General features: G+C 41.8%; 1 protein-coding gene across 2 annotated transcripts; it reads left to right on the top strand.

Annotated features, from left to right (window-relative positions):
- Window positions 1–2,947: 2,947 nt before the first annotated feature.
- ATP2A2 (ATPase sarcoplasmic/endoplasmic reticulum Ca2+ transporting 2) lies at window positions 2,948–58,649 on the top strand. 2 transcript variants are annotated; one of them, XM_035097621.3, is made up of 21 exons: window positions 2,948–3,950; window positions 4,988–5,005; window positions 5,095–5,177; window positions 16,560–16,664; window positions 20,862–21,000; window positions 31,096–31,176; window positions 33,626–33,711; window positions 35,379–35,843; window positions 38,802–38,890; window positions 42,129–42,231; window positions 43,082–43,213; window positions 43,329–43,451; window positions 43,710–43,928; window positions 44,566–44,901; window positions 45,187–45,407; window positions 46,057–46,259; window positions 47,166–47,251; window positions 47,614–47,747; window positions 49,914–50,031; window positions 50,167–50,287; window positions 57,767–58,649. In XM_035097621.3, exons 1-21 carry the CDS (start codon window positions 3,833–3,835, stop codon window positions 57,778–57,780), a joined length of 2,994 nt encoding a protein of 997 aa, XP_034953512.1. In that variant the 5' UTR covers window positions 2,948–3,832; the 3' UTR covers window positions 57,781–58,649. The 2 variants fall into 2 exon arrangements, with proteins under 2 accessions (XP_034953512.1, XP_034953511.1); XM_035097620.3 differs by lacking the exon at window positions 57,767–58,649 and having other exon boundaries at window positions 50,167–52,093.
- Window positions 58,650–59,072: the final 423 nt, after the last annotated feature.

Genomic DNA, 59,072 nt, shown 5'->3' with positions numbered 1-59,072 from the left:
TGCATCTGCATAGATAGTCCATTCTTCTTTCAAGGTTCCAGGTCCTTTCTGGCAAGAGAAGTACTAATTTTAACTCCTAACTGGCAAAATATGTGACCCATCATGCCCTTCTCAGACAAGCTTTTATCACTGGATGATAAATATTGCCCAAAATATAGGGAAGCATTTTGTACTAATAAGCAGTTTTTCAGAAGGAGCAGAATTTCCTGTTCTAGTACTGCCTTGGTGTGCATACTTTTGCTGGTTAAAAAACATTAAGGGGCAGAAAGAAGGGGCTGATGCGTATTCTCCAACATTTGATGAATGCCAACACTTGTTTTATATTAAGATAGCCTATCATGTAGTGCCTTCCAGATGTTGTTAGACTCCAACTCTCATTAGTCCATGGCCAATGGTCAGCGATAAACAGGAGCGGTAGTCCAACAACATCTGGAGGACACTATTGGCACCAAGTTTTATAGTATGTATCAATACTCAGTTTTGGGAAAGACAGAGCTAATCTTCCTCCCACATTGTAACCTGATATCCCAAATATAATTTGCTAAAATAATAATAATCTACAGTATTTGGACATTCCTACAGTTCATAATCTACAGTTCATTTGGACACTTAAGATATCGTAACCAAATTTTGTATGATGGTTTCCGAGATCAAGTTTTTGTCTATTTTTGGATACAATTAGATGCATTTTGAATCAAGATGGTGGACTGAACCTTTCAAAATTGCACTTTCTTTCTTAGCTTCTCAGAGTCCTAAGCAATGCCAGGTACAAGGCAACTACTGTATGTAGTAGTAAAAAAATAATGGTGCCACCTGCTTGAGGCTGAGGCATGGTCCTCTTGTGTGTTCCAACACTACTTACTGAAGACCGATGATCTTAAACAGCATAATGCACAGTTGAAATGCCTGGGAGTTTGACCTTAAATAGATCAAATCAAAGCACTTTCAGCTCAGGCACTCTGGAATCTGTTTTATAACAAGTCAGAATCCAGTCCTGTCTACTATCAGCTAACAGCTAGGCAGCAGGGGAAGGACTGCCTATCTTGGAAGACCAAGAAACACTGGAAAGGGCCATTTGGTGGTGACGCTGTATGATCTCCCTTTGAAGATCCACTGGGCCTCTTCTGTGTCAGTTGCATTTTTTTCTTTCACAGAGCCTTCAATTTTGTATTCCATCCTTCCTCTCTCCTCCCCCCACCAAATGATCCCCCCACCCATTTTTTATTGTTTTTTTAAATTAAAGATTTTCTTGATTTACAAAGATATATGCAATGTCTCTCGTAACATTTTGTACAAATCAGTTTCATTTGTTGAGACATTGGGAAGAAAGGGGGAAAGAGGTAGATGGGGGAGAGATGGGTGGGGGTTGGGTTGGGTGAGAATGCTTCTATTTTACTTAATATATGTGGGGTTTTTTGTCAGCGTCGCTTGTGCAGGTTCATTCCTGTTCGCTTGTGTTCCTTTGATGGTGAGAGATGTTGGGGTTGGCCTAGGGCCCTAGGCCCCAGGGTATGGTTGTTCATTTGTGGCTGGCTGTGGTGGTCTTTGTTTCGTGTGTGAGTGTGGTGGGTGGGTGTTTTGGGTCAGGTTAGCCATATTGATTTGTATGCTGTTGGTGGGTTTTTGTCATTGTCTTGTTGGGCTATATATGTGATAAAAGGGAGCCATACTGGGGTGAAGTCGTCTTCTTCTATTTGTCCCTGTGTCAGTTTCCCGCCAAATGATTTTGATCCGCTTTTAATCTGCTGTTTTTTTAATTTGCTTTTATCTGTGGTCCTTTCAAATATGTAGTTTGCTGTAGTTTATACGACTGCTTATATGTTCCTTGCCTCAACTGCTTTTAATCCTGTCAACGGTTTTTCAGGTCCTCTTGTCTCTGAGTTTTATTGGCTAACTCAGAAGATAAGCCATTTTTGGCTTACAACACCCAGACATAAAAGGGTGGGGTTGGGGGGAATAAGAACAATTAATCAAATCAACAATAGCGACAGTACTTCAGGCAAGATTTCGTGAGGTGAACATGCCAAGGAGTGTGAAAAGCATGTTGTATATTAAAAAGTGCTGTTAAGAATTTTTTTTTGGGGGGGGGGGCGCATAGTAGCTGTGTGGAAACGCCAGAAAAACGACGCCCTCTCAATAACAATGCCTTTTGAGAGGTAGAACGCGTGTGCGCGTTTTAACATGTTCTCTCACACATATGTTAACGTGTTTAAAAGATTCAGGTAGCTCCAGGTGTTTAAAAGGTCAGCTCCGCGTGTTCGGTGCTTGTGAAGGCCGGCCACGCGGCCCCTTGACCTGACAGGACCCGAAGGAGGATGGCCGAGGCCAACGGCCGCCCAGCGTCGCCTCAGGGAGGCCAACCGGCAGCTCGGCTCCCCTCCCCCAACTCTGCTGGAAAGAGGAAGACGCTCGAGAGACTTTCCTCGGATCCTTTTCAAACCGGTTTACATTGCTTTGGTTTCGACGCCCGCCCGCCTACTCCCATCTCCCAGCGAGGCAATTCCCGGAGGTGAATGGAACCAAGCGTCAGCGCGCGCCGCAAAATCAACCCGCGGGGGGGGGGTTTAAAATTATTATTCGTTTTGTAGACACCAGTAACTCCCTCCTCCCCGCCCTTCCCTCCCTCGCGCCTCTTCCCGGCTTCTGGTGAAATCGCAGCAGCAGCAGCACAAGGGCCGAGCAGCAGGATACGGGTTTTCGCGGTGACGTCACGACGAGTGGGCGGGGTCTCTTCCCCTCCCCCCCTTCCTTCGCTGTTCTCTCTCGGCCAATGAGCGTTGTCCACATGCCGCGGCCGCAAGAGGGGCAGCCGCGAGTTGGCTCGGATAAATTCTATTAGAGCAGCGGCGGCCGGCTCAGCCAGCTCTGGGGAGGGGAGCCGGGACGAGGGGAGGGCAGGAAGCGGGGGAAAGGGACACCCAAAAAGCCCCGTCGCCACCACCGCCACACACAAAAAGGGGGGCAGGAAGCCGGAGAGCCGACCGAGGCCTGCGCTGCACTGCCTAGCGGAGACGGCCGAGCCGGGGGAAGCGGGGAAGAGCGCGCCGAGGAGCCACCGGTGCTGCCCCTTCAGAGGCGGGTGGGGCGATTCTCTTTGCCCCCAACCCTGAGGGCGCTCGCAGCCCAGCGAACCCGGAGGGAGGCGAGGCTCCAGGGGCCAGTTACTGACTGCATCTCTGACGGCGAAATCAGGGGAGGAATTCTTTAAAAGGGGGGTGTCTCATTATATAACCCCCCAAAAACCCAGTTTGGGTAGCAGCACCCTCTTCCTATTTTTGGCACCCCCTTCACAAAACACCCCTCGAGTTGGACCCGTCACCCTGAGGGAAGGCGGAGAGGGTTGGGTGAGGCACCCTTGCCAGTAAAAGAAAAAAAGGGGGGTTGTCTTTTTGAGTTGGGGTGGGAGGAGGGGAAAGGGGGGTTGGCGTTTATTGCCCCCCTCACACTGGTGGTAGCTGCGTGTCGTCCCTCCCCGCGAAAGATTTCTCCCAAAGGGGGTGCGCGCGCCTTGATTTACTGGTTGGCTTCGCCTTGCTAGAAAGCGACAGGCGCCCCTCTGGATCTCGTGTCTTAGATGGTGACAAATCCGGGGAGGAGTGGGGATCCGTAGGGGAAGGGTGGGTGGCGGGCGAGGAAAGGAGTAGAGAGGGAGGCTAGGGGTGAGTGAGGGTAGGCTCCTCTTCTTCTTTTATTTGCTGCTGCTGCTGCTGCTGCTGCTCCCACTGCCCGCTTCTGCTGCGAAGAAGGAAGAGGAAGAGAGGCAGCGAAGGGAGGCGAGGGAAACACGAGCGAGGCACCATTTGCTGCTGCTGCTGATCCGCCGGCCTCAGCCATGGAGAACGCGCACACGAAGACCGTGGAGGAAGTTCTGGCTTATTTCAGTGTCAACGAGAGCACCGGGCTCAGCTTGGAGCAGGTCAAGAAGCTCAAGGAGAGATGGGGCGCCAACGGTAGGTCGGAGCAGCAACCCGCCTCGTCGCTAGAGGGGAGATGCTGCTGGGATTGCCCTCCGCATTTCTTTTTATCACAATTCTCCTCTTCCCTCGGCCCCTTCTCAAGGCCTAAATGTGTGGCTAGCCACACAGGACACATCCGCAACGCGCACCCCCTCCCCCCTGAAAAACCGGCATCTGCTTCAGGAACCGGAATAAAAGGAAAGGGAGAGAGAAGATGGCTGACTCTCGATCCACCTCGTGGGTTTCCTTCACTGCCCCAGGCTTCTGGGGCTGTTCCAGTGTACAAGCTGTCCGCCCGCTTCCCTTTCACCTTTAACGAGGCCAGAGTTGCTTCTGTTTTACATGGAATACGTTTTATCTATTTTTTCCTTCCCCTTCTCCCGTTCTTAGCATCTTATCCTATTGCTGATTTGACCTTTGTTTCTTTTGTTCTTTTCCTTCCGGCTTGGTTCCTCATTCCTGTTAAATGCTCTTGGTTTAAAAAGAGGATTCTGAAGGGGGGGGGCAAGAAGGCACACTGCTTTCAGTGTGTTGCAAAACCGGCTTTCGAATAGGAAATTGTATGACAGGGCCAGAGGTGAGGGAGCTACCCTTGAAAAGTGAATAAGTGCATTTTCTTTCCTCGCTTTGTGAAAAAATGAAGGTTGAGAAAAAAATTACCGGTAAATCTGTTTGTCTGAGGCTTAGAGAGCAGTGTGGGTTTAAATACCTTTGACCCTGTGTGTGAAGCTCCATTAGAAGTTACCGTTGGCAGCAGTGATGACTTGGCTGAATTTGTAACCTCACTAGCTTGATGCTTAAGGTAAAATGCTGGCAGCATGAGGCCTGCTCTCTGTCTCAGTGAAAGAAGGCACCTTAGCCATTACATAGTTTGTGCCTTTGATATTAAGTTAAACATTCTAAAAAAACCTTTAATGCTACTTAATGCAGCGGAGGCTTCAAGTATGGATCCCATTATACTATTTTATAATAATACCTTGTTTTTTCTTTCTTCCTTGGACATGCTTTCTGGAAATCTTTATCTCTTAAAGAGCTACCAGCTGAAGAAGGTAAGCAAGTTTGTGAGGCATTTCATATTTCTACATGACATTAATCAGTGTATATTTGACAACTTATGTCTACATTTTTTTCTTTGCAGGAAAAACTTTACTTGAGCTTGTGATCGAACAGTTTGAAGATTTATTAGTTAGAATTTTGTTGTTGGCAGCCTGTATATCATTTGTAAGTATCTTATATCTTTGATTTCATATTTGTCTGACCTGCCATGTATATAAACCTGCCATGCAGTTTTCTCAAAAGTTCTTAAACTGAGAAGTGCAAGATCAATACATTTTAATTTTTCTTAAGTTTTAGTCTTGGGACTGAGTATCTTGTTTTCTACCAGAAAAAGTGTTTTTTTCTCTGGATTTTAGTGCAGTTACTTTTACTTCAATCCTAACCATACGTTCTCAGAACAAGTTTCATTTTGCTGGAATACTGCAGTGCAAAGTTGTGTTTTAATATGGTGCCAGGATTGCATACCAGTTAAACCAGATACGCACTAACATTTTTGATACATAGTATCCATGGGATTGATTATACTTCTTTATTTGAAGTAGGATATCCCAGTTCTTGCCTGTTAACCTTGGCCCCAGTAAGAAGGTGAACGAGTATTCTTTGTGTGGTTGATTGTTATGAAACTAACTGAGACTGCTGGAAATCTTTTTTTGGATGCAATGCAAACTGTAAATAGAATTTGCATGGGGGAATATTCCAGTTGCCTTCCCTTGCTGATAATAGCAAGGTGACAGTTGTTGCTCTTGACAGTGACAAGAATGATGACAGCAGTGATGGCACCATTGTTGACCAAATTTGGTAACTGACCTTTGGGAAGCCTCTTGCTTTACATGCAGAATTGGTAGGATGGGACTATGAAACCGGTTCTGGATATTTTTACTTCTTCCTTTTAAAAAAGCTGTTGAATAGACTTAACATTGCCTGATGCCAGCTCTGTGTTTTCGGAGGACCATTTAGACATGCAGCAAAGATCAAAACAGAGGGTGATCATGGTTCACACGTTCTGACATGCTGAAAAGGAAGGGGTAAACCAGGCATCCCCAAACTGCGACCCTCCAGATGTTTTGGCCTACAACTCCCATGATCCCTAGCTAAAAGGAACAGTGGTCAGGGATGATGGGAATTGTAGTCCAAAACATCTGGAGGGCCGAAGTTTGGGGGTGCCTGGCGTAAACTATGTAAAAGCATTACATGTGGAGATGATACTTAAACAGGATGGCATGGTGCAAAAGGTGTTGTTCTCTTTAGCTTTGGGGAGACTTTAGCTCTAAAATGCTTGGTAGAATTGGGCATGTTGTGCCAGTCTAAACTATGGACAGGGTTGGTGTGAGGATGATAAAGATAAAGAATGTACAGCACTTTGTAGCCTGAAAGGTAGGTTAGAGAAGGCTGGGGTTTGTAGTTGTGTGCACACCAACCTGTGCTTTCATTATATATGGCAACTCTATAGAGTTCCCCTTTAACTGCAGCTTTTTGTGACATAGTAGCACTTCTGGAGAGCCACATTACTTCCAGGAACAGCTTTTCAGGGATCACAAGGTGAGAAGATGGGTGTTTAAAATGGGTTATATGTGGAACTTCCAAGATGGCGCTCCCCAATTGTGGATTTATTTGGCAGTTTTCAAATTTAAATCTTTGGGGCCTTTTTAGAAGCTATAAGAGTAGAGAACAGTAAATGGTGCAGAGCTTTCTTGAATGTTTGCAAAATAATTGTGGCAGTAGGAAATATGATCCGGGAAAAACGGGTAAGAGGAGGGTTACCCCTTGTACTAATATGTAGCATAGTATGTTGCTGATCTTGAGCCAGTGAGGGTTTCAGATATCTTGACACTGGCATGTGCTTTCAAAGAAGATGGTCTTCAGTTCTGGTACTTAAAGTATGCATCATTGTAGTTAGTCAAAGCTTGGCACTGATTTTTCTTGTGGAGACGATTGGCTTAGTCATTCTGGGTTTTTTCTTACAAAAGTTAACTATGTATGATTATGCCACTTTAAAATGAGTGAACATTTTATGTAAAGGAAATTGTGAGTATGAGATGAGACCAACCCATTTTGGGGTTCACTAGAGGGTATGTTAGTAAATGTGGATCATGTGCCCATTCAAAATACATTTGCAGTTTTAAAATAGCATTATTGGTTATAAATGTGAGCAGATAATTGCAAGTTTTTGAAAAACTAATTTGTAGTTTGTTTCACTGCATAAAAAACACTTATTAAAAAGCAGGGTTGAACTGAATTTGAGTGACAGTCTGTTATTTGTGTTTATGATTTGATTAGAAATGCTCAAGAATTATGCATTCTGAAAGCAGACAATTTGTGAACACTATGTCTGAAAAGCTGTGCACGTTAACAACATGAGATGACATGCCTTAACTTACCATGCATAGAATTCCCTACAGTTATTATAGCGTGGGTTAGGTTTTCCTGGAAGATTCTTTCCTTAAACAATTTCCAGGAAGCAAACCAGTGAATTTATTTCTCCAGAGTATATTCTAGTATTTTGAAACTGAATCTGGGGAATGCTAATTGCAGAGTTAAAACTATCAGAAAAATGTGAATAATTTTGCTCTCCATGCAGTCTTATTTAACTGAATTATTACAAGTTATTGCTATACAGTGGAACCTCGTGTTACGTACAGCCCTCCTTACGAGTGCTTCAGGTTACAAGCTCCGCTAACCCAGAAGTTGATGCCCCTTGTTCTGGACTTTGCCCCGGGATGCAAACGGAAGTCGAGCAGCGCAGCAGTGAAAACACGCCTCATGTTAAGAACGGTTTCAGGTTACAAACGGACCTCCGGAACGAATTAAGTTCATAACCGGAGGTACCACTGTAATCTTGAGGTTTAATTTTATGCTGATTTCAGTAATGCAGGCCTGTATAGAGTATAGATCAAAGATACTTGTGTTAGTTTACTCACTATTGGCTTTTTTTTTTAAAGAAGACTAATCCTTGAATAGTTGCTGTTGGACAATTTCTTTGGTTAAGGTTGCATATGGATGTTGAAATCCAATCCTAGCAGAAGCTTTTGAGGTTGGCTTTAAATTTGCTAAGTGTCCATAGGTCCAAAGCTGACAATATTCTAGCCTATAGGCTTATTGACATCACACATTAAACCATAGTTTGAAGAATAAATTGTTTCTGTGTGAATAAGCTAGTGTGCTGGTGCATGCTGCTAAAACGTTCATGCTGTGTTCCTCTTCTCTGCCACAGGGAACCAAGTAAGAGTCTGGCTTGTTGTGATATCTGAAACCTGGCTCATGGTTTGATTTTCCCCAAACAAACCATGATCAGTATTCTAAAAATAAACCTTGGTTACTACTTGTGGCTTGTTTCTCTCCAAACAATGAACCTGGTTTTAGACGTCATGACAAGCCAGGCTTGTTTCCTGGCAGTGTAGCAGGAACTGGAGAGGAGTGGAGCAAGAACTTTGAATACACCAGCACACTGCATGTTCACATTAAACTTTTTTAAAAGTATGGTATAGTGTAACATCTGTCATGTCTGCCAATTGGTTTAAAGGTAAAGGTAAAGGGACCCCTGACTATTAGGTCCAGTCACGGACGACTCTGGGGTTGTGCCGCTCATCTCGCTTTACTGGCCAAGAGAGCTTCCAGGTCATGTGGCCAGCATGACTAAGGCACTTTTGGCGAACCAGATCAGCGCATGGAAATGCCATTTACCATTCCGCCGGAGCGGTACCTATTTATCTACTTGCACTTTGACGTGCTTTCGAACTACTAGGTGGGCAGGAGCTGGGACCAAGCAACGGGAGCTCACCCCGTCGTGGGGATTCGAACTGCCGACCTTCTGATCGGCAAGCCCTAGGCTCAGTGGTTTAGCCCACAGCATCCCTGGTTGAAGTGTACAATATAGAAAAAAGTGTATTGCACTCAGAGACCTGAAAAAGATGCTTCCTCATTTATTTCCTTGAATTTCTGATGCAATGTGGAATCTTAATGTTGGAACAAAGCATTTAAAGAGCCCTAATAGTGAAGTGCTCTTGAATAAACCCCTTCCCTCCAGAATAATGGGAGAACTGAGCTCCTGAGGAGCTGTGATTATTAATTTACAAAGAGGCCAGACAGTGCTTAAAAGGACAACTGTGAAGTGTATGTTAGGGAAAAACCTGGGCCTATAAATTTTGCATGCAGTTAAGAAACCTCTGGGGGAAATAAGACAGTGTCTTTTATCTGTTTTACTGCAAAACAAGCATTTTACTTAAATACATCCTTCCTCAATCTTGGTTCCACAGATGGTAGACTACAGCTCCCATCATTCCCAACCAGCATAGCCAATGGTCAGGGATGATGCAGTTTGGTCCAACAACATCAGAGGAAACAAGGTGGTGGAAGGTTACTTTAATGTGCAGAAAATTATGTATTGTGTGTCATTCTGGATGATTGTATTTTGTTTCCGTATTCATGTGTTCAGGCCCATAAGTCTATAAAAATAATAAGAATATGCAGCTTCCCCTTTCTCTGCTTATGAGTGCTTGCTACATGTTCGTCTTGAACAGTCTTGTTGATGATTTAAAACTCAGAACACCTAAAGTTTGTATGCATGGTGCTTTGCTTGTAAAGGACAGAATGCGAGAACCACTACCCTATAGATTAGGAAAAGTAGTACATGCATGCAAGAGAAGAAGAATATTGTGACCCTGGATATGCAATAGGGATTCCTGCAAATGAAATTATAAATATTGGACTCTGTGGCAGGAACCTGGTTCATTTTTATGAACCAGTGTGGTTGGTGCTGGAGTAGAACTGGTTTGAATCCCTCCTTAGCCGTGAAGCTTACTATGTCATCTTGGGGCACACTGTTATCCCACCTCAAAGGGTGATTGTGAGGATACTTGGGTGGAATTGTGAGGATACTTGGGTGGATTGTGAGATACTTGGGTGGAATAGTGGAATAAAAGCAATACAATATTCTTTGCCCTATGAAAGTATGGTGCCATATTGCCCTGATCAGTGGCCCCCCCTTGTCTAATTTTGACGGGCTGTAGCTCTTGAATGCCTTATTTCATAGCTGTGCCACCTAAGATCTTCTCACTACAGGTTGTGTGATTTCTGGAGGTAAAGGATGTGCTCTATCACTGAATTATGCTCCATTGTCAAGGGAGGGCCTTTCTCTAGCAACAGTTCCTACCATATTAGCCTTGATTCTTTAATGCAGTTTGGGAGATGTGACATTACTTATTTTCCTGAACAAAAATGGCTTGCTGTGCTTCTAGTAGTGACCATGAAAATTGGCATGGGCAATTTAGTACACACAGTTATCATCCTGGTGCTGGAGAATAACAGATGCAACATAGATAAGGTTAAGTTATTGGAACATGAAGGATCATCTTACTCACTTGTATACAATAACACAATCCTTCATAGTAACCATTCATACACAGTGTTCTAGCTTTGGCATTATCTAACTTCTGAGAATTGGCCTATGTATCTGATGTTGCCTCTTATAGAGTAGGGTACTTGTAGCCTAAATTACATAGCCGTCAAACCAATAACCTCTTTTTTGATAACTCCAGTAACTACAAATAAAATTCTTCAAAATTCTACTTGAAGAGAGATGCTAGCAGATGTGATCTATGCTTATGTGTGATATGCCAAATAGTGGAGATAAGAAAATATATGCATTTAGAAAGGAAGGTGGCTTTATCATTCCTTTTTTGAAATTTGGCAACCTTTAAACAATGAGTATTTTTTCAAGTATTTGATATGCTGTAAAGCAGGTATCTTCAACCTTTTCAGACACAGCACCCACTTTTAACCCAAACATGCATTTTGGGACCAATTTCTTAATCTTTCACCATAATAATTGTGTGGTGGTAGTGCTCCTTTTACGGCCTACCTTGGATCAGACTGTGACTGACTAGTGGATCCTGACTCACCATTTGAAGACCAGTGCTGTAAAGAATAATATGTAATGTATTAAGAAGCACTGCAGTAAAAAATTATAAAAGAGGGGTGTTAAAGATTTTACTTGCTTAGTGTAGAAGAGGGGATGCAGATCATTTTATGTGGCCTTGAAAGCTGGCTTGAGTTACCGGTACTCATTTCTCTACTCCAGGCAAATTAAGGGAATGATCCAACATGTTGTCTTTTAATTAAAATGGTGAGAAAAGTATTGGTATGTAAATGTGCTGCCTGCATTCTGTTAAAAATGGACATTTTCCCCTCAAATTTGTTTTCAGGAGGCATCTGGAAGTCACATAATCATCTTATTAATTTATCCACTGCCTTTTTGACCATGTGTTTGTTTGACAGACTTGTAACATAAATAAGCAATTTACCAGACAAGTTTTTTAATGCTTGTACAATACCTAATCCTATTGTGCATCTAGCAGAATGGGCACAGTTATCAACTAAATACATCTCTGGTCCCAAGACTGCTTAGAAAATTATCTTTCTCTGGTAGTATTTGGCTACTTAACCATGAGTAGCATTGGATTAATTAAACAAAATACGTAATTGGAAGTACTGTAGACTTTTAAAGAACTCACTTATCTTAAGAATGTGTAGCTTTCGTGAGGTGTATTCAGTAGGTCTCATATATTTCCCCTGTCCAGGATGTCTTAATTTATGTCTTTGAGAATTCCTGGAGAACAGGCGAAGTCCCAGCAGACTGGAGGAGGGCAAATATTGTCCCTATTTTCAAAAAGGGGGAAAGGGAGGACCCAAACAATTACTGCCCAGTCAGCCTGACAACAATACCAGGAAAGATTCTAGAGCAGATCATTAAGCAAACGGTCTGTGAGCACCTAGAAAGTCAGCATGGGTTTCTGAAAAATAGGTCATGTCAGACTAATTTAATCTCATTTTTTTAACAGAATTACAAGCCTGGTAGATGAAGGGAATGCTGTGGTTATAGCAACGCCATTGACAAGGTGCCCCATGATATTCTTGTAAAGAAGCTGGTAAAATGTGGGCTAGACAATGCTACCAGTCAGTGGATTTGTAACTGGCTGACTGACCGTACCCAAAGGGTGCTTGCTCATCAATGGCTCCTCTTCATCCTGGAGAGAAGTGACTAGTGGGGTACCACAGGGTTCTGTCTTGGGCCCAGTCTTATTCAACATCTTTATAAACGACTTGGATGATGGGCTTGAGGGCATCCTGAGCAAGTTTGCAGATGACACCAAATTGGGAGGGGTGGCTAATACCCCAGAGGACAGGATCACACTTCAAAATGACCTTAACAGATTAGACAACTGGGCCAAAGCAAACAAGATGAATTTTAACAGGGAGAAATGTAAAGTACAGTACTACACTTGGGCAAAAAAAATGAAAGGCACAAATACAGGATGGGTGACACCTGGCTCGAGAGCAGTACATGTGAAAAGGATCTACCGGTAGGAGTCTTGGTAGACCACAAACTTGACATGAGTCAACAGTGTGATGCAGCAGTTAAAAAAGCCACTGCAATTCTGGGCTGCATCAATAGGAGTATAGCATCTAGATCAAGGGAAGTAATAGTACCACTGTATTCTGCTCTGGTCAGACCTCACCTGGAGTACTGCGTCCAGTTCTGGGCACCACAGTTCAAGAAGGATACTGACAAGCTGGAACGTGTCCAGAGGAGGGCAACCAAAATGGTCAAACGCCTGGAAACGATGCCTTATGAGGAATGGCTTAGGAGCTGGGTATGTTTAGCCTGGAGAAGAGAAGGTTAAGGGGTGATATGATAGCCATGTTCAAATATATTAAAGGATGCCATGTAGAGGAGGGAGAAAGGTTGTTTTCTGCTGCTCCAGAGAAGCGGACACGGAGCAATGGATTCAAACTACAAGAAAGAAGATTCCACCTAAACATTAGGGAGAACTTCCTGACAGTAAGAGCTGTTCGACAGTGGAATTTGCTACCAAGGAGTGTGGTGGAGTCTCCTTCTTTGGAGGTCTTTAAGCAGAGGCTTGAGAGCCATATGTCAGGAATGCTTTGATGGTGTTTCCTGCTTGGTAGGGGGTTGGACTGGATGGCCCTTGTGGTCTCTTCCAACTCTATGATTCTATGATACACTCGATTGAGTCTCACATGGTTGAATACACACAAAATGCCCTGCACATAGAAAGCAGGTTGTTCGGGAGTAGGATTTTAGGATAGTATGTTGGTTTTTTTGTATGTGTGCAAGAGTGTTTCAGGGGTGGGTAGGTTCTGTCATGTGATCTCTTCTCTTTCAACCTGAAACAATCCAAGCTTGCTGCTGTTTGTGAGAGCAAGCGGTCATTAAAAATGTGTGTTAAGAGTCTTTTGTGGTATGGAAATGTCATACGCCATTGTATGATGTCTGCTATGTAGTTCAGAAGTTAAAAGGTAACAAACATGATGTCTAGAGACATTAAACATTTGATACCAATCTGCATGTACATTTTCAGGACTTGCAAATTCATATTGGGCAAAAGACTCCTCCATTGCGGAAGGTTTGACTAGTTGACCCTTGTGGTCCCTTCCAACTATGATTCTAGGATCTCGGAGACTCTTGACTACCTATAGCTTACTATTACATGCCAATCCCTAGTGGTGTACCTATTTGCTTTAGGTCTCATAATCTTTTGTAAGCAGCACTGGTATTTTAAACATTTTTGGAAGGTTTATGAAACAGCACATATTACTACAACTCAAAGAATCACTTCTAAAAGTCTTAGAAATATAAAGCTGCAATCCTATATCTGTGTATCTGGAAGTAAACCCATTGAGCTTGGTTAGAACTTCAGAGCAAGAGTCACAATATACAGGTAATAATGATAATCTAATCAAGATCCCTCTAGCCATAGCTGCCAAGTTATCACTTTTTTTAAGGGATTTTCCATTATGCTGAATAGGCTTCCTCGCGAGAAAAGGGAAAACTTGGCAGCTATGCCTCTAGCAGTTCATAGGACTGCTTTGTGGTATAATCCCCCCCCCAAATATGTTACAAGAAATATCAAGACAATTATATGTATTTACTAATGATTTATTTCAGTGTGTATATTTTGATTGGTTTGCTTGCTTGTGGGGATCTTGTGATGGTGCAAAACAAATACTGTCTAAATAATTAAAATATGCTAAATTTTGTATTTTGCTATAATGCCTGTAAATGTTGACGTTTGGCTTAAAAATGCAGTACATGAGTGACTAGTTTATAATGTGTGAATGTAGATAAGAGGAAAGGTAGATGGCAGCTACAGTGGATCTTTACATAGAATTCTGCAGTTTCAACTTTTTCATGTTAATTGTACTAACTTCTCACAAAGGAAATTGTTCATTATAAGCTTGGCATAGCTCATTGTTAAAGATTGCATCCTCTTTGGAAGAGAAAAGTGAGATGTAAGATGTGGTTTTGGTAACTGGTGCTTTATATCTAGCAAGGCGTCTAAAATCAGCATGGCTGCTATTGATGAAATGAAACATTTGACAATTTGAGCATTTATTTTACACAGTATCGGTAGATTTCTAGACTTCATAATTCCTTAAGAAAAAGCTGCTGTGTATGGAAAACTTCAGCAAATGCTTATAGGAGGTTAGGATGGGATATATTTAATTGGAACTGTTCTCACTCCTTTCTTGTGGCCGTGAAGTCAGTTGTTTGTGTTGTTATCTTCTAGTTCAGGGGTCAGCAAACATTTTCAGCAGGGGGCTGGTCCACTGTCCCTCAGACCTTGTGGGGGGCCGGACTATTTTTTTTGGGGGGGTGAATAAATTCCTATGCCCCACAAATAACCCAGAGATGCATTTTAAATAAAAGGACACATTCTACTCATGTAAAAACACGCTGATTCCTGGACCGTCCCCAGGCCGGATTTAGAAGGTGATTGGGCCGGATCTGGCCCCCGGGCCTTAGTTTGCCTACCCATGTTTTAGTTCCTCCTCCAATTGATGCCTCTCTGGTGCCCATTGTCTGTGCTGGGTATTGTAGAGAAAGGTGGATCGAAAGATAATCAGTTTATCACGAGCCAGAAATTAAAGACCAGCATGAAACATGCAGATATGTATACTGTAATACATTTCTTGTGCCTAAGTGGGAGGTAATGTGCCTTAAAAATCTGAATGAATAATATTTTCTTGATTTTCTTATTTTATCTTTTTGTAAACCACTTTGAGAGTATTTTTACAACCAAGTAGTGTATAAATTTTATGAAGTGAATTAATAGTCTTAGATATGGATCAGTATGAAACATTTATTGTTTTTATTTTATGTCATATTGAGCATGATGGACTTTTAAAAAATTGGCTGTCTTACTGGTGCTCTTATTGCAGAGGCATTTTAATCTATTGTTTTAGTACTAAGATCCTGAATACTTCAGTCACATCATAGCTGTATAACTGGAGCTCCATCAAGTGGCTAATGATAAGTTGTAGCAACAGCCATTTAAAAAAGCCAAGATTAAATTTAGGAGTGAAATCTAGATTCTGCGTTCCAACCCAACGGTTGTGTTGGAGATGGTTTCTGAAAGTGGCCTGGGATGATTTCTGAGGCAGCACAAGAAACACTTTGTGGAAAACTAGGGCGAAGGGGCTCAGAAACCTTCTGATAAAGGCATTTATCTACCTAAGATCAAGTTTCATTTTTAAAAATCTGTCATGGATTTTTATAATATCCAGTAGTTATGGGAGCACCATGTAGATACAATCAAGGAACTGCATGTATTCAAGATTTTGTCTCCTGATTTTATTTTTTAAGACTAACCTCTAACATTGCCATGTAAGCTACCCAAGAGAAAAAATACATTATTAAAATTTTATTTTATATATGTGTGTGTCAGTGTCAGGGGGCTCTCAGAGGGTCCGCGGGAGGAGGGGGATGCCAAATCAGGTTACAGGGATCCCCGGCCCCTCCTCTCCAGTAGTACCTCTTCCAGCCAAGGTAGCAAGTCGTCCAATGAGAAGGAAGGGGAAACGGTCAGCCAGGAGGGAAGAGGGTCAGCGATGCTAGCAAGGAGCCCTTGCACCACCTTCACCAGGAGTGGTCAGAAAGGGAGATGTTACTTCCGGCGCCCTATTTGCGCAGAGGGATTAAGCGCAAAGAGGGTAGGTGGAGAATGGGGGTGTCCAAGTTCTTCTGTTCGGCTCGTAACAGGAAGGGGCCACTCCCGGATTCTGCAAGTGACTGAGATGGACATGTTTTCGTAGCTCTGCACTGTAAATAGTCTGCACAATAAAACTGTTAAAAGACAGTTTGGAGGCTGGCGTCGTTGCTCGTGAGCAACCACCACACTATCCTGACAATATGTTTTCCTCACTCAAATTTATTTAGGCATTGTGAACAAAGCTAAACTTTGTACTGTAATTTGTTTTGAAAATTCTAGCCTCCTAATGTGCAATGTACTTTCAAATTCAAGTCATTTGGGAAGGTGAAGATGGAATTATTTTTTGTAAAATGGAATTTGCTTTTAGCTTCTAATGTGTCGCTTAAGTGACTCTTCTTTTTAACTGGTGCAATAAATCTTAGGGTATATCTAATTACCAATGACTAACATATAGCTAAAATTAAGACAACTATTATAGAAAATACAGTATATAATAATTCAATATGTAAAATGACCTGTTCTTCAATCTCTCTTGTAGGTGTTGGCCTGGTTTGAAGAAGGTGAAGAAACAATCACAGCCTTTGTAGAGCCTTTTGTAATCTTACTCATATTGGTAGCCAATGCAATTGTGGGTGTGTGGCAGGTGAGTGAATATTTTGTAATGTTTGAAGATTGGAAAACTTCATAAACATTGTTCCAATAGGCTGCAACTTGTACAGACTAATTTTAAACTAATTTTAAGTAAATTTGCTATATATTTTATAGATTAGCCTGAAAGTAGATGCAAGTTGTGAAATAGTGGAAATAGTTCAGCATTTCAGATTTAGTTATTTGAGAGATCCTCTACATTGTAGAAGTACCGCAGGATCCTAAGAGCCATGCAACTAATTAAGTGAACCCAAGGAAACTTAGGGCTTGTATTGCTTAAGCAGCAGCCCTCCATATTGTGTAGCAAGTGTCTTTTGAAATCAGGAAGTTACAGGATGGATCTGCTGTATTAGAAATTAAATTTTGAGAGTTTGGGAAGAATGCTGAACTTTAGGTCATTTTATTTTTTATTTAATTTAGTTTTAATTAAGGTTTTTTGTGTTACAAAGAAGAAAACGGATAAACAGGTACATCTATTGTCTCCATTTAGGTCATTTATAAGAATTGAGTATTTGGGGGGATGAGGTGACACTGAAATCTGATTTGCATATTTAAATTAAAATTTGAATTGCTTCTGCATGGTGTGTTTATGGTAGTGTTTATGGTAGTTCTAACTTGCATGCATGGGCTGACATGCCATTAAGGTTAGGAAAACCCAATTTGCCCTGAACTGCTTCCTCAGTATGATTTTATTGTCTTTTATATAATTATATGACATGTGAATTGGTGTTTTGTGTATTTGAGAATGTATGTGTTTATAGTAACAGGCAGTGTTAGAAGCGAAAGCTATTCGCCATATGGCGCCTTAAACCTGGGTTGCGGCTGCACTAACAGAATATTTAAGCCCTTTTTTTACAAGATAACAAAGCTGAAAATGAATTGTGTATATTGTCAGCTCCAGTGAAAATACTATGTTAATTTTTCATATGGTCAGGTTCTCATCAGAAGACTACAAAAAACTGCCATACTTCTCCTGCCTACCCCACAGATACTCTTATGTGGGTCCTTTCTTCAGTCTTCAGAGAGTAGCTGGAAATGGGAAGGCAGAGAAAGGTCCCCCTTTCCTTCCACTCTGCTTTCAAGCTCTAGATTCTCCCTAAACCCCCGTTCCTTCATATTACATATATCCTTCTGGCACCACCTTAACTGAAGAGAATGCAAACCGTAGCAGACCACCAGGCAGTCAGGCAGTGGCAGCAGATTTGGGCCACATTCACAGCACAGATTAGCAGATTTTCTTTTATACTTGGTTCTAACTGGAACCTTGAAAACCCTTTATTTTTTTCACCGTTTCCTTTTGCTGGCTCATCGACCAGCTTCAGTCTTAAATGCACTTTAATGTATTTATATTTGTCAAATCAAGTACAGTAGTAATAAAAATTAGCATAATTCCCCCTCATCCCACTCCTGCTCTGTCCCAATCTAAATTTTGCAGAACCCTTCCCCCTGTTGTATTTCCAATACTTTATTTTCGATCTCATTCTCTTTCTGCCCCCCTCCTACTTCCCTCTCTCACTGGAGTAACAACCTTTTTATTTTTCCCCTTTTTGGGGGGGCTTTTGAATCACCACCCTTCCCTGTTTCACCCCTCCCACCGGTGAAACAGTGATTTCTTCTTCATCCCTTCCCTGTTCCACCTCTCCCACCGGTGGAACAGTGGTTTCTTCTTCATCCTCATCTGTCTCAAAAACTATACCACAAAAATATACCCAGCCAATGTGTACTGTATTACAAATCCCCAAATGGTATATGATAGGTGATTGAAGTCTCTCTCTGCTTGGAATAAAAAATAAAAAAATTCCTTCCAGTAGCACCTTAGAGACCAACTAAGTTTGTCATAGGTATGAGCTTTCGTGTGCATGCACACTTCTTCATATACCTTCTGCTTGGAATGTACAAGGTAGTTGACTATTCTAAATAGCAGATGCTATAAGCAGTTGAATGCATGGATTTAATCTGGAGCAGAAAGTGTGAGAAGGGTGTCCCTATAGTACAGATCTTTTAATTGCTCTCACAGATTGATTGTTAAAAATAGTCACTCAGAAAATGTTCTTTTGGAATTTATCTATTTAAAGTGGTCTATCTGGGTGGCTTAATAACTACAAGTATGCTCATGTTACAATTCTGAATGGGCACTGGGAAGGGAGACAAATGTAACTTTTGCCCCACGTAACATTGTTAACAATATGAACATTCCCCCAAAGCAAATTCTTTAGTTGTTGGATTGGCAGAAAAGACACTTGATTTTCAGCACTTAGTTGCAGTGTGATCCTCAAAGCAGTTAGATAAAGTGTTTTGCAATGGAACAATATGCAAAACAATTTTTGATATCTGCTAATGTTGTATCTGGAAAAGTTACAATTTGTGGGTGTCATAGTTTTACTTCTTTCGTGGCTGATGAAATTAAAAAGAAACATATCTTCCTTGAATTATGTATTTGAGTGTGAGAAGAATGCACATAAGGTTGTGAGTGAGGGTGTTGCTTCAACAGTGCCTATTTTATACTGTACATTATCTCTTGTTTTAAGAGACTTGGGGCAAGTAGCAATTCCTGCCAACATGTATTTCTCTTCAATGTAAACTTGGAAGTTTTAAAGATTTGTTTGCACTATTGCTGTATCTGAATATACTGGCAATGTGAGTCATGGATAGGTACTTCTCATTTGACTTTCAGTGTAGATATTAGAGCTGAAACTGTTGGCTGCTTGAACTTTTTTTTTTCTTCTGTTGGTGACCTATAATAACTTGGCAAGATTTTAACATTAAGTTGTCTGGAAATGGACAATATTATTAACCGCAAAGCCCTTATTAAATAAACCACTGTTAACATAATCAGATTCAGTTTTTGTGGACAAAAGCAGAGTCCATCTGAAATAATTTATGAGCAGCATTCAAAATTAGCCAGGAGCCAGGTGCATTTTGTGACTGGGAATGGTCTGATTGCAAGCAATTTGAGAAGTCTTGGTGCCACATATGGTGACTGAGATTCAAGATTAAAATTGCCGCTGCTAGAAATGCCTTCCTGTCTGACTTCAAAGTAAGATCACTGGCTGCTAAGCCTCCCCACCCCAAAATGAGATCGCTGCTAGATCACTGGCTGCTGCCTTCCATATGCCTCTTTGCTTTCCCCCTTTACATATTGATGATGATGTATATACAGTACATGCTGGTATTTGTAAATGTTAATTATTCAACTGGCTTATGGTTTTGGTCACAATTACAGGGGCTGAGCCCCATTCATGTTTGTGGTGTTCAATTAAGAATTGCCATTAAAAATGTGATATTAACAATGTGTCACTGGTGTGAATTGTGCATTAGTTCATGCATTTCAAACAAATTAATAAAAAGTGCTGCTACATTTGGAGGGGGGGCGGTGTGTGGCTAGCCATTCTGTTTTTGCACCCACAACACAGGTTCCATGTGGCAAATAGCTTTTCTATCCCAGTTTCTAACACTGGTTATGAGGTGTTAATATGTTCTTTTAAAATGCCAAAACTGTCACTATGTTCAGCTAATAGCAGTTACTTTGTTAGCAAGTCATGCACTACATTTTTCTTTTATAAGTACATATAGGAGGCTTTGAGGACAATTGTTTTCTTCAAACTTGGATGCCAGAGTTGTTGTAGTAACTATGGATATATCCTGTTGTAGTTATGAACACATCTAGCCAAACAGTGGCTAATTGTTGTGGGAGGGATAGAAGCTTATTTCCAAAGAAGTGATTCTGATCTGTTTTGTTTTACTGCTTAATCACTAACTATAAGAATTATGCTTTTGGGTTTTAGGCTGCTTCCTCTAAAATGACACAGGATGCAGCCTGCCTGTTTTTTATATGAGAAAAGGATCTCTCTATGATTATGAAAAGAGGTTCTTATCGAACTATCCCCAAGTGAACCTTTTGTCTTAAAACACTAAAACTATCCTTGTCTTTCCCAAATTGTAACAAAACACATTTGCAGGAACATGAAATGAAATGAAGTACAGGGCAATGGTTTGTAGATTGCATTTGAAAGTGGTGATGTTTTGCAAGCTGCTCCCCTTGTTGCAACAGCATCTGGTAATGTCAGTAGATGAACATAGATTGTTTGCCTAATAGTATAAACGAGAAAATTGGAGGGTGGCAATTTGGCCAACCACAATAGTAAAAGCAACAGCTTGTGTGCTCTCTAATCTCAGGGTTTATTTCTTGCAGGAAAGAAATGCTGAAAATGCCATTGAAGCTCTTAAAGAATATGAACCTGAAATGGGTAAAGTGTATAGACAAGACAGAAAAAGTGTACAAAGGATAAAAGCAAGAGACTTGGTCCCAGGTGATATCGTGGAAGTAGCTGGTAAGATGCTTTATATGCTACAATATTATGGGTCTTTTTAGTTATTACGAATTGATTTGCTCTTAAGACAAGGAGGTGTGTGTGTGTGTGTGTGTGTGTATGTGTGTGTGTGTGTGTATGTGTGTGTGTGTGTATATATATATATATATATATATATATATATATATATATATACACACACACACACACACACACACACACACACACACACACACTCAAAAACAGTTTTAAACATTGTAAAAAGCTGTGATCTCAGGGTTGCCAGGACCAGCATCTTTCAGCCATCAAATGCTAGGATAAACAGGAACATTTAAAAATATCTCCTGATAGTCAGTAAGGAGGGAGACAGATGCACCTCACTAGGGAATGCTTGCAACTTATGTAGAGGTTATATTCCAGGGATTGCGCCTAAAACCAAAAATCATGTATAATCATAACACATTGGGTTCAGTGGTGGGTGGGATTGCCAAGGTCGTTTTCTGGGACCCCCTTCCTTTCTGCCCCCCCCTTTAAAAAAAATCATGTGCATAAAGCTGAATGCACAAAAGTTAAATGTGTGTAAGTTGTGGGCTTACTGTACTTCCTTTCCTAATCAACCTCTTTACTGTGAGGGGAGAAAAACTGCTTACTTATAGAAGCGCAAATTAGCTGTTATAACAGCTGAACTGACATGAAGCGACCTACAACAGAATAATATCTTGTGTAACCAGTCACCTGCCTGTCAGTCATCTGATGTCAATCACCTGGCATAATTAAGACATCTCTCAAAGTTGACCTGGGGGATGGGGGAAAGGTTGTGCAGCACTTCCCAGATGCCTGACAGAGGGTATTTAGGAAGTGGTGTGCAAGCTTTGCCAGTTGTCAGTGCCTTCAAAGCCCCTTTTGCCGAGCCAACATTACGTACCCCATATCTGGTTTCATATATGATGGCAGATGGACATGGCTTGTCTGAAACTACCTTATGGACCAAATGGGGAGGACTGGCAAGCCAAAGTCATGTCTACTTGCTTCTTAACTTCCTGTGGCAAGCTTCCCTCCCTGTGGCATTATAGTGTTGTCTCTACTGGGGGTGGCTTTCTTCCACCTTTTCCTCCATGGTGCTCCTCCGCTTCTTACTGTTGCTGTGTGTTGTTTAGGTATGTGTTCGTGTTAAGATTTGCATAGACATTTAACTTCTTTTAGTGTCAAATTCAGAGAGCAGCTATATTGGTTTGATGTAGCAAAAACAAAGAACCGTGCTGGATGAGTATTTTGTAGGGTAGAGCACTCCTTGCCATATGGTTTAATGTGCAATTTAAGTGTAAAAATGTGTGCACTTAATAGAAACATGATACAAGTTTCCTGACTTGAATCCAGTATTGGATAGCCAATTCCCTCCTCTCCACAAAGTTCAAGTATTTGTTACTCAGTTCCAGCTTCTTTTCCTCTGACATGAGTTTAAGAGAAATGGATGGCTTAATTTTGTTTGAATGTATATCTAATGCATAGACCTTGGGCAGTTCATTTTTCACAAGTTCAAGTTTAACATGTCCAGAAATGAACTATTGATAGTTCACATTTCTCCCTTTACAAAATGAACTAGTTCAGTTCAGTTATATACAAGTTCATCCAAATGATCCATGATCAGCATACATAATGAGTTGTACTAATATTTATGTCCTCAGGTTTAAAATCTAATGTTTTCATGTGTGTGTTGGGTTTATATACCACCTTTTCTGTAAGGAGCTCAAGGCATGCATGGTTCATCCCCTTCTTGATTTTATTCTCACATTGACTCTGTGTGGTATGAGAAAAAGTAACTGTCCTAAGGTCACCCAGTGAGCTTCTTGACTGAGGGGGGATTTGAACCCAGGTCTCCCTGCTCCAGTGCTAACCACTCCACCACACTGGTGTAAGCAACGCCGGAGCAGCTCCTCTTTCACTGCTGATACACCATGTCAAAGGCCATCCCTGTCTGGAGTGGCCCTTGGTCAATGGATTGGGCCAGGCTGTGTGTCCCTTTAGCCCTTGCAGTCCCAGAGTAACTGGCAATTAGAGTAGAGTGATCTGTCTGGCAGAGAGGAGGAAAGACTGTTACTTCACAAGCTTATGGATGTGGCCTTATCGTGATGTTCTTATTGGGAAGCATGGGGTGTAACCACCCTGTAACTTATGGTCTCCTGATTTATTTTGTGGTAGAGCATTGTGTTGGGTTTGTTCCTGAAGAAGAAACCTGAGTTCCAAAATTCATTGAACTATGCTAAATCTTAATAGTTGGCACTTTGAGAATAAATTTATTTCTGTGCCTCCCTCCTGGCTTTTACATTGAGTATAAATACCTTCCTGCTAACATTTCACTCTTGAAGTCCATTTGTGTGTGTACTGAAGGGCATTGAATATGTGTATCTAGCATATAACTTGTATTTCATATCATACTGATATAACAGTGATGACGAAAGTTATATAATAGGTTGATCTTTCTAGCTCAAATTATTATTCTTAATAAAAAATATTAATACTATGTGCATTTAATTCTTTTGTGGTCAAGCTGATGTGCAGATAACTAATAATTCTCAGATTTGCAATAATTCTTACCCTTGGAAAGACTAAAGTTAATTTTTGGAATGACTTTTCAATTAACTTGAATAGACTGTGCTGTGAAATGTAATCCATTCACTGTAAGCGACTATAGCCAAGCTAAATTTTCAGGGTGGGTGGCAAGAGTACATACACTATGTTCCACAGCTAGTGTCAAAACCAGGAGGTGAGAGAAACTGTGTGCATGCCTCTGTCATAAGTGTAAGCATATTGGATGGCCTTTGACATGGTGCCTGCAGAAATAGGACCATGTAGGGAAGCGACAAAGCACTTGATGCAGGGATGCATATCTGGGTATGGAATTTTAGGCAGTGTGCCAGTGACATTGCATTGCAGGCACCAGTGACTGTCATGAATAACCAGGTGGCAGTTACCTCTCAGATATCAGCGCTGTCTAATGTTCATGGATGTTTTAGGATAGGTGGGGTTTTTTTAAGCAAAGAAGGCATTGGGACACAGTTACTGGCCCTTAAATAAGCATCCTTTTTGTCAACACAAACAATTTGCTTTGGGGGACAGGTTGCTTCTCCAACAGCCATATCTTGCCTGGAAAAACATTAAGCAAACACTGAGCTTTCAAAGTATGTAAAGTACTTAGTAGATGATGAATTGAGAAGGACAATATTGTTGGTAGTTGTGGTTACACTGAAGCTTGTACTGTAATTATTAAATATAAATTGTTTCCCTTCAAAGGATATTGCTTACAGCTTAACAATGGAATATGCATAATAATAACCACAAACAGAACAGGTAGAATATGCCAATTAGCCTTCATGCTTTTGCTGCCACTTGTAAATGTGGGATTAATAAGGTTGTCTTCACTAGGAGGCTGGTCACTTCACAGGGATAAATGCTGCTGCCTTTTGAGGGGATTTTATATACAGTGCCACCATGCATTACCTGAAACTACCTGGTTGTAGCAAGTTGATGCTATTGCTTATTGGTAAAATAACTATTCCTGCCATTTTTGGGTAGTTTTTGTAGTTGTAAGTTGCTGATGAAGATTTGAGCAAAGATGCTCTTAATGGATCAAGACCACTGAAGAAAGAGAGGTAGTAGAGGAACCAGCATAGGAACCAAAATACAACAGACATTGCAATCAAACAATAGACACATATTTTGAAACTTCTCAGCATCTTTTACAAGTGATACTTTGTTGGAGGAGTGACGGTTGAGGATACATCTAATTAGAACTTGTGACAATCACATTTTTCAAAGAAAATATATTCAGATGGGAGACTTTACTGTAGTACTGCTTTATCACAGTGTATGAAGATCAGCTATCAATAAGAAGCTTATTTTGAAAAGAAGAAAATAATGTTCTCGCAGTATAAACCTTTAGGATCATTCACCAACCTCCACAGGGTTCCATGTGTTGTGTAAAGAATACCCAGTTTTTGCGTGCTTACAGAACTGATGCCTGCTTTTCGTGGGTGGGGGAGAGGCTCGTTCATGCAGTTTTCAGTTATTTGTATTCCCATATTCCTTACACTTTGGTCATGCTCTATACTAAGGTTACCAGATTTTTTCAATAAATCTGGGGACACTTTTCAACTTCCTACTAAATAGATGGATTTTGTTGGGATTGATTTGTAAATCCAGAGACTGTCCCCGGGAAACAGGGACATCTGGTAACCTTACTCTATACCTCATGCTCTATAGCACGGGTGTCAAACACAAGGTCCGCGGGCCAAATCCGGCCTGCCAGACCTCGTCATGTGGCCCGCCGAGCGCCCCAGCCAGCGGGACCTTGCTGCTGAAGCGCCGCGCCGACAAAGCGCCGACAAACAGCTGGGGCCGGGGGGGGGGATAGAAAGGCGGCCGGAGCAGCGCTGCGTGGAGCGCCCCGAGCCACAGCAGGAGAAGGAGGAGGCAGCTTGCCGGGTCAGCGCCCGGCAACGCCGCACGGAGAGTCCCAAGCCTCTGTGACGCAGCAGTGCTCTGTAGCACTTTGAATCCTCCTCCTCCTGCCACGGCTCGGCGCCTGGAAACGGCTGCTGCTGTTGCTGCTGCTGCTGAAGCACAGACAAAGCACCCAGCAGCGCCACGTGGAGGAGGAGGAGGATTCAAAGTGCTACAGAGCACTGCTGCGTCCCAGAGGCTCGGGACTCTCCGCACGGCGCTGCCGGGCACCGACCCGGCAAGCCGCCTCCTCCTCCTCCTCTTGCCTCACCTCCTCCTCCTACCGTGGCTCAGCCTCACGAACGTGAGCTCAGCAGCGGCTCAGCCTCACGAACGTGCAACTCTGAGGCTTTACGCACTTCTCCTAAAACGGACATCTGCTGCCTCACGCTGCACGGGAAATGCTTTTTGCCCCTGGGTCCCTTCGTGCTCTTTTCTGGCGCTGAATCAAGGCGGCGACACCCCCCTTCCCTTTCTTCCTCTCTCTCGTTCTTATTCTTTCTTTCCCTCTCCTTCCTTCCTTCTTTATCTCTGTGTTCTCTCCCTCTTTCTTTTTCTTTCCTTCTTTATTCCTTCTTTCCTACTCTTCTTTCTCTCACCTCTTTCCTTCCTCTCTCCCTCCTGCTCCCTCTTTTCTTTCTTTCTTTCTCCCTTAGGTAAAGGTAAAGGGACCCCTGACCATTAGGTCCAGTCGTGACCAACTCTGGGGTTGCGCGCTCATCTCGCATTATTGGCCGAGGGAGCCGGCGTATAGCTTCCAGGTCATGTGGCCAGCATGACAAAGCCGCTTCTGGCAAACCAGAGCAGCACATGGAAACGCCATTTACCTTCCCGCTGTAGCGGTTCCTATTTATCTACTTGCATTTTTTTGGCATGCTTTCGAACTGCTAGGTTGGCAGGAGCTGGGACCAAGCAACGGGAGCTCACCCCGTCACAGGGATTCGAACCGCCGACCTTCTGATCAGCAAGCCCTAGGCTCAGTGGTTTAACCACAGCGCCACCTGGGTCCCTTCCTTACTTCCTTTCTTCCTTCCGTCCTTCCCATCTTTCTTCCTCTCCCTCATTCTTATTCTTTCTTTCCCTCTACTTCCTTCCTTCTTTCTCCCTTGCCGTCTTATCTCCCTCTTTCTTTTTCTTTCCTTCTTTATTCCCTTCCTTATTTCCTACTCTTCTTTCTCTCCCCTCTTTCCTTCCTTCCTCTCTCCCTCCCACTCCCTCTTTTTTTCCTTCCTTCCTTCCTCCCCTCCCTCTCCCTCTCCTCAGAAACATAGGATGCTGCTTTATACTTCTGGCCCTTAAACCCTGGAACCAGGAGAGCAGCTCCAGTGAGTCAACCTCAGCCAGTCCCTTTGGTGAAGGGTGGTGGCCCACTGGCAGAACATCTGTCCTGCATGCAGAAGGACCCCAGCATCTCCAGGTACTAGTAGCTCTGCAAAGGTCCTGCATGAAACCCTAGCGAGCCTCCATCACCCAGTGCAGTTACCAAAAATCTTTTTTCAATAAATTGTACAATAATTGTACATTTAAATATCTACTTGCCATTATTCTGACTATGTTTCTACTTTCAGAGCTAGTTATTACTTACATTATTACAAAAAACAGTAATAATTGAATGCAGTGACAATAATTTATGATAATAAAGAGTGGACACATAGTCCTACAGATACAACCGGCCCTTTGAGGGTGACCAAACTGCTGATGCGGCCCCCGATGAATTTGAGTTTGACACCCCTGCTCTATAGTTTCATAGTATGTGTGTTTCTGAAAAAGAACTGTATCAGTTTTGTGTTGGATAACATAGAAACTTGTGTATAGTTCAAGCACACAGTTCATATACTGTAACTGTTTTAAATTAAGTGTTCAAGTCCCATATAATACACATCAGTTTTGTGTGATAGTGCCTTCTAAATTTTTATAGGTAGAAGAGTACAGGCAGTATGTATTCAGACAGACTATAGAAACCTTGCATATTGAGGAGCACTGCTGAAGTACCACTATTTCCTCCTTTCATTACCTGAATAATCCAGTAGTTTGAATGTTGCTGCTTAGCTTGGCATGCTTGCCAGAATCCTCTTAACATGCTGGGAAAATGCAACCTGTGCCATTGATAAAGATAGTGCAACCCATACAGCACGTTGGTGACAAATAGCAAAAACATGGTAAAAAGTGAGTGTTGATGGTCTTCCCTTCCAGACACTTGAACAGAGAGGCCGCATTTCTGCCACTAGTTATGTTGACTGCACTGCTACTGCTGTTTTGTGAATTGCTTTTCTTGTATTTGCTAAAGCCTACGCATTTAGCTATTGCTATAATTAAGGTCTCCTAATTATTTTCAACTAATCAGTTTACTACACTATAGTCAGACAGTCATAATTATCTCTATTGGAAAAATCCAGAGTAGCAGCATTTATAAAGAAGGGTAGGGAGTTTACTACTGCAAGAATTGATCAGTGAGTGATATTTTCAATAGATTGCTGAAGCCTCTGGCTTTTTTAACCCATTCACTTTCCAACAGATTGTTGATGAACACCTCCATGTCATAGTCCTTAAGTATGCCTGAGCAGAAATTTGCTGGTGTCTGGCCATGGTCAAATTGCTAATTGTGTGTTCTCTAAGCAAATGATGAGGAAGTTCAGGAGCAAATAACATATATGTGCTTGACTATTTAAGGCTGTCTTCTTTTCCAGAGCTGTTTCGTTGGGCTAACCGTCAGCCAGTTTTGTTGGTGGTTGTGCTCATGGAAAATACATTTGTTAGGCTAACCTGGCAGTTTCAAGGTTGTTAGCATCGCTTACTACTTTTGTTATCTTGTAATTATGTATTCATTTTATGTTGTAGGCAGTCTTGAGTATGGCTTGAATTATGGAACTGCAGCATACAAATAAAATTATGTATCTATGTACTAAGTACAAGTAAAATAATTGTGGCAAATTAGAGCATTCTGTAGTGCATCATAACATTTTCCAATGCAAACCGATGTAAATTTTTCTAATTTGCATAGGATTTTTTTCTGGAAAACCACAACACTGTGTGTGAAGTGAGTACATTTGAGCAAGAATGACATGCTCAAGGCTCCATCCAATAAACTGCATGGGAGCAGTGTGTGACTGGATGAGTAATTCATATAATGGGAATATAAACCTACATTAGCATATATGGCTGAGGCAGAAATCTATAAATTAAATAGATGCTCAGTGCATGTTTTGCTGTGTTCAAAGATTTGTTTTCACTTTATGCAATCAGGAGAATAGAATGTTGTCACACGCCAGTAGTGTATCTTAAGATAGGGGATAAGACAAAGTTTAGAAAGATTTATTAACCCATTTTCTTTCTTTCTTATGGATTGAGTTTAGATTGTACAGAACTCTGGGAAGGTGCTAGGCTTTAAAGTGTGGGAAATAAGATTGCAAAATAGGTCCTCCCCCCAGTTATTGGAATGTCAAACCTTTGTGCTGTACTTTGGCATTAGAACGGTCACTATGTCTCTCTATGTGCTACCCGAACTTAATTGTTCACTTTGGATAGTTAAGCAAACTTCAGAACAATGAAACTTTAGCTTGGTTCCTATCCTTGCTGCTTAAAACAATTGGCAGCAATTACTGGGTAGAAGTATACATTTTGTACAGGGAATTTACTGGAGCCACAAGAATTTGTTCTTATTTGGGCTCATCAACTTTTGACTGTCATAACTTTTACGGAAGAATTATTAATAAGATTTCAGAACATGCTGTTGAGGAACAAATAAATAAATAATGGTGCTTTTTCTAAATACTCTGCTGAAAGGCAATGAGCTGTGGTGTTCACTTGGCTGTGTTGAAAGCACAGTTTGTTAGGATAATATTTCAGTGCTTTCTTCCAGTAGCCCTTAGAACCATTTTGAGCAGTTGTGCGTAGGGTGATCTATATACATTTCAGCAAAGAGATCCATTATTTTAATATGCCTTTGCCAAGTGGGACAGTGCATTTGAGATGCTCAGCTGTTGAAAGCCCAGCATCCCTGTGTGCCCTTACAGATTGATGGACTTTCGCCTGCATTGTGCTGAGTCTTAGCCTGCTGTTTGGTGGAATTGTGATAGATGAAAAAGCAGCTGCTCTCATGGATCTACATATAAACTTCGTCACAACACCAGGGGACTTCATTCAAATAGTTTGCCCATTTTTGGCCTTGGTCATTGTTTTGTACTATTTTCTCTTCACTGCTGAAGGGCACAGCGAATTTGGTTTTCATGTTGTAATGACAGAGCAGAAAAGAAAAAGTCAAGCTGGCTTATTGGCCTCTTTATTCTGAATAGAGAGCGGTGTTAGTTACCTACCTACCCAAGACTCTGCCCAAGAGAATACTATATAATTTTAACCTTGTGAGAAATGTTGTAGAAATTGCTTTTCTAAAAGAGTCTACAGCTACAAATAATATGCGCTTAATCCTCTCGTATGGTGTTTGTACATCCATGACCTAGCACATAGAAGTGGCAGACCTATCGGCAGACCTAACTTCCTCACAGCGTCCTTCTCTCCCTCATGCATGATTGCTGCCAGTTGCATAAGCAGTTCCTGTAGGAATTAGCATTTAGTCTGTGCATCCCTACAGTAAAACTAGAGGGACTATTGTATAACAAGTCCACATATTCTGGCAGGATTAGTAATTACTGGCTGATGATGCAAGTATTTTCAGTACCCTGTTTTAGGGGTTTTGTCATGTGTTGGCAAAAATAGCATTTTATTAGTTTTATTAGAGAGCCAGTGTGGTGTAGTGGTTAAGAGCAATAGACTCGTAATTTGGTGAACCGGGTTCGTGTCTCCGCTCCTCCACATGCAGCTGCTGGGTGACCTTGGGCTAGTCACACTTCTCTGAAGTCTCTCAGCCCCACTCACCTCACAGAGTGTTTGTTGTTGGGAAGGAAGGGAAAGGAGGAGAAAGTTTTTTTGAGCCTCCTTCGGCGGGATAGCAAATCCAAACTCCTCCTCCTCCTCCTCTTCTTCTTCTTCCTTCGTATGTATGTGTGTGTACTACTTTAGAAATGCTTATTAGATGAAATGTATGCTAGTGCAAAAGATGTTGGATGTGACAATTTCCTATCCAACATTAAAGAGCTATGCTGGTCAAGCTCAAAGACTGAGGTCCTAGGGGGAACATCAAACACCCATGTCATAGTGCACACTCTTCAAAATATTATCAGTTTCAAAAGTGGTTTGCACTGATATTTGAGAAATCCTAAATCCTACTGAATGTTCAAAACTAGTCAGATAGTGTGGATTCTCACAATTGTCAACATCTTAATGGGCAGATGGAGAAGTCTCTGAGAATGTACAAAAATGATGTTAACCTAAATAGGTTGAAGATCTAGTAACAGGGTTTAAACTACATGAGGAGAAACTGCACATAGCAAAATGTTCCTATAAACACTTGGGCAATGAGATACACTTCCAAAATAAGTTATGAAATTTCTAATTGTGGGAAGCTCTGAAAAATGGGTTAGCTTCTCTCATTTCAAAAGTGAAGTGAGAGATATTTTGAATAAATATATGGTTGTTGTATGCTTGTTCTGGTACTACTTGAAAAATATTTGCATTCTTTAACGTCTGGTCAAACTCAGATGCTCTCCTCTTAATCCACAGTTGGCGACAAGGTTCCTGCTGACATAAGAATTACTTCTATAAAATCCACAACTCTGAGGGTAGACCAGTCAATTCTCACAGGTAAGTTGTTCTTGGCAGTGATTATCAGAAAATCTGTTGGTTTTAAAAACAAATGGGAAACTGTCCTGATTACAGCAGCAACCTCAGTTTTTAAGAGAACTCTTTAGGCATCATTGTGGTGAATGAGAGCCATCAGTGTTACACTGGGTGCATGCCATACTTACTCAGTGGAAGCCATTAGTGCAGTATATCTTGGCATTTGTTCCCTTCCAACTCTGCAATTCTTTGATTCTGTTATTCTTTCTTTAAACTAAAATAAAGTACCCAAAATAGGAGGTTTGCTTAGAAGCTGGAGTGAGCACAATCTATCTGCTTCAATAATCTTAAAAGGTAAAGGGACCCCTGACCGTTAGGTCCAGTCGCGGGCGACTCTGGGGTTGCGGCACTCATCTCGCTTTACTGGCCAAGGGAGCCGGTGTACAGCTTCCGGGTCATGTGGCCAGCATGACTAAGCTGCTTCTGGCGAACTAGAGCAGCACACGGAAACGCCATTTACCTTCCTGCCAGAGTAGTACCTGTTTATCTACTTGCACTTTGACATGCTTTCGAACTGCTAGGAGCAGGGACCAAGCAACAGGAGCTCACCCCGTTGTGGGGATTCGAACCACCAACCTTCTGATTGGCAAGCCCTAGGCTCTGTGGTTTAGACCACAGCACCACCTATGTCCCTTTTTAATAACCTTAGTATGATCTATTTATATGTTAGAAAGGTATATTTCTGCTGTGTGGTTGAGTGAAGAACTTCACTCATGTTTCAGGTTCCTTCAATCCTATCTTGTCTGGACCAGGGATTGTAATTTATAACCAACTTCCTTAGAATCCTGGACAGACTGAGTAGAAGGTAGAATTCTCGTCTTCCACTACTCTCCCCTCTGCACTACCAACATTTTTTTGTTTTCTTTTTTCTTTCCGTCATAATTTTTTTATTAGTAACTTGCTTGAATAGCCAAATCAGTATATGTATACATGAGAGCTGTATATTGTTTAATATGTAAGATGTGGAACATACCATTCAGTGACTTGGCATTGGAGGGGAGCGAACGATGGAAATAAAGATTTAATGTTGTACCACCAATTGGTTTTGAAGCTGACTTGTTCAACTAACCAGAGTTTGTTTTAAACCACAGTCCTTGGTCCAGATAGCATGACAAGCTAGATCCTGGGTGGGAAAGAAAACTAAATTTCAGCTAATTCCTTCTTCCAGGGCCAGTGTGGTGTAGTGGTTAAGAGCGGTAGACTCGTAATCTGGGGAACCGGGTTCGCGTCTCCGCTCCTCCACATGCAGCTGCTGGGTGACCTTGGGCTAGTCACACTTCTCTGACGTCAGCCTCACTCACCTCAGAGTGTTTGTTGTGGGGGAGGAAGGGAAAGGAGAATGTTAGCCGCTTTGAGACTCCTTAGGGTAGTGATAAAATGGGATATCAAATCCAAACAACTCCTCTTCTTCCGATGCTGGTGGGGAGGGAGAGTGTACAAGCCCAAGGCTCCTCTTACATTTGTTCCAGATAATGCACAATGTGCTAAAGTTAATGTTACTTGTGAATGTTTCCAAAATTCAAAGGGAATACATACTTTTAATGCAGAATGTCAGAATGAACCTGTGGCAACTCCAGGGAGGGTTGTGGAAAACTCTGGTTTGAAACCCTGGAGAGGCACTGCTAATCAGTGTAGATGTAACTGAGGTCAGTGGACCAGTGGTTTGACTTGGTATACAGCAGCTTCCTGTGTTCCATTATACATACTCAATTGGGTTTATCTTCTCCTAGTTAAAAGTCAGCCATCCATATCTGTCTTCAGAAAGTCATATTTCAGCGGAAATGTTAGAGAGGAAACTCTTTATACTGTGTCCTAGTTAGGATTTTTATTTGCCATTTTAAAGGCTAGAGTAATGTGCTTGCTTTGTAGAATCTAGGTTAGATTAGATTCTCAATGGTTCTTGTCCAGAGCACAAAAGGTACATGACCAAAAGGCCAAGAGAGATGTCTACCTGTTGCTTCTTTCTCCTGCTCAATAGGTCTAACAAGCTTGAAGGGTATAACTGCATATGTGCAGTATAACCAAACAAACTGGGTGTCGGGATTGGAATATTTTTCCAGTAATCTGATAGCTCAGTCTTTGAGCACTGTTCTGGAGATCAAATAAATGTTGGTTCAATGAAAAAATAAGTTTATTTTCCTGGACATCTGAACATTATTTCCACCCAGACACTGTTCACGACTGCCGTATTCCAGCTATGTCCAGGAAATTCTGGACGTATGGTAACCCTAGGTTACAGTTTTAACATAGTGGCTTTTTCCTTTGCTGTTCTTTTGTTTGTTTTTTTAAATGCTTTTCATCTATGTAAACCTTGTGTTATGATGTAATGGCTTTCACAGGTGATGTTCAGCAGATGCAAAATGGTGGGAAATGGAGGCATTAATGTCTTACTAAAGCTGTAACCTTCATCTAGGTGAATCTGTGTCTGTAATTAAGCACACGGACCCTGTGCCTGATCCACGTGCAGTGAACCAAGACAAGAAGAACATGCTCTTTTCTGTGAGTAAATGGGGGGGATCTGTTTGTGCATACTGATTATTAAAGGATTGTTCTGCTGTTTCTTGACTTGACTTCCTTCCTATGGGTTCCCTCCCCCCCCCAAAAAATAGCCATCATTCATTTTGTTTAGGGCAGCTCATGTTTAAAGAATTAAGAATATCTTGGACATCTAAATGGTAGCCTTGTATGGAACTAAATGAGCCTTAAAAAACCTGATGCATATAAACACATTGTCTCTTCAATCTTGGTAAACTTTGTTTAGCTACACTTGTACATGCAAGGCAAAAATGAAGAGCAGTAAAACAAGAAACCATTGGAAACACATAGTTGCCCAGGGGATTTGGGCTTGTAATCCTAGGTTTTCAGGGTACATGTTTGAGAGGCAAGTTTGAGACTCATGGTTATGAAGCAAGGTGTTTCTGTCATTTACCAGTTACTGCTAAGTGTTTTTTGTAAGTGGAATACTATTTATTAAGAGAGCTTATCTTCCAAGTTTCACGGATACCCCGGTTTCTTTTTTTTTAAATCTCCTGTAATGTGCCTGGCAGAAAAGCTTAGAAAAAGGGCCCAGCTTCTTTTTCATCTCTTCCAAGTCAGTTGCCACATTTGACTATAAGAAGTCCTGTTCTTTGTTGCATTTGTTCGATGAGCATCACTTGAAGATGCAGAAAGTGTGCTTGACCACATATCTGCCCAACCCTTGCCCTTACTGGCAAGGCTGGTCTAAGGAAGTGGTCGATGCTTCTTTGTGGGAGGGAGTAATACAATTCCATTCTTCAAGAGAATGAATGTGAGGCCTTTGTTGGATTTAAGAAAACAGTAGGTGAATGCTTTCTTGTATTCAAGCTCCCTCTACTCTAAGGTCACCCAGCAGAAGGCCATGGTTTCATCTGCAAAGGAACCTTCATCTGGGATCTCCCTCCCACAAAGAAGCATTGACCACTACCAAGACCTGCTCAGTCTTTGTTTTCAGAAGACTGGTAAACTCTTGTTTCAGTGTGCCTCTGAGAAGTGCAGCCTTACTGGTTGTTAAGCAGGCATATGTTTTTCGGTGTTTCTGGAATCTCTTGGAGGGAGGTTCTTGGTAAACTGCTGCTCATTTGTCACTTCTATAAAGATTGCTTAAGTAATCTACCGCTTAAGTAGCTACCGTACCTTCAGAACTCCATGGACTATAGCTCACCTGGTATATAACTGGCCAATAAATACTTAGAGGCCATGGGCAAAGCCATCTGCCTCTTTGGAATGGGAGTAGTAATGAATCCCTCCATGACTGGTGAGAAGATACACAAGAGAGGGATTAAATTCTTACAATCTTGGACACTCACTGTGATTGTTTTTTTCAAAGGTGACCAAACTAGAGTGAGAGAGTAATTTATGGTCATAGTAGGGCATGTAGTACATACAAATACACATTCAATAGGCCTGTGTATATAAAAACCCTGTTCAAAGACAGAATGAAATCTGAAGTAACTTCCAAAATGCTGATAGCAGCATTCATGTTTTTTTATGTTGCTATTAACTCAAATTAGCCAAAATAAGACTACAAACCTTGCAGTTTGGCTATAAGGTATTGGTGGAAAATAGTATCTGAAAAAGCATAACCTAGCTTTATGTGCTAGTGATTAACCACCGTTCTCCAATTCCCTTTTAACGTCTTGATTTAGGGTACAAACATTGCTGCAGGGAAAGCTATGGGTGTGGTTGTGGCAACTGGCGTGAACACCGAAATTGGTAAAATTCGTGATGAAATGGTGGCTACTGAGCAGGAGAGGACCCCGCTTCAGCAGAAGCTGGACGAGTTTGGAGAGCAGCTGTCAAAGGTCATCACCCTGATATGCATTGCCGTGTGGATAATCAACATTGGTCACTTCAATGATCCTGTCCATGGTGGCTCCTGGATTCGGGGTGCCATCTACTATTTCAAAATCGCTGTGGCACTTGCTGTGGCTGCAATCCCAGAGGGCCTGCCTGCTGTCATTACCACTTGCTTGGCTCTGGGTACTCGCCGAATGGCAAAGAAGAATGCTATTGTTCGAAGCCTGCCATCTGTGGAAACCCTGGGCTGCACTTCCGTAATCTGTTCAGACAAGACTGGAACTCTTACCACCAACCAGATGTCAGTTTGCAGGGTATGGACAATTCACTTATCTAGTTTCGTCTTAACTTACGTAATTTGTCTGGGTTTCTGTCAGAACTATGAAATAGGCCAGTGTTTGTGTCAGTACAGCTCTGTCACCAAAGCCTGCTTCTAAGCCTTTATTTTATTAAAATGTGATTGCAGATGCTTTATCAGCAGAAAAGATAATTTGAGTTAATCAGGAGGATAGTGCGTGCCTCTTTGTAACTTGAATATTACTCTGTACGTAAAGAGAAAAATACATGGCTTGGTTTGAGACAAAACTTAACCAATGTCTGTCCCTAGAATCTGTTCAGTTCCTGAGCTCAACTCTAGGAGAAAAGGTGCCTTGAGAATAACTTTCCTTCACCGCTGATACAGTCTTGGTAGGGTGAAGATAAATGTGCCCCAGGAGAGATGGAAAAAGAAATCAAACTTTTTGCCATTTATAGACTCTTCCCAAGTTGATGGATTGGGAATTATTCCCCTTGTCACAGGTTTTTTAATGGGTTTATTACCCTCTTCGAAACAAAACAAAAACACCTCAAATTTTGAGTGAACAAATCCCATTCTGTATTAAATTGCCTATTATCTTTGAAGAATGACCCATGATTACCATTTCATTGACGGTAGGCCCTGGAGATACTGAATAGATAAGACTTAAGAGATACTTCCTTCCCATGTTGTCAAACTTCTGTCACCCTTCTCCACTTTTCTCTACACTCCACACATGGGTGGTCCACAGTATTTGATAGTAAATTCAGACTGGAGTAGATATGGGAGGCCCTGGTGTAAAATTTGATCCATAATCTGTTATTGAGTAGATTACCTCTGATGCTAGGCACTCTGTAGAGTAACCAGGGGTGGGTGGGTGTTAAGAAGGTTGATGAATGCTAATCTAGGTATTGTCCTGTTATTTAGCAATTATGCTACTCTCTTTATTCAGTTGGTTGTGCCTCACTTTTGATTGATATTCTAAGCAGGAATTGAATAGAAGCACAAAGAAAGAATTTTAAGTCAAATTAAGGCACTTTTATTTGTGAAGGGAAATTGCTGGAAAGACTAAGAGGCTAGAGCTTCTCCTGATTGTATTACGTGGCTGCAAATAATTACATTCAAAATTATTGGTACAGGGCAAGATTTCAAATAAGTAAACAGTAACAGACCTTCTCTTCTTTTTGAATCTATTTAATATTTGTGTGATTGTAACAGACTTTGGTGCCCCTGTTTAACTTGCTGTTTACTTATTTGTATTACTTTCCAGTCTTGTCCAGAATTTTATGCTGAAGAGTTTGTGCCTGTGGAACACAAAGCAGCTGCTCATCTGTATTCTAGTGAAGGTTACTTGCAGAGTATTGCATAACTGCCCGACTCTTAAGAAGTCAAATGCCAAAAAAACAGAAAGGTTCCTTAGCATAGGAACATCAAACGCTTTTGCCTCGGAAAAAGATTTGTTTTGCAGTAGCAATATTGAGCTCTTCATTCTTTTAGATCAAAATAATTCTCTAATCCTATATAGCTGGGAGAGAGGGTGTTTTGTTTTTTGTTAGTGTGAAGTCCATTAGATAATGCAGAAAAGTGGTGTCTGTAAGATTTTGGAAGAAAGCCTTTGCACATTAAAGCAGTAAAGCAGCATTTGCCTGTAGAAAAGAGAGAGAATCTCTCTCACTCTCTTTAGGAAGTTTTTACAGAAGTAATCCTTGGAGATTATTTTTCTGCATTATGATCTGTTGCCAAACTATTCAGTCCAAGCTGATGTGAATTTAGTCTTGTTGCTTGTACACAGCAGGCTTGAAAGGAAAGTAACTGCATACATTTGAATGGTGGGTGTTCTTTTGAAAAAGGTTTTCCTTATGGTGGGGTAGTGGTGTCTTTCCTTGGGGATTGGAGTTCAGTCTCCAACCTGGGCATCGTCTTTTGCTCCTCCCATATTGGTGAACACTATCCTCTCTTCCTGCTCCAGTCTCTATTTAAACTATAAAGGTAAAGGCGCCCCTGACCATCAGGTCCAGTCGTGTCCTACTCTGGGGTTGCGGTGCTCATCTCACTCTATAGGCCGAGGGAGCCAGCGTTTGTCCGCAGACAGCTTCCGGGTCATGTGGCCAGCATGACAAAGCCTTTTCCCTTCAGTGTGGACCTTCCTTGTGTTCTGGTCATGCTAAATGAACATTGACTAGCATAGTGCCACATTTCCATGTCTGAGGCTGCATTCCTGTCGCTCTGGATTCAAAAATAATTTTGGTGGCATCAGGCACTGCTTTCTGAAGCATTTGCCTGATTCTAAAACTCCCCAAAACCTAGCAGTGAAGGTGAGTGTTCTGAAGTCAGTATAGCTGTGCTTACCTGTAGTGGACTAAACATTAAACTTTGGCTGATATAAACTCTTGATTAAAATGGATTCCTGGGAATCAAACTCCAGAATATAGAGGCAAAGATCTCTAAAGAAATGTATGCAGAAGAAGCCCATATTATAAAAATCCTGAAAAATAAGCACTAGTTAAAAAGCGGGTGGTGCTGTGGTCTAAACCACAGAGCCTAGGGCTTGCCGATCAGAATGTTGGCTGTTCGGATCCCCGTGACGGGCTGAGCTCCCATTGCTCGTTCCCTGCTCCTGCCGACCTAGCAGTTCGAAAGCACGCCAGTGCAAGTAGATAAATAGGTACCACTCTGGCGGGAAGGTAAACGGAATTTCCGTGCACTGCTCTGGTTCGCCAGAAGCGGCTTAGTCATGCTGGCCACATGACCCAGAAGCTGTACACCGGCTCCCTCGGCCAATAAAGCGAGATGAGCGCCGCAACCCCAGAGTCGTCTGCGACTGGACCTAATGGTCAGGGGTCCCTTTACCTTTACCTTTAAATGTTATAATTATTAATGCCACTGATATTATTAATGCCTGCACTTCTATCTTGACATTCAAGCTTTAAGTTACCTCAGTTGGTTGACTGGATCTGTACCCTTTTCTGTCTTACAGATGTTCGTTGTGGACCGAGTGGAAGGAGATAGCTGTTCTCTGAATGAATTTACAGTGTCTGGCTCAACATACGCTCCCGTAGGAGAAGTGTAAGCTTGATTCTTGCCAGTTGAACCATTTACAGGTCTGGCTGTGTATGCACAGCAGCACTTAGGGCATCGAATTTAACAGCCTGAAAGAGAAGTGGATAATGTAAAGTGGGACTGAAGTGCAAACTCTTGATTTTCTAGATTACCAATTTAAAGCTAATCTTTTGGAATAGTTAATTTTGTGGGGAAACTGGAGGCTTTCCACAAGGTGACGGCTGGTTGTTGATATATTGCCCATCTTTAGGAGAAGAGTGTTACTGGTCTCATTTAATAAGTTATTTACTGTGAACACTCCAAGCATTATAAATATACTTTAGATCAGTCCTTCAGAATTACATTGTTGTCCTAGAATATATCTCTTATGTGTGCAATATTTTGTTATGAATACTGTTGTGCAGGCTTGTTTACGCACTTGCCTGGCAGCTTATGGGGACAAGGATTTGCATGCAGGTGAGTGAGTAACCTAGTATAGAATGGGTGAAGTACTGTTTCCTCCTTGGAGCCCACCATCACATACCAGGATGCTAAAGGAAGGACAGACCTCTCCATCTGACTTCTACTGCGTCCCAGAAGGATAGAATTCGTTCCTGTTATTGTTTATTATTATACTGGTACCTCTAGTAACGAACGTAATTCATTCTGGAGGTCTGTTCTTAACCTGAAACTGTTCTCCAGGGCCAGATGAACTACATCCAAGAGTATTAAAAGAACTGGCAGAGGTGATTTCAGAACCACTGGCAGTAATCTAGGGAGAATTCCTAGAGAACAGGCGAAGTCCCAGCAGACTGGAGGAGGGCAAATGTCTAATTTTTTAAAAAAAGGGGGAAAGAGAGGACCCCAACAATTACTGCCCAGTCAGCCTGACATCAATACCAGGAAAGATTCTAGAGCAGATCATTAAGCAAACGGTCTATGAGCACCTAGAAAGGAACGCTGTGATCACTAAAAGTCAGCATGGGTTTCTGAAAAATAGGTCATGTCAGACTAATCTGATCTCATTTTTTGACAGAGTCACAAGCCTAGTAGATGAAGGGAACACTGTGGATGTAGCATATATTAATTTCAGCAAGGCCTTTGACAAGGTGCCCCATGATATTCTTGTAAAGAAGCTGGTAAAATGCGGGCTAGACAATGCTACCATTCAGTGGATTTGTAACTGGCTGACTGACAGGACCCAAAGTGTGCTCATCAATGGCTCCTCCTCATCCTGGAGAGAAGTGACTAGTGGGGTGCCACAGGGTTCTGTCTTGGGCCCAGTCTTATTCATCAACAGCTTTATCAATGACTTGGATGGTGGGCTTGAGGGCATCCTGAGCAAGTTTGCAGATGACACCAAATTGGGAGGGGTGGCCAATACCCCAGAGGACAGGATCACACTTCAAAATGACCTTAACAGATTAGAGAACTGGGCCAAAGCAAACAAGATGAATTTTAACAGGGAGAAATGTAAAGTACTACACTTGGGCAAAAAAAAAATGAAAGGCACAAATACAGGATGGGTGACACCTGGCTTGAGAGCAGTACATGTGAAAAGGATCTAGGAGTCTTGGTAGACCACAAACTTGACATGAGTCAACAGTGTGATGCAGCAGCTAAAAAAGCCAATGCAATTCTGGGCTGCATCAATAGGAGTATGGCATCTAGATCAAGGGAAGTAATAGTACCACTGTATTCTGCTCTAGTCAGACCTCACCTGGAGTACTGGGTTCTGGGCACCACAGTTTAAGAAGGATACTGACGAGCTGCAAAGTGTCCAGAAGAGGGTAACCAAAATGGTCAAAGGCCTGGAAATGATGCCTTATGAGGAACGGCTTGGGGAGCTGGGCATGTTTAGCCTGGAGAAGAGAAGGTTAAGGGGTGATATGATAGCCATGTTCAAATATATTAAAGGATGCCATATAGAGGAGGGAGAAAGGTTGTTTTCTGCTGCTCCAGAGAAGCGGACACAGAGCAATGGATTCAAACTTCACGAAAGAAGATTCCACCTCAACATTAGGAAGAACTTCCTGACAGTAAGAGCTGTTCGACAGTGGAATTTGCTGCCAAGGAGTGTGGTGGAGTCTCCTTCTTTGGAGGTCTTTAAGCAGATGCTTGACAGCCATATGTCAGGAATGCTTTGATGGTGTTTCCTGCTTGGCAAGGGGTTGGACTGGATGGCCCTTGTGGTCTCTTCCAACTCTATGATTCTTAGCTAGAGGTGTGCTTTTGCTAATGGGGACTCTTGCTGCCGCTGCGCCGCCAGCACACGATTTCCGTTCTCATCCTGGGACAAGTTCTCAACTCGAGTTAATTCTTCCACGTTAGCGGTGTTTGTAACCTGAAGGGTTTGTAACTCGAGGTACCACTGTAATATTATTATTATTATTTTGCAGGCCTATAAAATTACAAGACTGCCATGCTTTCCCTCCTTCAAACCTTAATTTCTCCAAATTGTTTTTGAATCTACATATTATATTACCACTTCTCTTATGGCTTTGTTTCTGCTTTGCATATAAAGAAATGTGCACACACTCGTGTCTTTTCAGTTCTTCATAGCTCCAAAGAATGGCACAGATTGTTAATGTTGAGATGACGACTGGAAAAGACGTAACATCTATTGTCATTTCCTAGTTGATGTCTTTGTTTACGTGGAGCCCTTAAGAGGAGCATATGAGGTGTCATGATTCATCAATGCTTCAGCAAAGCTAATTTCTCCCAAGTAGAGAGAAATCTCAATTTGTTCAGTCTTTATAGTCATTGATCACAAGCTTTTGATGTGAATCAATCCCATGATAGACCCTTGCTAAATGTTCTGTGTGTAGTATTAATTTCAGTTACCCTTGAACAAAATTCACTTAGGGCAAAAGTGAAATATAGCATCTTAGAAACATGCAGCACATTTGTCTCATTGATCATGGTTCATATTTGAGTGGGCAAGGAGGAATTCAATTAGGACACAGGAACTTTAAATGCCCAAGTTTTTTTTTAAAAAAACTACCTGTAAAAGTGAGTTCTGCTGTTGATTCTGGCCTTGTAAACATAATGCAGCATGAAATGTCCTTTCACATTCATGTCAATGTGATTTATTTATCCCAAGCCCAAGCTGTAGAGGGCGTTCTGGATTTTAGCATATGAAGAATGAGAATAACATGAACATGCTGGAGAGGGAGGGATCTTAGCCAGTGGTTTACTCTGATACAGCACAGACATTGGGACTGAAAGTCTCACCATCTATTTTTCTCTTGAATATTTTTGACAGGCATAAAGATGATAAACTGATCAAATGCTGTCAGTATGATGGCCTTATAGAATTGGCAACAATCTGTGCCCTTTGCAATGATTCTTCTCTGGATTTCAATGAGGTAAGTATCTCCTAATTGAAGAGAGGGAACAAAGTTGTTGTTCTCATACGTTAAAAAGGGTTGCAGCACAAGTGTCAAGGTACATTCCTCCCATCCTCTTTGCATAAAGGGTATTTATCTGTTCACAGGAGATACTTTTCCTCATGGGTGTGTTTGTTTAGTCTTTTATGCACCTCTTTTCCTGCAGTTGTGTCCAAGAAGACTTGCTCAGTTGTTTTCAGTTATTAAATCTGTACAAATACATAGCAAACGAAATAAATAAAAGTATACAGCATATGAAATAAAAATTCAGCAGCAAGATATCCTAACCAAGGCATCAAGTTAGAACAACTAAAAACAACCACAGGCTGAAATAATCAGATTTTAATGTTGCATCAAAATATCAACAATGTATGTACAGTGGTACTTCGGTTTAAGTCACAATTGGTTCCAGAAGTGGATTAATCCGTTCCAGACGAGTCCGCTGAGTACTTAAACTGAAAGTACTCAAACCGAGGTATGACTGTATTGACCAGACATCCCCACTAAGGGAATTTAAGAAGTGGGGTAACCACAATACAACATATTTATACTTTTCTGATAGATGCATTTCTGACACATGTCAAGTCAAGGTGAGGGCCCCCCGCAGTAGGTCTTCATGTGTTGGAAAAGGAAGCAATAATTGGTACAGTAAAAAAAAAGATATTTTCAATAAAATCCATTATGGCATAAATAGATTTTATTACAAATTCTGGTTTTGTTTTCATTTTAAATTAGAATTTTTGGATGTCTGTTAACAAGAAGACTCCCAAAATATGTAAGTGATAGGCAACCTGGGATACTAATCATGCTAATAACATTTGTGTTAAAGGCTAAAGGAGTGTATGAAAAGGTTGGCGAAGCCACAGAGACTGCCCTCACATGTCTGGTGGAGAAGATGAATGTGTTTGACACAGAGTTGAAAGGACTGTCCAAAATTGAACGGGCGAACGCTTGCAACTCGGTCAGTACTTCTGAAGTAATACACAGCAGAGAACCAAGTGAAACTCTTCTCCTTTCATGCAGGTTCATTGCACTGCAATTCTGACTTCTCCATCTTCCCACCTCCCTTTCTGCAGGTGATAAAGCAACTCATGAAGAAAGAGTTCACCCTTGAATTCTCAAGGGATAGAAAGTCCATGTCGGTGTACTGCACTCCAAACAAGCCCAGCCGGACTGCTATGAGCAAGATGTTCGTTAAGGCAAGTGTGCTTCATGGAAGCAGGCAGTTGTACTTAGCTACAAGACAGCATGGCTGTTGAAGTAGTGCCAGAACAAAGTTTCAATGGCACCTCAAAAAATAAATCTGTGCTTAGTGGTATTCAACCCCTGAAGTTGAGTGTGCTACTTTAATTTTATTTTAATTTTTTCCCCTTGATGGCTTTGTGGTGGGAAGGCAAGTGATTGTGATTCTGATCTTTCTTGGAAGGTTAATTGGCTCCCACTTTGTGCTCCTGCAGGGTGCCCCCGAAGGAGTAATTGACAGGTGTACACACATCCGGGTTGGAAGCGCTAAAGTGCCATTGACACCAGGAATTAAGCAGAAGATCATGAGCGTCATCCGAGAGTGGGGCTCAGGCCGAGATACCCTGCGCTGCTTGGCTTTAGCAACACACGACAATCCACTAAGAAGGGAAGACATGAAATTAGAGGATTCTGCAAATTTCATTACTTACGAGGTTGGTTTACTGTCAAATTGCAGCTTGAGGAGAATGGCAGAAGTTTCCTAAAACAAAGTGAGTTTTGTCTTTGGAGGGAAACACCAAGTGAGCCATTCAGAGCTCCTTGAAGGAAGGGATGTAGCTGATGTTAGTTTGTAACATATAGCATCTCCATCCTAGTACCTTCCTAGTATATTGCGCATTTATCACCAGGCATTCTGGGTAGTGTTTGTGCCCTTGCAACTAACAAAGCTGGTGATAAACCCCACCTAATCCTAGGCTACAAAAATTTACCTAGGGCTATCTAGTCTCCATTCCTTGCCTATATAATGGAAACAGTAGCAACTGACCTCTGTGGATTGTTGGGAAGATGAACAAATTAAAACAAAAACGCTGCACAAGCAGTATTAGCAGTGCTTTTCCCCTAGAAAAATAGGTACTCATCATGAAGTTGTTACAGTAAGTGCCACACTCTTTAACCAAAAAAAGAGGCTTCAGTACTGCGTACCCTTGAGTACCCCCTCAAAAAAATCAAGAAGTAATAGTATACCAATGGTAAAGGACATATTAGTTCTGTTCAGCAACTTAAGAATGTGTGACTTTTACCTTGTTACTGGAAAATCTGAAAGCTTAATGAGGTTTATTCTTGTTTCAGACCAATTTGACATTTGTTGGCTGTGTGGGGATGCTGGATCCCCCACGAATTGAAGTGGCATCATCCATAAAGTTATGCCGGCAAGCTGGTATTCGTGTGATTATGATAACAGGGGATAACAAGGGGACAGCAGTGGCCATCTGTCGTCGTATTGGCATCTTTGGAGAAGAAGAAGATGTCACCACGAGAGCCTTTACAGGGCGTGAGTTTGATGAACTTTCCCCAGCTGCCCAGAGGGACGCTTGCCTAAATGCGCGCTGCTTTGCCCGTGTGGAGCCTTCCCATAAGTCTAAGATTGTTGAGTTTCTCCAGTCTTTTGATGAGATCACAGCTATGGTAAGTGTGAAAGGTGGGGCATTAGCTAGACGGCAACTTCTTGTGTAGAGAAATATCTGTGTACTAGTTGAGGGGAGGGATCTTTATGCAGTTGCAGTTTACGGAGGTTCCAAACAGTTCTCTCCCTGCATGAAGATGCAGAATAGGAGAGAATATGCATTAGTCTGCCCTACCTTGCTGCCCAGTTATCAGATGATGAAGATGGGGCTGTGCTTGGAACCAGTTCTGCTGTATGCTGGCACAATGGGCCATGTCAGTGCCCGCTTTTCAAACTTTCTGTTTCAGACTGGAGATGGTGTAAATGATGCCCCAGCACTGAAGAAAGCAGAGATTGGCATTGCTATGGGGTCAGGCACTGCGGTGGCAAAGACAGCTTCAGAAATGGTGCTGGCTGATGACAACTTCTCGACCATTGTAGCAGCTGTGGAAGAGGGACGTGCAATCTACAATAACATGAAACAATTCATTCGCTACCTCATCTCCTCCAATGTTGGAGAGGTCGTTTGGTAGGTGTGCCAAGCAGTCTCAACTCCCCTCAAGAACTGTACAAGTGCACTTTGTTGATATAAATTGAGCAGGACTGGCCTTCTGGGACAAATTCAATCCAGGGGTGGCTAACAAGTGACTTAGGGAACCTGTCCCGTCCCGTCCCGTCCCGTCCCCCCTTAAACAGAAGAAAATGTCAGAGAATGGATTTGGAGAGTGCTTAGTGGCAACTCATCTCTGGACAATTTGTTAGCAAAGACCATAGGTATGCCAAACCAGAGAGCATTTAAGTGCAAACTATACGTTTAGCAAAGTATTCTTCAGAACCACTTCTGCTGTTTGGGGTAACGAAAGAGTGATTTGCAAAGAGACACTGAATGTCCCTAGTTACCAACAACTATCATTCTCACCCCACTTTCAATGTAGCACTCAAGTTCTCCATTCCATAGGCTGCTTGCACAGGACTTTCCTTGGTTGTCAAATAGCGTCAAGAACCGTTAGGATTGCAGCTAATTTGAATACTTGACTCTTAAATAGTTGTAACCCAGTTTCCTCTCATGCTGTGAAAACCTTCCGTTTTTCACAGCATATCCATTTTTCAACATATCCATTAAAACCTTCAGTTAACATGATTAATCTTACTGCTCTTTTTCTCTCTCTTTTTGACAGTATCTTCCTGACTGCTGCCTTGGGTTTCCCTGAAGCTTTAATTCCTGTGCAGCTGTTGTGGGTAAACCTTGTGACTGATGGACTCCCTGCCACTGCTCTGGGATTCAACCCCCCTGATCTTGACATCATGGACAAACCACCTCGTAATCCCAAAGAGCCCTTGATCTCTGGGTGGCTCTTCTTCCGCTACTTGGCCATTGGATGTGAGTGTTGATTTTGGATTTGCGAACCCCTGGATAGAACAAGAGGTTTTCTGCTTTCCCCTTTCCCTCATTCCCAGTACCTCCCTGTTCCCTTCCCTTCTCCTCTTGGCTGTTACACAAATGAGCCCGATTAGGACAGCAGCATGGCATCAGCCAGTCTGCATTGCAATTGGGCAGAGTGGTAGAAGTTAGCTTAAAGGTGCTGAAACTTGTTGTCACATGCTATTGCTGCATCCTTTCCTCCTCACCTTCCTTTCTCTTGGCAATTGCTAATCTTCCAGTAGATGGCTGCAAAGTACCACTTGGACCAGTATTTCTCAAACTTGGGTCCCCAGCTGTTGTTGGGCTACAACTTTCATCATCCCTAGCTAGCAGGACCAGTGGTCAGGGGTTGATAGGAGTAGTAGTCCAATAACAGCTGGGGACCCATGTTTGAGAAACACTCACTTTGGACAGTTTCCTACCAAGCTAAATCTACTTCTGAACTCTCCATTTTAACTAAGCATCCAAAATGATTTTTTAAAGCTGGCATTGCCTTGGATTCAATAACCTGATAAAATAATTTGTGTGTGTGTGTGTGTTTGTAGAAGAGTTACTTCTGTTAAGGCAGGTTTTCAGTGGGGAAAGTGTGAGTGTGTCTCACACAGAGCTCTGGCCCCATCCATTGTACACAGCCACATCTCTGGGTCTGTTTTTAAATGAGATATGTGATGTTTGAAAGAATCCAGTTGAGGTTACTTGGCAATTAAGATATGAGCATGGATAGCAATTGCAGGAAATGGGCAAGGGTTACACAGTAACCTATTGTACAGAGGAGAGAAAGTTCAGGTGAGGTGAGCAGGCAATACAGTTGACCCATTATTCAGCCTAGAAAAAAACTAACATTATTTATCCCCCCCCTTTAAGGCTATGTTGGAGCTGCTACGGTGGGAGCTGCTGCTTGGTGGTTTATTGCTGCTGATGGTGGCCCAAGAATTACCTACTACCAGCTGGTAATATTTTCTTCTCAATATTTCAACATTAGCATTTTTTGAAAAAGGCTTACATTTTTATAGTGCGGTTGGCTAACACTGGTGTTTAAGTGGAATGCACTGGTATCTTTTCAAAATAACACCAGTTCTTATCTTTGGCAAGATCTTACATGTGTCAAAAACTAATTCCTGCTTAAAATACAGATCAGATTAGAGTGTTTAAGAAAGGCTTTGGTTTGTTCAACTTTATAGCTGAACAACAACAAGAATTATAATGATGGTGATAGCGCAAGAGTATTTTGATGATCTGCAGCTGGGGGGACGAGGAGCAGTAATGTCATGAGTGTACTTAACTAACTTGTATTTGTGTTCACATTTTCCAGAGCCATTTTCTGCAGTGCAAAGAGGACAATCCAGAATTTGAAGGTGTTGACTGTGTGGTCTTTGAGTCTCCATACCCTATGACAATGGCACTTTCTGTCTTGGTTACTATAGAGATGTGTAATGCACTCAACAGGTTGGTGTGCTGGAAATGGAAGCTTTCATGTGCCGTGTGTTGTTGATGCGGTGATGGGAGCTCTAGATTGCATCATGCTATTTGAAGAACTTGCCTTGACTGCAGAAGTTCTGCATTTGGGTGATTTTCACTGTGTTTCTGGAATTCAGTGATTTTAGGGATTCAGCTACTTTTACTTTTTGTAAAAAAACAAACTTTATATTCTTTAAAATATCACAAAATAGAATCAAATAAACAGAAAGAAAAAAGCATACAGAATGATGAAGAATAATAACAGAAACGTATAGAACATAAAATTCCAATCAAATAATATTAACAAATAATACATAAGAACAAAGAAAAAACCGAAAACATACAGTAATTTTCAAAGCAAATAAGACAAAACATAACAAAAACAAAAATTGACTCCCTAAAATTTGTACACCGCTTCTCTTGATTTAACTTTCCCTTGTATTGCTTTATCTAAATTATTATTTACATAGATTCTCTATATTTCCCTACTTATCTTTCAATTTAAGCAAATCACCAATTCAATAATTCATATATCTGGTACCATGCTCAATAATAATAATTCTGGCTTCTTTGCAAATGTTATTTTAGCATCTTTTTAAATTTTTCATATATTTTATTCCACAATTCGTAAATTTTGGCACATTGCCACCAGCAATGGTAATAAATTTCCAATTTTTTCCTGACATTTCCAGCACTTATTTGAATTACTCTTATATATTTTGGCAATTTTTTCTGGAGTCAGGTGCCACCTATGGACTAATTTAAGCATATTCTCTTTTATCCCTGCACATGCTGTGAATCTCATCCCCTCCCTCCACAATTTCTCCCACTGGTTGCTATGTAAGGGCCTCCTACTTTTACTTTTTTTAACAATTGATTTAAATAAATCAATGAAGGAGCAGTATATGAGATGGGCAGAAGAAGTAGCTTTTTCATCTGCAGAAACTGAAGAGAAATATTGCCTGCCTTAAGCTTCACAGGACATATGTCTCGGCACTGTCAGAAGCATTGCAACGTTAGACAGGCTTGATCCAGTGTAATGTAGATATATGGAGCAGAATCTGGGTCAGCAGTTTTTGCAGAACATTGGTAGGGAGCTATTCAAGCAGGTGGACCTTTCACTAGAGAGCTGCTGGTGGGTTGTGGGCACTAAAAGGAACTACAGTATCTTTGATTATTCAATCTGCTGTTGGGAAAATGTTGGCCTATACAACTGGGCACTAGGAGAAGTGCCTTGTGCACATTCATGCGCTTGGTATCATGGCAGCCATAACTGGAAAAACCAAAAGAAGCCCCCTGCAAGAAGAGTTTTTAAAGCTAATGGGGGGGGGAGTAGAGTGGCAGACTCACCGAGCCTGCCGATGAGAGCTGGTGAAGTGCAGTGGCTTTGAGCAGGAGCTGTGAGCCCTGGGTCAAGTCACACATAGATGGCCTTTAGGCAAGCTGCTACAGGTGAAACTCGGAAAATTAGAATATCGTCAAAAAGTGCATTTATTTCAGTAATGCAACTTCTTATTTTTATTTTTATTTTTACAAATGCTTTCTTTTGGAAATTCCACAGTAATAAAACAAATAGTTACAATAATACAAAAATAAACATCGCTATTACATTTCATTAATTACATTCTATTTATAATTGACCCGCCTAACGACGAATAATTACAATTACAACAAATAAAGGCTTGACATATCTTGCTTTTCATGTCATGCATCTATCTCATATATTTGTTTCACCTTTTAAGTTGCATTACTGAAATAAATGCACTTTTCGACGATATTCTAATTTCCCAAGTTTCACCTGTATTCTCTTGGACACTGCTTCCATCTTCTCCACTCCCATCCAACCTAAACTGCAGTATACAAAATACTGTTTTACAGGGGTGCAGAGATAATACATGCAAAATGTTGATTTAAGTATTTCCAAATAATATCATCCCGGGTGTGTATGTATGTTTGTGTGTGGCTGTAATTGTGTTTTTATTTTGTTTTTTTATGGGATGGCATTCAATTTCGTTGTACTATGTACAATGACAATAAAGTATTCTATTCTATTCTATTCTATTCTATTCTATATGCCTATTGTTGCCTGCCTGTTGAGGAGCAGAGTAACAGTGAACTGTGAAGCTTTATGTACGCCTTCATTCTTTCTTTCAGCCTGTCGGAGAACCAGTCCTTGTTGCGGATGCCTCCTTGGGAGAACGTCTGGCTCCTGGGTTCCATTTGCTTGTCCATGTCTCTTCACTTCCTTATCCTCTACGTGGAGCCACTGCCAGTAAGTTTGCATAGCTCATGTTCCAGGACAAGTCTTGAGCCAAGCAAGAAAAGCTCTTGGTCACCCCCAGCTCTCTTGCCCCTCAGCTCAGTCAAAAGGCTCCACCAATAATGCTATTTCTCTTCCATTCCCCAGCTGATCTTCCAGATCACACCTCTGAATCTGACCCAGTGGCTGATGGTGTTGAAAATCTCGCTGCCTGTCATCCTGCTGGACGAGACACTTAAATTTGTGGCCCGTAACTACCTAGAGCCTGGTAAAGATAGTGTGCCGCCTGCCACCAAGCCACGCTCTTTGTCCGCATGCACCGAAGGGATTTCCTGGCCGTTTGTGTTCATTACCCTACCCTTGGTTATTTGGCTGTATAGCACAGACACTAACTTTAGCGACATGTTCTTGTCTTGACCTGAAGAGATAACAGTTTGACAGAGAGATGTTTAACTTAAATCAGTTTTTTTATTGTTTAAAGCAATTGTCTTATTCTGCTGAATTTTCACATGAACATATTTGCCGGTGTCTGAGGTTCCATATTCTATGCCAGCCCTTCCCCATCCCGGTGCCCTCCAGGTACCTGCTGTTACAACTCCCATCAGCCACAGCCCAGCCCACCTGTGCTTGCTAGGACCAATGGGAGTTGTATCCCAGACATCTGGGAGGGGCACCAAGTCATGGAAGGGCTGATCTAGATGTTTTGGATTTTTTCTTTTACTTCCCCTGACCCGACTTCAGTGGGGGAGTAGCATTTCTCCCCACCCCCTTTTATACACATCTAGGGTGTCCATTGACATGTACAGAGAAATTTAACACTATTTTATGCAAATATTTTTTGTAGAGGAGAAGCATGTACAGTGTTCTGTTTAATAGTCAACTCATCCTTGTAAAAACAAACAAAAACAGTGCTTTGCGGGGGGAGTGCCAGTGGACACTATATTGAGCAAACTGTAATTGGTAGCAGATTTTAGGGAATGAATGTTCTTGTGTGTGTTTTCTTAAACTAAAAAGCATGCAATTGTTTATGTCTTCTGCATGGTCATCTAATCTTAATTTGTCATTCAGCTGGTTTTTTTCTGCACTGGGCAGATGTATACTGCTACCTCAGTATCTACCCCCCATTTTTGCCCTTTCCTATATTTTTAAATAACAACTGAATCTTGTTTACACCTGTATTTGTAAGAGGTATGCCTATTTTGCTAGTGCAGAAAATACCACTCCAGGGGCAACCTATTACTGTTCTCCCCCGCAACCCCCCCATCACATGTAGATTTTTTTTAAAAAAAATATTTATTTAAATATCTTATGTATTTTTGCTGCAACAGCATTTTCACCAGCATTGCCCACTTTGGGATGGTGGGGGAGAAGCAGGAAAGGTAAAAGGCTACCTGGATAGACATCAGGCAAAGCAAAAAATAAAAAAATAAACTTTTTTTTAATTGAGAAAATTTTGTTTCTCATTTCATTTATACCTTGGAGGCTGCTCCATTTTAATTAGCAAAATCCATGCATCAATATTTTTTGTGTTCTTCTTTTTTTTTAAGTGGGGGCATTCATAATGAGACCTGGAAACAAAGGACTTGCGTTTGCACAGCTGGAGTTCTCACAGGGTCTTTTTTTTGGTTAGGTCTCTTAACTCTCAGTGCCACATCTTGGGATATAGTCTGCTGGCCACATCTTACCCTGAAGTGGCAAAGTAACAAATTTGTGTGCGTGTGTGTGTTACGTCTCTGTGTGTTTTTGTAAAATCTGTAAATACCACATGACCAAATGAACATATTGTATAGAACTATTTTTATTTTAAATGTGGCACTAACCACCATCATTCTATTGCGATAAATGTTACCGCATGTTGTGTTTCCCCCCCCTCCAAATTGAGTCCTGTATCGACAATGTGTAAGTTCATTAACAGTCCTAACTGTGTGGTGTTTCTCTCCAATGCCTTCCAACATTCATCGACTGAAGTGAGTATCTCTCTTCCATTTCACCATTCCAGTGGTGATGTGCTGTGTTAAAAAAAGATAGCATATGCTGTATACATGTCAAAGAATAAATGCTAATTTTCCCTTCATTCCATGCTGCGTTTTGTCAGATATTCTGCTGTGCTACATTATTATCACCACTCTTCACATTCTGCCTCCAGTATAAGGCTCAGATGTCTTGAAGAACAAGCATATTTTGCGCCCCCAATTTCTTATCAGGTTAAATCTTTACAACTAAGCTAGCAAGACCTGTGCCCAGAAAGTATTAGAGAATTAACAGCATTTCCCCTTCCTAAAGTCACATTAAACTCTTCCTTAGCAACCGTCAGCACCTCCAGGGTGGCTTTGCTACAGTGGAAGCTTTTTTTGATAATCTAATCTGTCTTCCCCACATCTCAAAAGTACTAGGCATCCTTGAACATGGGTCCCAATTAGCTGTTTGTAGTTTTCATACTGTACTTTGATGCCCTTGGACTTCTTTTTTGTTTTGTTATAAAGGTGTCATGAACCATTCCAGATAACAGGTATTAACTTCAGAAGGCCAAGGGTCTTCCAGTTACATTCTCTCGGGTATCTCAGAACAGTATTTTAATAGTTCTCAGTGAGTGGAGACTCTTCTTGTGTCCCACAAAAACAGCAACGGAGCAGTCGAGTGAACATAACATGGTTGAATGCCGAAGGACTGGGGGACCCGTTCTGTCAAAACGGCAGATAGCATGCTGCCTTTTCAGTGTTTTTCAGTCAACTGCTAGGGCACTCTTTGTTTAGGAGTTGGATGGGTTAAAATTTGGCAAGAGTCCTATTGAAGCACTTTTAAGAGTCCGTGACTAGCACAGAATGCTTAGTGATGGATAAGCTCAAAATGCTCTGGTGTGTAAAGTGAAATCCCTTGCAGATGGAAGGTTTTACTGGCGGACATGTTAAAGAAGAGGACCTTGCAACTCAGGAGTGTGTTAGGAGCACAGCAGTAACCAGCCGCCTTAGGCAAAGTTGTCATGTCATCCTAAATCTAGACTCTGGTGCTGATCTTAATGCACATGCTATCTCCACCCCCACCCCCCTTGCCTTGGTCTGGTTTTGCCGCCAGTCTACTGAGCTTGGAAATGGGAAGCAGCACAATATTATCAGTGCTGGCTGACCTCTGTGACAGGGATAGCTAATCTGTGACCTGCCATATATTGCTGGAGTACAACTCTGTCTCTGACCATTTTCTGCTACTCATTGGGACTAAAAACACTACCTAAGGTAGCTCAGTTAAGTAGAGCATGGTGCTGATAACGCCACGGTTGCAAGTTTGATCCCTGTACGGGGACAGCTACACATCCCTGCATTGCAGGGGGTTGGACTAAATGATTGTTGGGCCTAATGGGAGTTGGGCCTAAGCTGGGAGTCAAAACAGGATCTGCAAGGCCACAGATTAGCCATTCATAGGCAGGCCCAGAAGCATCAGCTTCTGGCTTCTTGACACCTGCACCATAGATTTGCCATATTCTGTCTAGCTGTAGGTCTCCTGATTTCCTTCCCCTGTCCCTTCCTTGCTTCTCACAAAAGTGAACACAAAAACAGCCCCAATGTATCTCAGTATTTTATTTAACATTCTCAAAGTAAAAGAGTACAGGTCCCTTCCTTGATGGGGTTATAAACTCAAATTTGACAAGGGAGGGGGGATTGAGCAGAGAAAACTCTCAGTTACATGGATTTAGGAGGACTAAGCAGATATGCCAGACCTCACAGGAGGCTGGGGAAGCAAGAAATGGCATTGCACAGATGTTCTAGGAAGCAGTACTGTATCACCCATGAAGGCCTGGAAGGGAGAAAGAGCAGAGTTAAGAGGAAGCTAAAACTTGCAGAGGTCCCTTACTAAAACACTAAGCATATTTGGGGAACACGAATCCTGTATGTCTGGACTCTTAAGTGTGTGAATGTGCACATGAAAAGCCCAGCTTAACCAAATGAAAATAGAAACCACGGTGGAAGTCCCTATTTCAGTTACGCATCTTTACAAGTGGCAGTGAGCTTGGACGAGGCTGGTGGCAGTTGGAATGCCAGCCACATTTGGAGGGCCACACAGGTAAGGGCAGGTTACCAAAATTGCTGTTTCTGAAAATCAATGGAGCAGACCAGCAACTTTCAAGCCCACTTGTAAGAGGGTTCTTGCACGGAGATCCATTTAGCCCAAACTGTTAACAACTTGGGAGTGTTTGTGAAGGTAGACAGTTCTTTATTTTTTTATTTAAAAAATCTGTTGTGTTTTGATCTGCTTTCCATTTCTCACTGTGCTTTTCAGTTGGTTTAGACTGTTCTTGTCTCAATGTTTCTCACCCAGATGAGGAGACATCTGCATAGCTGTACAGGGCAGTGACAGGAACCTGTGACCATCCCAATGGTGTCAAACCCCAACAGTCCCAACCACTATGGTCAAAGCGGATGATGGGAGTTGAGGTCCAGCCACATAGGATAGGCAAGGCTGGGGTAGATGAGTCAAGAGTCTAATTGGTATAGGAGAGCTTCAACGTTAATCTCTGAAGCACAGCTCCAGCACACTGGCCTCCTTCCTCTCTCATCCGCCTTTTGACTGAATTAGGGAGATAACAAAACATACGTTTGTGGTATAGTAAGCCATCTAGTTAAATGATATTTGCAATTCACAGTGCCAGTTATGGTAAGCAATATATTTTCCCCAAGGGAAGCACATACTCTGCCAGGAGGTGCAGCCTTGTAAGATGGCTAGTCATCAACTTTTCCATTAGTGCAAGGAACTAGTGAAGCTTTTTCAAAGTGCTTTGAAGCTTGCAGTGACCCCTTTGGAAAGGGGCACAGGGTGTCTTCCCCTTCTCACTGAATAAGGAGTTGTTTTCTTTCCAGGCAGAACTTGACCCCAAATCTCTTAACTCAGGCATCTCCAAACTGCGGCCCTCCAGATGTTTTGGCCTACAACTCCCATGATCCCTAGCTAACAGGACCAGGGGTCAGGGATAATGGGAACTGTAGTCCAAAACATATGGAGGGCCGAAGTTTGGGGATGTCTGTCTTAACTCTTAAAACCCAGTGCAACCTTCAGTGGTTCTCACAACACCACGGGTTGGGTGAATATGGTAACTTATCTAAGGCCATCCAGTAAGCTTAGAATTGAACCCGTGGCTCTAATGTTAAAAACCTAATGGAGCAGAGTCACAATTCAGGGAGGACATACTTTTACTCCATAGGATCCCAGGTTCAATTAAAGCCCCCTCAGGTGCAGCAACAATGGGGGACACCTTTGCTTGAAACCTTGTAGAGATGCTGCCAGTTGAGGTTGACCAGCCTTCCTCCAACCTGGTGCCTTCTAGGTGATGTTGGATTGGGAGGTGGGTGTTGCAACCCACAAAGCATCTGGAGGATACAACATTTGATTAATAGCTTGACTTAGTCCCCAGCATTTTGGGATGAAGCTTTCTTTTCTGATAAACATTCAATGATTTAGATGTTAAAAGAATGGCCAAATAGTGTTTATTCTCTTCCCATTTGTTTACCAGTACAAGTGGTGTCTCAAATCAGCAGGGGATTTTTTTATTGTTAAAACTGAATGCAAAACAGCTTTGTGGCAATTCACTTTTTTTTAAAGCTGTGGTTTCGCTTAAATTACTGTTTAATATTGGGGAATCTTAACTCTGTGGTGATAAAATGCAGTACAGCAGTCTTCTAGTGTCTCCCAAGGACGCAGCCAATAAGAGGCTTGAACAATGAGCAAACTGGATGGGTGAGGTGTAGGTAAAAATAGGCCAAGTTGTCTGTCCTTGCACCTGTCTTGTTGTACTTTTTGCACTTCTTAACCATCATTTCCCTAATTTCTGCTTATTGCATTAAAATAATAATAATAATGAAACACTAACACAGAGAGTAAAAAGATTGCATATTTTCTAACACAAACTCTGTGGGACTGGAGACTGCAATTGTACAATAACTGAGTTGAAAATTGCTATGGAACAACAGAAGCAAATAGGGCAGGGGCTGAATCATGATGCAAGCTTCGTTCTGGACAAGGCAGGTGTAAGGATTCAGGGCATATGCCCAGGGCACCAATTGGCACAAAATGTCCATGTGCAATGGAGGCTGGCCAACCAGGCAATGCACCAGCGATGTTTATGTGTCAACCAGCCTCCACCTGCCAAGCGCTCTTACTCAAATAAGACCCGGGGGGGGGGGGAGCTGGTTGTCAGCTTCCTCCTCCTTTGTCTCAGTGTTGATGTTGCAGAACTCAGCTGCGAAGAAGAGGAAGGGGGCAAAAAGAGAATGAGTTGGTGCTGCCTGTCATTGGCTCAGGCAGAGGCCATTGCTGGCTCTAGTTCCCCCTATTGTTGGGGATCTCTGCCTTCCATTCTACCAGCCATCAATGTCCACAATGTCTGGGCAAATAAAGTTAGTGGGTGGGGTCTCAACAGGACTCTGCCTTGTAAACAATCTCTTTTGAAATTAAAAGAAATAAAAGGGCAGGAGGTGTGTCACCCACCCATCCCCAACACCACCCTTGCTCCTGGTTCTTGTACGAGGCTGGCATGCCAGTGGTTCTGGTGGCAAAGCTTTTCTGGAAGGAAGGAAGGTTTCAGCAGATGGAATAGCCCTGCAGCCTTTATGTTGTCTCACCTTTTTAGTGTATTTGGGGAGGATCAGGGAGAGACAAGCTAGGGGGGGGATAGCTTAACTCTTTATTGTACCTGTTTCCTTTTAATAATTTCCAAGGTACCAGTTGCATTCCAAACTACTGGGGCATCCTACACATCCTACGATAAGGGGGCTTGCAATTTAAAGACCTCCACAAAAAAATACCACAAAATTATTAGAAATTGAGAGAAAGTTTTAAAAAAAAACATTGAATGAGAAGCAGTGGTGTTGCCTAGGGAGAATCTGAAAGGGAGGCTGGTTGCATGGGCGGCCAGACTGATCTGTTTGCTAGGTGGAAATACGTAAAGGGAGCAAAAGTGGATTAACAGAACCACTTCTCTCTCTTTGCTGCAAAGTTCATAGAACACTAGGAAATTGAGTGGTAGGAAATTGTTAGGGCCTGAGAGCTTGTCTGTAACTCTTAATTCACGCAGACAAGCCATTACAGACAGACAACAAGTGATGAAAAAAGGATGTGTGAACATATTTTGGTTACTCGCCAGGGCTTTGGCAACAGCATTTTTTCCTCACCTCACTAAAGGTTTGGGAGGGAAGGGCTTATGGTAGGGATAGGAAGCATTCGGAGGCTGTTGAACCACAACTCCCTTCCTCCTTGGGCACTGGCCAGTGTGGCTGGAGCTGATGGGAATTGGAGTACAATAGTATCTGGCAAGGCCGCAGGTCCCCCATCTTAGACTTAACAGTGAAAGGGAAATTTGTCCCCGTGTCCTGCAGTCACAGTACCTTTTAAGGATATGGACAATCTTACAAAGTGCAGTATCTTTAGCCTCCCTTGTACTACAGCTGCTAAATAAAAAGATTTGGCAGTTGGCTAAAGTTTTAAGGGTTGCCTTATGGGGCAGATAACTAGTAGAAATCTCTTAACTAGATGTCCTTCCAGCTTTTAATTCTCTGCCATACTTTTCTGATTAACTTGTATTCTCCCATTTGAAAATGAGAGGACGCTTATCAGACTGTTAAAAATAAATTCTATCGCTTTTGAGCCTTTAAAAAATTACAATAATGTTCTTGCTTTTATTAAGCCCTCTTTATCCATCCTTTTCACTAACGTTTTCCCTCTCTCTCTCTCTCTCTCTCTCTCTCTCTCTTTTTATTTACAGCAAAACTGGAGTAATCACTTAGTCCTAGACAAATTTTGCAGAATTGTAAGGTTAATTTTCTTGCATGCGTCTTTAGGAACGCATCTACCGAAAACATCTGCATGAGTCTTGTAAATGGGAAAATAAAAATCTCTCCTTAGGGAGGGAGAAAAAAATAGAACTGAAAACTCGTGTTCCACGAAGGAAGTGTGTGGTGCTCTTAAAAAGCTTCAGTTTATATACAGATCTACCAATGTGCAATATGGTTTTTAACTGATAAAACAGACCTCTGTGAAGAAGTTTTGGGGTTGCATGAAGACAAGTCTCCCTAAACTACTAAGCAAGAATTAATGAGTGGTGATTCGCCAAGTTTTTTCTTTTTTCTTTTTCTTTCCATACTTCGTTGTGTAAAATGTCATAGTTTATAAAATGTACAATATTGGACTGTAATGCATGCTTTTCAGTTGTAAGTAGCTGATAATCTCTATTGTATCTCAACATAACACTTAAAAACAGCTCTGTACAATATGCAATTCTATTTATACAGGTTCGTTGACAACGGTACTATTGCTGAACGTTTAAGAAACTGTTAAGCCTTCAATTCCATTAACTTCAGCTTAAAAAAAATATCTTGGAGTGTGCAGATAGGTCTATTTTGCACTGTAATAATGTAACTTATTTAAATCTAAAGCCGTAGACACACACCAGTGCAATACACATGTTGTGGTGCATTTTATCTTAACAACAAAAGCCTAATAATGAACCTAGTTCATCAAACAGCATGTGTGACCTTTTTCCTTTGTTATAAGTTGTAAATAACATTGTCTGATTCAATGCTGATGGTGACAAGCATCACACCTGCCATCCTGGTTTCGGGTAAAATAAACTTATTCTATGATACATAGTTCTTGTGTTTGTTTGGATATGCGTTGAGTCCTGTTTAGGAACATGCAAGCTTCCTTTTAAGCTAATTCTAAACACGCTTACTGAGAGCCTGTCCTGCACATTATGCAGAGTAAGGTGGTAGGATTCTGGACTTCACTGCTTTGAACTATTGGAGAGTGTGCATTTTTAATGTTCCCTGGATACTAAAGCAAAAAATATCTGCTCCTTTTATATACTGAACTACCGTGTTTCCCCCTTTTTAAGACGTAGTCATAAAGTAAGCCATGGCAGGGTTTTAAAGCATTTGAGAAATATAAGACATACCCCGAAAATAAGACATACTTCCACACCGCGGAAACCAACCCCCACAGGCACCTCCACTCACAGAGTCACTCCTTGCAGCCGGCACTGCAGGAGCGCGCTCAGTTGTGAAGCCATGCTC

This window comes from Zootoca vivipara, chromosome 16 (genome assembly GCF_965207765.1).
Source record: "Zootoca vivipara chromosome 16, rZooViv2.hap1.1, whole genome shotgun sequence".
Lineage (NCBI taxonomy): Eukaryota > Metazoa > Chordata > Lepidosauria > Squamata > Lacertidae > Zootoca > Zootoca vivipara.
This window is presented reverse-complemented; position numbering and strand designations above follow the sequence as displayed.

Excerpts from the sequence above, each read along its gene's own strand:
- ATP2A2 (XM_035097620.3), top strand. The coding sequence starts at position 3,833 with ATGGAGAACGCGCACACGAAGACCGTGGAGGAAGTTCTGGCTTATTTC. Across the intron at positions 45,408-46,056 it reads AATGTTGGAGAGGTCGTTTG|TATCTTCCTGACTGCTGCCT; the intron begins GTAGGTGTGCCA and ends TCTTTTTGACAG. Across the intron at positions 47,748-49,913 it reads ATGTGTAATGCACTCAACAG|CCTGTCGGAGAACCAGTCCT; the intron begins GTTGGTGTGCTG and ends TCTTTCTTTCAG.